The sequence below is a fragment of the Notolepis coatsorum genome (assembly GCF_963971535.1).
Source record: "Notolepis coatsorum genome assembly, chromosome: 17".
Classification (NCBI taxonomy): domain Eukaryota; kingdom Metazoa; phylum Chordata; class Actinopteri; order Aulopiformes; family Paralepididae; genus Notolepis; species Notolepis coatsorum.
The window spans coordinates 56,618,123-56,690,211 of record NC_140181.1 but is presented as its reverse complement, the minus strand read 5'-3'; the positions used below and the strand labels follow the sequence as shown (position 1 = coordinate 56,690,211).

Here is a 72,089-nt window from a genome sequence, read left to right as displayed (position 1 = left end):
CTCTCTCTCACACACACACACACTCTCCCAGCTCTCTTTCTCTCTTGCCCCTTCCTCATCTCTCTCACCCCCCTCTCTATATCTCACACACACACGCACACACACACACACGCACACACATTTTTATTTAAAGCAACACTGGCGGGTACGTCATACGACCGTCAGACACTTATGGACCTGAACCCCGGGCTCAAAAAGGAGTTTGGAGACACTTTTGACCTAGAATGGCCAGCAGAAATCAGACGGGAGAATGGCGGCAAGGAAAAGAACAAAGGCTACGGCAGGAGGAGACACAGAGGGAGACGTGGAGGTATTAGACTGAGACTAAAAAGAGCTGCTTACCGCCCAGCAATTCCATCCATCTTTCTGGCGAATGCCCGTTCGTTGGAGGGTAGGATGGATGACCTAAGGGCGAGGGTCCGGTTCCAACGGGAGATGAGAGACATCAACATCATGTGTCTCACGGAGACATGGCTCACGTCGGCGACTCCGGACAAAAGCGTCTCTCCCTCGGATGCCTTCACAGTATTACGTGCAGATCGTACCGCTGCCTCAGGAAAGAGCATCGGCGGCGGGGTCTGCCTCCTCACGAACAATTCCTGGGTTAATCCCGATGGGGTGCATGTTCTCTCAAACTCGTGTTCCCCGGACATGGAACATCTTTCTATCCTGTGTCGTCCGTTTCACCTCCCGAGGGAGTTCACCGCGGTCATCATGACCGCCGTATATATTCCCCCACACGCGAATACGGGCAAAGCGCTGGGAGAACTACACGATTACCTCAACAGACACCAGATCAAACATCCAGACGCAGCGATGGTAGTGGCCGGCGATTTCAACCAGGCAAACCTGAAGAAAGTGATGCCGTCCTTTTTTCAGCACATCGCTTGCTCCACCAGAGGGAAGAATACACTCGACCACTGTTATTCCCCGTTCAGAGCCGGCTACAAGGCAGTAGCCGCTCCGCCATTAACGGGGTCCACAAGCTCGAGCGACCACGACTCCATCTTGCTATTTCCGGCATATCAACAGAGATCACGTGACGCCGTCGTGTCATGTGAGACAAAGAAGTGGACAGACGAATCAGAGGCCACGCTCCAGGACGTGTTTACAGATACGGATTGGGATATGTTCAAAGGAAGCGCCAGTGACGTCAGCGAGCTCGCAGACACAGTGGTGAGCTACATTACAACAATTGCTGATGGTATTTTCCCCAGAAAAACGGTGCAGGTTTTCCCAAACCAGTAACCGTGGGTGGACAGCACTATCAGAGCAGCTCTGAACTCTCGTACCACCGCCTACAACCTGGGTAGAGAGTCAGGAAACATGGAGGAGTATAAGGCTTCAGTCTACACTCTACGCAAGGCTGTTAAACTTGCTAAGAGGACATATGCTGACAAACTGGAGACACAAATGGCACAAAACGACAGAAGAGGATTATGGCAGGGACTGAAGACAATAACTGACTATAAAGTCAGCGCCCCCTCAATGGGGAGCGACGACGCCTCCCTCGCGGACAAGCTCAACATCTTCTACGCTCGGTTTGGTGTAGACAGTGGCGCTGCTGGCTCTCCGGCTAGTGACGTCACGGGCGCGCCGGCTGTTGTGGAGGGGGGGGGGCAACCGCGGGGGGGGCGGGGACGCTCTCTCGTTGTCGGAACACAGTGTGAGAAGAGCATTTATGCAGGTGAACACCAGGAAGGCTGCTGGCCCAGATGGCATAACAGGACGCATACTCAAGTCCTGTGCCAACCAGCTGGCCCCAGTGTTCACCGCCATATTTAATCAATCCCTGGCGGAGTCAGTGGTCCCTGCCTGCTTCAAGATGTCTACCATCATCCCTGTACCGAAGAAACCCTCCCCAACATGTCCAAATGACTACAGACCGGTGGCACTCACCTCTGTGGTCATGAAATGTTTCGAGAGGCTGGTCAAGGACCACATTTGTGCCTCCCTCCCCAGTGATATGGACCCTATGCAATTTGCATACAGGACAAACAGGTCCACCGATGACGCGGTCTCCCAGGTACTGCACAGCGCCCTCTCGCACCTTGACCGTCAGAAGGGGGGCTATGTGAGACTGTTGTTCATTGACTACAGCTCAGCGTTCAACACCATAGTCCCCACCAGACTGGTGGACAAGCTGATCGAGCTAGGTCTGAGCTCCGCCCTGAGCGCCTGGGTACTGGACTTTCTGAGCGAAAGACCCCAGGCGGTCAGGGTGGGGGGTCAGACCTCCAACACCATCACCCTGAGCATCGGGTCCCCCCAGGGCTGTGTTCTGAGCCCCCTGCTGTACTCACTCTACACACACGATTGTGTGGCCAAGTTCAGCTCCAACTCCATAGTGAAGTTCGCAGATGACACGGTGGTGGTGGGGCTGATCTCGGACAACGACGAGAAGGCCTATCGGGAGGAGGTTGAGGTACTGGAACGCTGGTGCCAGGACAACAGCCTGCTCCTGAACATTGGCAAAACCAAGGAGCTGATCGTGGATTATAGGAGAGGACAGCAGGAGACGCACACACCACTGATGATTAACGGGGCTACCGTGGACAGGGTGAGCAGCTTTAAGTACCTGGGGGTCCACATCTCAGAGGACCTGACATGGTCAACACACATAGACACAGTAGTAAAGAAGGCGAAACAGCGCCTCTACCACCTGAGACAGTTTAGGAAGTGCATAGTATCTGGGAAGATACTCCAGTCCTTCTACTCAGGAGCTGTAGAGAGCATCCTGACCGGAAACATCACTGCCTGGTATGGAAACAGCACGGCACAGGACAAGAAGGCCCTACAGAGAGTGGTGCGCTCAGCCGAGCGTACCACGGGTATTGCACTACCCCCCCTGCAGGTTCTATACAACAAGAGGTGCAAATCCAGAGCCTGCAGGATAATGAAAGACCCTCACCACCCCAATAACAGCCTGTTTCAGCTGCTGAGGTCAGGCAGACGCCTGCGAACCCCAGCTACCAGGACAGAGCGGCTTAGGCTCAGCTTCTTCCCCCAGGCCATCAGAGCCATGAACAATGAACATTGAGTGCTCAGAACATTGAACTATCCACACACAAGCACACATGAACACACACACGACACGCACGCTGTGCACGCTCACACACGAGCAGCCACTTAACACTTTAACATGAGCGGGCACACACTCATGTCGCACACACGCACACTTATGGCCAAAGGAAAGGACACTTTAAATTAGAATAACAGGAACAGTGTATGCACTACCAAAGCTAACTAGCATGTCCCATATGCTCTGTAAATAACTATGTACAGATACCGAGATGGCACTCCATGTTACCTGTTTACTGCACAATGTTGTTTTTTCATTTTTTGATTCTATTATATGTTGTACCACTGTATTGCACATCGTTGCGGGCAAGACCACCCGCATTTCATTGTATACCTGTATGCCGTGACAATTAAAACTCTTGACTTGACTTGACTTGACACACACACACACACACACACACACACACACACACACACTTCAGAAACAAACATAGTATCAATGAGAGCATCAATAATACACCTGAGTGAAGTCTAGTAAAAAAAATAACGCGTTAATACCACGTTAACTTTGACAGCCTTAATAATAATAAAAAAATATATAAAATAGAAATATATATTATTAAAATTATTTCTTTTATGCGAGCACCTAATACCTTGAGTCAATCGAACGGTGACAATCTTAGCTTTCAAGCAATGTATTGGTTCATTGGCATAAAAGCATAGGATCGCCTTAAAAACGAGGCCAAAGTGCCGTGAGTGCAAGGTTAACTGAGGATGAGATTGTTAATACCACTTTAAAGACCAGCCACGTATATATACGTGTTTCGGTGCCATGCGTTGTGGACCAGAGGCACGTATATAGCCGTGGCAATTTTTTTTTTTTTTTTTTGTTTTTTTTTGATCCACTTTTTCTCCCATTTTCTATATTTTCTCCCATCCCAATTTCGTATCATCCAATTCAACCCTCCCCTGTCACGAACGCTGTTTCTTGCCTCCCACAAGCCGGCTGCAGTGAGGACTAAGTCATACATAGCACAAGTCCCCTCCGGTACTTGAGGTAACAGCAGTCGCATCTTTTCACCTGCGCAGCTCGATCTCTCAGTGTTCGAGGAGTAACGCGTGGGAGGCTCACGCTGCCCCCGACACTTCCTGATTCTACTGCGCAGGCGCACCAACCGACTTGTAGGAGTCGCTTGTTCACAACGTTCGATCCCCACCCTTCAGTTTTTCCCTCCCCGTAATACGGCCAATGTGTATTACTGCGGACGACCAGCCAAACTGAAAAACAATGTGGAGAGCTGGATTCGAACACGCGAATCCTAGCGTCTCCACACTGGTGGCGAGTGCCTTAGACCACTACACCACCTAGCCGCCAGCCGTGGCAAGTTGTTATTATTTTATTCCATATTAATAACCGGATCAAGATCCCCGATCGACTCTGCAGATCTACCCGCCTCTGTGGAATCGGCAACATGCAATACCGGCCAGATCCTCTTAGGGGCGCCATCGCTCCACTGCAGTATCATTGTGGGCGAATGGAATATTTTTTTTTACCCTCCAATGGAGTATCATATTACTCTGATCACAAACCAACAGCATGCACGTGTATCACGTTTCGAAGCGGAGATTTCACCATGGAATAAGGGGATTTATCATCAACCAATGGACATATCGATCTACCAGATGCCGATCGTTAACGGGTAAATGCTGCCGGGTATCACACGGGCTGACGGTAAGACATTTATCACCTAATTTATAGCCGGATCGGAGCTTGATGTGCAACGCAAGCAATCGATCTGTGAATGTGGCTACTTACACGGATACTCTATTGGTAATCAATAATACTAATCGACGTCCCCCACCGCCCCCCTTTCATCCATAGATGCTCTGGGATAGTCCGGATCATAAGCAGTTTATGTTATTTCATTAGCATATATACAACAGAAATGCCGTTGAATATAACGTTAGTAGCCTTTAGCTCTATAACTAGCTTTCCAGAAAATAGATGATACGAAATCTGCGATAAAGCTTATATTCACGGCGCTATAAAATGACAACCTACCGATGGATTTTTTCTTTTTCTTTAAGCCATTCTGAAGGGACGGTTTATGCACTCAATTGACAATGAGAATGGACAGATAGCAACACTATAAAGTATAGATATAGCTGTTAGAAAACCCACATGTTTGTTTACATTCCCCGGTCCTCTAGCCACTAATTAGACTAAGCCCATCGGTCGTCAAAGTGTTAATGATGTAATTGATGATGATGTTGATAAGGATGTAATGTATTGAATATTGTTGTAAGTGCCGGATCCATCTGCATATTTAGACCACTTTTACTGGGGCACGTGCCCCAGTATTGGTCAGCTGTGCCCCAGTAAACATTTCCCCAGAAAAAGAAAAAAAAGGCGCTTCGCAGGTGGAACGTTTGTCCCGCGTCCCGCTGCAACAGAACAATGTAACGCATTTCAAAGATCATGGTAAAAACAATAATAATTATGTTTTAAATGTTGTTCATTTAATGCAACGTCTGTGTCAAAAACCAATGCACAGCCGAGCCGAGCAGCTCGAGCTGTCAGTGTGGCGCGCAGGTGCATGATGACGCGGTTTTATGTAGACAGTGGCTATCAAATCACTATCAGTAAGTGGAGAAGAAAGACCACTGAAAACGATAAAAGTTAAGCTAGCTAGGGCGGTTAGGTGGCCGAGCGGAGATTGCGTTCGTCACCAACCCCGGAGCTGTGAGCACAGCTCCGGGGTTGTCACCAGCTTGGCTGGCCGTCTGCACTAATACAATTGGCTGTATTAGAGGGTGGGAGAAGCTGGCGGGGTGGGTCCGGGTCGTTGTAAACAGCGACTCCTACAGTTCGGTCGGGGCGCCTGCTAAGCGCGGATAGGACTTGAGGGGGATAGTGTGGTCCTCCCACACGCTACGCCCTCTCGATGAGAATCCGCGCTGCCAGGTGAAAAGAAGCGGTGATTGGCTGGACGTGTGTCGGAGGAAGCACGTGGTAGCCTCCACTCTCCCAGATGATCTGACTGTGGGGGGTAAGTGCGCAGCGACCAGGAAGGGACTGGGAATTGGCATACGACTAACATTGGGATGGGAGAAAATCGGAGGAAAATGGAGGGGGAAAAAAAGATTAAAAAAAAAAAAAAAAAAAAAAGTTAAGCTAGCTAAACAAAACGAGAAAATGGAGGCAACTCCTAAGAAAAAAAGACTTTGCGCATACAACAGAGACTGGGAGAAGAAATATACATGGCTGAGATCTGTTTCAGACGATCCCCAAAAGGACGAGTGCAGGATTTGCCGCCGGGGTTGGTGGACTGGGCCCTGATTTCAATGTTTACTAATAGAAGTGAGACTCATTGGGCTTGGCTCATTTTCTGTGAAGAGCATATAAAATAACACGTTTTCATTGGGTGCACTATACACTGGACCCGAACGTGTGGAAATTGTAGGTGAAAACAAGTAAACATGGTAAATATGAAGCAAAAAGGTTCACTGTGTACCTTCACTGTCTGCCCCCACCTTGTTTCATTCTGTTTTACATTTGTTATCACACAAAACAAATAGCACTTGTATTTATAAATGTAATCTAGCTGAGATAAATGGCTAATATTAACCATACTGTTTATGCTGTCTATATTGGTTGTAATTGAGATAACAGTTAACATATGTTAATTAAGTATTTTTACATAAATGGTTATGGCTTTATTGTTTTAAAATCCCAATAATGTTATGGGTTCACCGGAAAGAATTCCCTAGGTGCCCCCCTCTGCCCCAGTACAGTGCTTGGTCTAGATACGCCCCTGGCCGGACCCCAGGAAGAATAGCTTTTGTCAAGTGCAAAAGCTAATGATGATCCTAAATAAACATAAACATAAACATACTCCAACACCAAACTCCGCTCAACTAAACTTCTCTTCTTCTCAGGTTAATGTACTGTGTGAGATGCTTGTGAGTGCACGTGGGGTGTCTCTACTAATTATGTGCAGGTGCAGGCACGTGCATACATAGGGGTGAAGGGGTGCCCGGGCACCTGCCTTTTTCATTTCTCATTAGAAAGTGCCCTTTTTATGCCACCCTCTTTTTTTTTTTTTTTTTTTTACAGTTGCACATATATATATACTGCCCTGCCCTTCCAAATGAAAGATGTCACGATAGAATCTAAATATTAGGTAAAGAAAGAGAGAGAAATGCCACCCCTCTCGTAAATAATAGGTCCTTCCAGCCTACGCAGCATACTCTCTCTCTCTCTCTCTCTCTCTCTCTCTCTCTCTCTCTCTCTCTCTCTCTCTCTCTCTCTCTCTCATTTTTTTCCTTAGCCGCATTTCGCGGAGACGTTCTCTCTGATTGGCCAACACCATTTTCTGGCTGTGTTGTTGTGAGATGCAGCTATTTGTCTTAGAGCGTGAAGGCAAGTTCTTTCGACGGTTAACTAAGCTTAGGCACTCTTTCAAAGTTGGTTAAGGTTAGAGTTTGTCTTAGAGCAGGGCGATAGAACGCCAGGTAGTTTGCAGGCTGTTTGATGAGGAAATGGGCAAAGACACAGCTCTGCACAGTACTTGTTGCCGTTGTTGGCTAACAACAAGCTATATGGATGCAGTGTGGACAACTGGACATGCATGGACAATGGACATCAACACAGTCTGGACAGTGGAGTGGAGTGGATATACTTTATCAAGCCATTCTGCCCTGCTGGACCACTGTGCGTTTCAACTTAACAAGGTATAGTTGCGATGATGCGATCTCTCTCTCTCTCTCTCTCTCTCTCTCTCTCTCTCTCTCTCTCTCTCTCTCTCTCTCTCTCTCTCTCTCTCTCTCTCTCTCTCTCTCTCTCTCTCTCTCTCTCTCTCTCGCAGCTGTTGGTCTGGAGCGCATATGTAGTTTTGGTGACATCTATCGGTGAAACTGAATGTACCATGATAGACTTGTATTAACCCCAAAAATCGGGCTCGCGCGCTGCGCGCGCTCGCCTTACATTTACTAATTAATGCCCTTTTATGATTCCGGGCACCTGCCTTTCTAAAGTCCTGTGCACGTCCCTGTGCAGGTGTACTATATCAGCACTAATCAGCTAGTGTGCGTGTGAGGTGGATGTGCCTAAATGCTGTGCAGGTGTGCTACATCAGTCCTAATCATCTACCTAAGTGACGGATATATCTCCCTGCCTTCACGTAGCCCAAGGAGTGGGGAGGAGCACAGACTAGAAGGTGTTAAGTGTGTGTGTGTGTGGGGGGGGGGGGTACTTTCTGGGTAAAGTAGTCATTACGCATAGCAAGAGAAATGGCTCCGGTTTCTTTGAGGGCCTGTAGCTATGGAATAAATAGTGTGTCATCAGCATGATTCATAAGACATAGATTGAAAAGTATCCGCCTGATTTGTACAAGTGATGGCTTATTTCGAAGGTATGCACTTTCATATGAATGAATAAATTAATTTTATTTGTATAGCGCTTTTCCAAACAAAGTTTCAAAGTGCTTTACAGACATGTTAAAAACAGCAAACATCAGGAAAGGTGAAAACATCTAAATAGAAAATAAAACAATAAAAACAGCTTATGCAATCCTAGACCCATAACTTTAGTAAAAACTTTTTAAAAAAAACAGCCATTTAACACAAAAGGATGACCCTCATGCATTGCAAATTTGCATCAAATTCAAAACAGTGATGCACAAAATAACTTAAAAGAAAATAATAATTTAAAACAATGAATAAAGTGTGCATGAAATAATAGGGGAAAGAAAACGTTAGGAACTTGTTACATTCACCCACACAAGGGCTGATTAATCACACACCCCCCTCTCTCTCTCTCACACACACACACACTCTCCCAGCTCTCTTTCTCTCTTGCCCCTTCCTCATCTCTCTCACCCCCCTCTCTATATCTCACACACACACACACGGCACACACACACACACACACACACACACACACACACACACACACACACACACACACACACACACACACACACACACACACACACTTCAGAAACAAACATAGTATCAATGAGAGCATCAATAATACACCTGAGTGAAGTCTAGTAAAAAAAAAATTACAAATATTAAAAAAGATAATTTCTTTTCTTCTTAAAAGTTAATCGTGAGTTAAAAAAAATAGTGGCATTAATAGAATCGGGCGATAACGCGTTAATACCACGTTAACTTTGACAGCCTTAATAATAATAAAAAAATATATAAAATAGAAATATATATTATTAAAGTTATTTCTTTTATGCGAGCACCTAATACCTTGAGTAGGGTATCAATCGAACGGTGACAATCTTAGCTTTCAAACAATGTATTGGTTCATTGGCATAAAAGCATTGGATCGCCTTTAAAAACGAGGCCAAAGTGCCGTGAGTGAAGTCTAGTAAAAAAAATTACAAATATTAAAAAAGATAATTTCTTTTCTTCTTAAAAGTTAATCGTGAGTTAAAAAAAATAGTGGCATTAATAGAATCGGGCGATAACGCGTTAATACCACGTTAACTTTGACAGCCTTAATAATAATAAAAAAATATATAAAATAGAAATATATATTATTAAAGTTATTTCTTTTATGCAAGCACCTAATACCTTGAGTAGGGTATCAATCGAACGGTGACAATCTTAGCTTTCAAACAATGTATTGGTTCATTGGCATAAAAGCATTGGATCGCCTTTAAAAACGAGGCCAAAGTGCCGTGAGTGCAAGGTTAACTGAGGATGAGATTGTTAAGGACCAGCCACGATACGTGTTTCGGTGCCATGCGTTGTGGACCAGAGGCACGTATATAGCCGTGGCAAGTTGTTATTATTTTATTCCATATTAATAACCGGATCAAGATCCCCGATCGACTCTGCAGATCTACCCGCCTCTGTGGACCCATAACTTTAGTAAAAACATTTAAAAAAACAGATGCGTCTTTAAAAGTGACTTAAAAGAGGACACTGACTCTGCTAGCCTATAAGATCCAAGGGTAAGGCGTTCCAGAGCATGGGTGACCTGGCCGCAAAAGCCAAGCTAGTACTTGAAAGTACTGCGTTTTACTTTTACCTTGAAAGTGCTTGAATTTACAAAAGGTCCTTTGCGCTATATATATATTATTCCTAAAATTGCTGCACTTTGTTAAAATTGCATTGATCTGTTGGTCTGTGTAGTAGCTAATACAGGATTTTGCTGCTTAAACGTATGTATAATGTATATTCATTGATTCACTCGTATACCAAAATTCATTTGAATTGAAAAATGTTGCTTTTCGCATCAAATATTGACATGCGATTAAAATGTGATTAATTTCGATTAATTAACTATAAAGTCTTGAATTAATTCGATTAAAATGTTTTATCCAGTCCCACCCCTAATATATATATATATATATATATATATATATATATATATATATATATATATATATATATATATATATATACACATGCACATATGTGTTTAATTTGAATGTGCATATATATGATTGACCAAACCAAATGTTTTTAAACAAAGTGCAATAACAAGCGGGGCTCTTTTGCCTAGAGGTCACTGTTTGATGGCATTACAGAGTCTACCTTTAGTTGAAAGTGAGTTTTCCATGTCGTCCATGTTTCAGAGTCTTCACAGCGTGGCAGGTCTACATCCAGGGCTACGGGGATATGAAGCGACTGTCTCAGAAGCAGCTTCGCTGGACGCTGCTGGTCAGCGCCCTGAGCTACTGGAGAGCGGCTACCAGGCGCCAGCTGGAGCTCCGGAGGAGGACGGAGGACAGACGGACTCAGATGGCCACACGCAGCTTGCAGCGCTGGGTACAGTATTCTCACTGTGAGTTCCAGGGACACGCAACACGGTATTGATTCCAGTGCATCTGTGTTCATTCCAGTAGAGGGGTGGATTTCATCTTGTCCCTATAGGCGTTACTGTCATTGTCCTTCCGTATGGACACCTGGGATGTCTTATTTTTGGAATGGCATTTTTATTCTACAACCTCCATTCAATGGGCGCTATCTCCCCCGGTTCATTACATATGTCAAATTGTCAGAGTCCCACTGGTCTCTCGATGATTACGTGTTCTTTGTAAGCTGTCTGATGATTGCATACACAATGGTATTCGCTAAAACTGGAATTGGAGTTAAAGTCGTCTTCCAAAACAAACAAATGTACTATCACTATGTGAGACACGCTGTTTAGAACTTTCCTAACCCATCATAAATCAGAATATGGATTTGTAAACATGTCTCTGTTACGTAAATGTGGGAAACCAGTGATTTTGTACTGTATACAGTACATTAACCCTGTCAGGGCCATGGCATGTTGAGTCCACATTTAGTTTATGATGAATAATTTAATCAAAAACATGTTATTCAATATAGACTTTTAAAATACTTCTGGAGGGGATCTGTAAGGGTTACGGAATTAAAGTAAATCTAAGAATGTAAGTGTATGGAATGTCCCCAAAACGCATGAAACCGTGTGTGTGTGTGTGTGTGTGTGTGTGTGTGTGTGTGTGTGTGTGTGTGTGTGTGGTGATCCCTCCACAGTGAGGTGCCAGCTGAGACAGCTGCTGAGTCAGCACCAGGATGCTCAACATCAGCAGCAGAAGAGAAGCGTTTGGCTCATCTGGGTCCAGGAAGCTGACAAAGCCCAGACAGCCCGCGGCCTGCACCAGCGCTCTCTTCTGAGCAGGTACCACGGCACGAGACGTGTATCAAACCAACCCTCCTCAGCAGCATCACAAGCAGGGGTGCAGTGCTGGGCAAACGCGGTCAAACGGCGTTTGGTCTTAGTCACTGAGGCCGAAGTGCGCGCATCCTATTATTATGCAAAGTCTAAGTGATAAAATGACTTGTCGCGCCACTTATCACCTAGACTTTGCATAATAATAGGATACCGACAACCAAATACAAGCCCTGTAGGTGTGGTGGGGGGTTGCTTGATCTCCCGACTTCACTGGAAGGATGAGACAAGGTGTATCATCTGTTTTGTGCGCAACAGAGGGAACATGTATGCGCGTGCGCGGGAGCGCGCTTGCGCGGGCGTTTGGCCTTCGCCCATATTACGACTGCACCCCTGATCACAAGGCTTTGTCTTCACCTCGCTGGCTAATGTAATGTATAGCTAATGTAAAAGAGTGCAAGCTAATGTAAAATAGTCAGCTAGAGTGTAAGAGTGTAAGCTAATGTAAAGTTGAATAGATTCAGTCAACATTTGTTTGGTTTCATAACCTTCATATATGGGGCCATTTTGTTTCCCTCCCAAGAGATTTGGTAGAATTCAAACAGGGACACAAAATGGTGCCATGAAAGTCACCCGTTGTTCCCATGTTTCACCCTCTTTTTGTCATTCTCTCCCGGTCCTCCCCCGTCTTTCGCTTCAGAGTCATCCAGCGATGGCACGTCTGCGCCCAGAGGCGCAGTGAGGAGCAAGTCTCCCTCGTTGCCATGGAAACCCAGCGACTCCAAAGGACCCTGCGCTCCGCCTTCGCTTCCTGGAGGGGTCGTGTCCTCCGCCGACGGGGCATGGCCAGAGCAGCCGTCCGGTGGTGGGGAAGGAGGGTTTTGGAGAGCAGAGCCACCGGCCACCGTGCTGCCCGTCTGGCATCCCACGGGTTTGACCGGTGGCGACTGACATTGTGTAGGAGGAGGGAGGCACACCGGCGGGCACGGGAGGCAGGCAGAGAGTGGGCGATGCGTGCCAGGCGGTGGGCGGTGGAGCGAGACAGGAGCGTGGCGTTCTACCAAGAAATACAGAGGAGAGAGGCAGCACGGAGGCTGTGTCAGCATGTACAGAGCCTCCAGGAAGAGTGTGGAATTCATTCAGCAAAGGCTGGTCCACAGGTGAGGCTCATTTCCTTCTGTATGGACACTGGTATGTCTATTTTTGGCATTTTTAATGAGTAATAATTTATTACAAAAAAACTAAAAACCATCCACAGGGATTTTAGAAATGTGAGGAATCTTTTTTTTTTTATTAATGAATTTATCATTTTATAAATAGTTGCGGGTCCAAAATGTATGTTGTTGTTTACATGTTGCTGGCATGTATCCCCTCCTTACTTCCCATTTCCCCACACCTGATTGGATAAATGACATGCTGGTGCTCTAGTGCGACATCTAGTGGCTGAATGTTCTCTATAGCACCTTTAAGTTTGTTAGTCGTTGTGGAATGGTAAATTCCACAACGACTGGTAAAACTTGTACTCAAGGAGAACTTAAAGAATGTCCAAGGCACCCTGTTCCTTTGAAAATTGTTTTAAGGCCTTTTTTATTCCATGGCTTGGAAATTATAAACAAAGACTGCAGACCAACGCGTTTCAGTTCAAGATAGCCTTCGTCAACCAGTGGTCACACTGTTTGCGTTGAATGTGTCGCTCTCAGACAGAAATTAATTCATTTCGAATGAGAGAATCCGTTAGCGATGCGTTGCTGCATTGCTGATACGTTGCGTTGGATTCATCCTATTTTCGCATTGAAACAAATGCGTGAGCTACGGGTGTCATTGTTTTCTCACATTCTGCTGTGTTGTCATGTTGAAATAATACATTTTTTTTTTAAGATTTATTTTTTAGCGTTTATCACTTTATTCTACTGGGCAGTCCAGTAGAGAGAGAGAGAGAGGAGGAATGGGAGACAGAGTGGGGGGAAGACATTCGGCAAATAACGACGGGTTCCGGAATCGAACCCGGGTCGGCTGAGCGTGTTATGTGGTTCGCCACTGGGGCGCCCCTGTGTTGAAATAATTTGATCAGTGAATCAGAGTGGCTAAGACAATATATATTGAATCTCTATAATCAAAGTTTTAGACTGCATATTGACGACCAGGATTGATTTTGTAGTGTAGTATATGTAGAATTTGCAATCAGTGTGACGACCGTGTCAGGGTGCAGAGCCTGGGAGCTTCCCAGTACAACCACACTTTTGCACTTTTGCACACCAGAGCAGTCAGGGTTAACAGACTTGCTCAAGGGCACCCCAGCAGTAGTTGATGTGGGCAGGGAGAGCCACACTCATTCCCTTCCCTCACCCAGATTTGCCCATACAGTTAGGGGATTCTAACCAGCAACCATTGCACTACCGCTACCCCGTAAATGCCTCTACCAGCTGGGACAGAGCACACGGTCATCCCTGGTCAAGAGAGATGTCTATGATTTTTTCTTCTACTGACTTGAGTATGATTTTTATGAACAATTTGCAGTGTAAGGTTCACATAATTAAAACAAAATTATCAACAATCCATCAGGATAAGTGGAAGGTGGAGATTTTGAAAAAACCTAAACTTAGAAAATATATTGCAATTAAAAATGAGTATTTTACTGAACCTTATGTAATGTTAAACTTAAAGAGAAGACGGAGGTCTCTGTGTGCCCAGTTGAGGTCTGGCACCCTGCCATTGGCTGTGGAAGTGGGTAGATTCCAGGGTAAACCTGAGGAGGAGCGGTTGTGTGTTCTGTGTGATCTGGGAGTGGTGGAGGATGAATATCATTTTGTTTTTTATTGCCCTTTGTACACTACTTTGAGGAGAGCTTTATTTGCAAAAATTCAAATTATAAACCCAGATTTGTTTTGGCAGTCTGAGAGCTGTATGTTGAGTTGTTTTTTTGTGGAGGACATCTTTGGTTTTGCAGGATTTTTGGAGAAGGCATGGCACCTGAGACAAAACACACTGTATCCTATATAATTGTATTTGAATTCACCTTGTTTTTCTGTTTATTTACATTGAGTACAGCTTGTGTTATATTACGTTTTATTGTATTTTCTTGTATTTTCTTTTTTTATGGCCATCTTGGTCTGTGACATTTGTTAAGTAATGGGTAAAGTATATTGTTATATACTTATTGTTATGTGTCTTGTAAGCCCATATGGGCTGGGCATACATCTGTATGTAAGACACGAAAATAAAAATATCAAATCAAATCAAATCAAAAAAAAAAAAACAGCTCTTAACGTTTTCCTCTTCGATTTCCTCATCTAGCGTCCTCCTTGGCTGGCGTTCCTATACTGCCTCAGCTGCGTCACGGAGGCGCCAGTGTGCCGGTCTCCAGGTGGGCAGTGCCAGGAGGCGGGTGTCCACCTGTTTTATCCAATGGAGGAGTGAGCTGGGCAAGGAGCACCACAGACAACTGCTGGACCAGAGAATGAGCTGGAGGAACAGCAGCTTGACACAGGAAACCTTGGAATACTGGAGAATGGCCACTAGAGGGAGCTCACAGCTTAGGAAAGCCAATGGAAGGTGGTTAAAACAGGTGACTGTTAAACATGGGCAGCCTGGAGATTACTATGCGGCATTGAAGGTGGGGGGGGGGGTTAATTTCACTATTATTTGGTTCACTAGAATTGGGAGCAATCGGAGAATGGATAGGTTTCACTCTGATCTCACTAAGAGTGAGAGTGAGAGAGTGCAGTTCTCAAATAATATCCAATGAGAGAAGATTTGATCAGATGGGGGTCCCTGGCACAAAATTGTGTAGTGTATGTATCTTGGGGTGGTCTGTGGCTGGTATGTATCTTGGGGTGGTCTGTGGCTGGTATGTATCTTGGGGTAGTCTGTGGCTGGTATGTATCTTGGGGTGGTATGTATCTTGGGGTGGTCTGTGGCTGGTATGTATCTTGGGGTGGTCTGTGGCTGGTATGTATCTTGGGGTGGTCTGTGGCTGGTACTGGGCTGTCACGGTAACCGCATCACCGCAATATGTAAGTCGCTTTGGATAAAAGCGTCAGCTAAATGACTAAATGTAAATGTAAATGTAAATACAGCGGTGTGTCAAGGCACCCGCGGATGGATAACAAACAAACGTGCGTCCGTTTTCCAGTAGCATGAGCTAACTTCACGTTTCCATACAGTTTACAACTCAGATGAAACCAGGATTTATTTTCATATCCCGGACTCGAGCCCCCAATGTATACTTTTCCTGTATTAATCTGAACCGTAGTAGAGTACAGGGGAGCGTTCTCCTAACACTCCTGGGCCGAAGTGCCGGTCATGTAACATGATGTAACATGCTTGTTATAACTAGCCGAACTTCTGGGTAATTCCCTCTGTAAAGTGGTATGATCTGTAATATATAATGATAACATTTTAGCTTTGTTTGCAAACGTTAGTTAACGCTTGCTATCTTGGGGTGGTCTGTGGCTGGTATGTATCTTGGGATGGTCTGTGGCTGGTATGTGTCTTGAGGTGGTCTGTGGCTGGTAGTATATGTATCTTGGGGTGGTTTCGGCATTGAAACATTTGGGAATCCCTGGTGTAGAACAAATGCATGGGCTTACATGTGTGTTGGACAAAGACGACCATGTGTCTTTGAAGAGATAGTTCAGATATTTGGACATTAGTATGAAATCTTTGCCAGTAGTGTAGTGAATGCAAAGCTATTAGCTCAGTTCTGTGTGAACCAGGAATCTTTAGACAGGCAGCAAATGGCACAAACGGGCATGCAAATACAAAATAAAATTTGACTTGGAATGCCATTTTTGATATTGTGCAAACAAGCCTGAATATGTATTGACCTTTTTCTTCGGGTGTGGGCCTTGCAAATAAGAACCAGATTAGTCACAATCAACACTGATGCTGAGGAAGTGATAGTGTCAGTTTAGCAAAAAAGTAAAACGAGGGTGATTTCTTAATTTCATGTTATTAACGCAAGTCAGTGTTAAAGGAACGTACCAACATTTTGGGAAATGCGCTTACCATCTTCTATAGAGTCAAACAAGAAGATGGATACCAATTTCCTCTCTGCGTTCAGTAGAAATCTATCTGGCTGCAAACTAGCCTAGCTGTTAGTCTAGCTGTTGGACAAAAACACCTCTCTCTGAGTTTTAGGTTAGGCTAGTGGTCCTTATCCGCTTCCATTCATTTGTGCTAAGCTAGGCTAGCTTGCAGCCAGATAGCTTTCTACTGAACGCACAGAGGAAATGTATCTTCTTGTCTGACTCTGGAGAAGATGGTAAGCGCATTTCCCATAATGTTGCCGTGTTCCTTTAACCTCCATCTGTATACCGAATTTGGTAACAACAAACAATAACACTCAGTTATAAGACCTTTATAAGGTATTTGTAAATAATGAACTAATCATGAACAAATCATTTATATACATTCATAAATTATTATTAAATAATTTATAGCTATATTTTTATAACATTTACAAACTAGTTCAACATTATTTATAACTCATTATCAACATTGTTTGTACTTGATTTGTTCATCATTAAATAATGTTGTTTAATGTGTAATAACACATTTGTAGATGCTTTGAAAAATGGATATGAAAAAACAACTATACTGTACCTCCATTTATTTGTTCATGTTCAACAAATGATTTGTTAAGACATTCATAAAACCAGTGGCGGCTCTGCCACTAGGGGCGCACGGGCGCCGACCCACCTGCTGTTAAATCAGAGAAGAAGAAAATAAAACTTTTTAGTTTTTTGTTTTATAGCCCTATAAATAATATAAACATGTTTAAAATGAATAATATTTACTCATTTTAAGTATGTTTGTATTTCCAATGCACAATATAACGTTATTATCTCAAATAAAAAACACTCGTTTTCCTGAGCAGGAAGTGACATCACGTTTTTTTAATTTTTTTTTATTTTTTCGTATTTCTCGGCCCGGGCTAGACGCGATAGCGCTCTGAGTGCGCGTCACAGTTTGATCGCTGTATCCGTCACAGCCAATCAGTGCATAACGCGTTGTGCGTTGAAATATGACTATTACTGTATGTTGGAATCCGGACGCGATTTGAAGCGGTCTAGCCAGTAGCGTCAAGAATTTCTGTAGCCGCATTTCGCGGAGACGCTCTCTGATTGGCCGACGCCAGTATTTTTTTCCGTAGCAGAATTTCACAGAGACGATCTCTGATTGGCCGAATCCAATTTCTAATGTTCCAATTCTAGGTTATTCCTAGGTTGGTCCGTTGGTGGAGATAGTTGTGTTGTTGTGAGAATGATGCAGGCAGCTGTTTGTCTTAGAGCGTGCCGTGACTGCAAGTTCTTTAGACTGTTAAGCTTAGGCACTCTTTCAAAGTTGGTTAAGGTTAGAGTTTGTCTTAGAGCATGGCGATAGAACGCCAGGTAGTTTGCAGTCTGTTCGAGCGGAAATGGACAAAGGAATGTACTTGTGTTGTGCTAACAAGCTAACACTTGGCTAACAAGCTATATGGCGGATGCAGTCTGGAGACAGTGGACAGTGGTCTGGAATACATCAACAGTGGATTATACACGTTTATCAAGCTCTCCTGCCCTGGACGTTTCAACTAAACAGTGAGTCTCTCTCTCTTTCTCTCTCTCTCTCTCGCTCTCTCTCTCGCTATACACAGCTGTCTCCGCGAAATGCGGCTACGGAAAAAAGTATTGACTGTGCTTGCTGAGACGATAATTAATAGGCTAGCGATTCAAAACGCGCTGCTGTGTTGTGAACTATAACATTAATTTAGCTGCTGCTGATGCATAATGAATGAATGGTGAGTTGTTTAAAATGACAACATACATGTGTTAATTATTTGATTTGATTGATCCGAGAGACAGAGAGAGATTGCTCCAGAGCATCTCAGAGCATTACATTTTCAACTCGACCTATTAACGTGAACTGCGACCCACAAGGCACCAGCGGCAGCCATGATTTATAGATGTTTTATGAATGTCTTAACAAATCATTTGTTGAACATGAACAAATAAATGGAGGTACAGTATAGTAGTTTTTTCATATCCATTTTTCAAAGCATCTACAAATGTGTTACTACACATTAAACAACATTATTTAATCAAGTACAAACAATGTTGATAATGAGTTATAAATAATGTAGAACTAGTTTGTAAATATTATACAAATATAGTAATAAATGATTTAATAATAATTTACGAATGTATATAAATGATTTGTTCATGATTAGTTCATTATCTACAAATACCTTATAAAGGTCTTATAACTGAGTGTTATTATAAAGTGTTAGCCAGAATTTTAATCCATGTGTCTTTTGTTTGTTGTTGTGTCAGTGTTTTCTGCACTGGAAGAAGAGGTCACACACACTTAGAGCTGTCAGAGCACTGCGTGTGCAGAAAGAACAGAGGAACACGCGCCAAGTCCTGCTAGCTTGGTGGGAGTGGACCGAAGGTACTACAGCAGCATCCATAAAGGTGCTATAGATAACATTGAGCCACTATATGTCCCACTAGAGCACCAGCATGTCAGCATGTCTCAACTAGCAGCACGTTTAGCCAATCAGGTGCATTCCACATGGGGTTAATGGGGAGTAGGGAGGGGAAACATGCAGCAACATGTAAACATACATTTTGGACTCGCCAACAACATTAATTTTGGACCCGCCAAAATTTCATAAATCAAACATTCTTTTGGGGGAAAAGTAATCATTTTATTCTACACATTTATAAAAGCTCTGTAAATGTTTAGTTTTTTTTATGATTAGTCTACATACAAATTTGTGTTTTTAAAATGACTTTACATGGACATTATTATTCTTATATTATTCTGGATATTCCAGTATTCTGTAATACATGTAAATCACGTATCCTGTTTATTGCTGGGTTTTGTGGTTTGGGTTTTTATGTCTCTATGGTAATATTTCCACTATTCTGTTCACTTGCATAAACAGGGATATCAGTGATATGAATATGAAGACGCATATAAACACCATATCCAGAATAATACCTTAACCGGGATATTAGCTTGTATCCAGGATACTATGTGCATTGTGCATGTATTCACAGTCAATATCAGTGAAACAGTACAGTAGTCAGGCATTTTGTGTCTGACTGAGGGATCACCACACACTTGCCGCTTCCCAATTAATCTCTCTTGTGTTACCACCCAGAGCCTTTTAGTTTCAGCTCAAATTCCTGAGTGAGAGTAGATGGCCATTTTATGTCTTTGCTTTCCCCACACCATCTCACTGTCTATGGTCCACAATCTCTCCATAAAGTTTCTATAGCAGTACGGTGAAACCATAGAGATGGATACACGCACCCAGGGCTTGACGTTAACTTTTTGGCTCACTAGCCACTGTGGCTAGTGGTTTTCCAAAGTCACTAGCCACTCAGCATTTTCACTAGCCAAATATCCCCGCACTCGCACCCCCACCCAAAAAGTAATAATTATAGGTCATTTCTTCTTCACTAACCCCTGCTGGGGACAGTATCATTGTAATCATACTGCTACACGCCAACTGTACAACTGTGCTTCTGACTGTTGACTCCATTGTTTACTACTGCCTACGACCAGTGACTCAGCCGCAAAAGGAGCTCCAGTTGGGGCAACGGCTGACTGGGACAAGATGGAGGGTGTAGATGTGGAAGAGTTGTGTTGAACCTAGCAATTACATTGTTGCTCCAAACGCTGTGAACATTATCATTGACACACCTATGCCTTGGCTGTGTTGAACCTAGCAATTATATTATTGCTCCAAACGCTGTGAACATTATCATTGACACACCTATGCAGGGCTTGACGTTAACTTTTTGGCTCACTAGCCACTGTGGCTAGTGGTTTTCCAAAGTCACTAGCCACTCAGCATTTTCACTAGCCCTGGGCAGGTGGGCAGGTGTCAACGTCAAGCCCTGGATACACCTGTGTGCACCAAAGTATCCTGCAGAACACCGGTGGAGTTTTCTCTTTGGGCTGCCCCACATGGGCTGTACTGTGTAGATAGGAACTACCACCTCTATATTTTTAAATCTCTTCGGGATGAAACTAGGTGGCCGTTTTGTGTCTTAATTAACCACCCAATGTATGTCCAGAGTGTAGAGGCCAGAGTCTGCTAGAGGAGGCGGTATGTTTGTGGTTGGAGGGACGGACGCTGGCCAGAGCCTTTCAGCAGTGGCTCAGAGCTCACCAGCGCCATCAAGAGGCCTCAGGATTCAACTCCACTCAGCTCCTGCACAGGTGATAACTGTAACTGACATGATTTCTGTTTCTCATGCCCTATGCTTTTTCCTGATCTAAAAAAAAAATGGTTTTAGCCATCCTACTAGTTTCAGATTGTTTTGAAGGACAATACCACACATCATAATCTACTCCTTAAAGGAAAATTCCAACATTTTGGGAAATTAGCTTATTTAACATCTTCCCTGGAGTTAGACAAGAAGATGCATACCTTTTTTGTCTCTGTGCGTGCATTTAGTGATATGTGATATACAGAGTCCAAGGATTTAAGGGTTGAGGCCACAGCATGCCTATAAATTACATCACCATAGTCCAGGACTGATAAGAAAACTGATTCGATAACTTTCTTCCTACTAATCAAAGGAAAGCTGGTTCTGTTTCTGTATAGGAAGCCAATTTCCTGGGCGGCTACGTGGCGTAGTGGGCAAGGCGCTCGCCACGAAATGCTGGAGACGCTCGGCTCGTCAGTTCGAGCCCAGCGCTCCATATTTGCTTTCAGTTTAGCTGGTCGTCCGTACTAATACACATTGGCCGTATTAGGGGGTGGGAAACTGATGGGTGGGGATCGGGCGTTGTGGACAGCAACTCCTACAGGTCGGTTGGTGCGCCTGCGCAGTAGAATCAGGAAGTGTCGGGGGCAGCGTGAGCCTCCCACGCGTTACTCCTCGCCACTGAGAGATCGAGCTGCGCAGGTGAAAAGATGCGACTGCTGTTACCTCAAGTACCGGAGGGGACTTGTGCTATGTATGACTTAGTCCACATTGCAGCCGGCTTGTGGGAGGCAAGAAACAGCGTCCGTGACAGGGGAGGGTTGAATTGGATGATACGAAATTGGGATGGGAGAAAAATATAGAAAATGGGAGAAAAAGTGGATCAAAAAAAAGGAAGCCAATTTCCTGTCGCAACTTTGAGGCAACGTTGTCCATCATTTTTATGTAAATGTATCATTGAGCCGCACCAATATATTTATATTCATTAACCAATTTAAGTTTAATAAGAGCTTCCTGGAGAGTTATAAAGGAAAGTTGTAATTTCTCAATTGCCAATTGTACAGAGTCAGCAATACAATACACAACAGTATCATCTGCATACAGATGGGCTTGACAATCATTCAGCGAAGTCACAATATCATTAATATAAATACTGAACGGACAGAGAGGAAATTGGTATACCGGTATATGTCCTTGTCTGAATCTGGAGAAGAAGCATTTCCCATAATTTTGGCACGTGTATATAATTATATAGTTCTGACTATTTAACTACATATACTGTATATATCCACTATAGCTTTTCTTTCAAGTAAATATCATTCTTCATCTGTGTATAGATTCTTATGTTGTGTTTTCATTTATTTAAATTGTGGAACAAGCACCACTCCAGTCTGCCAGCACAATTTGTTGGTACAATGTAAAAGCAGGGTACTTTGTCATTATCAATGGGATTCTATTTCTGACAGGTCGTTTGAAATATGGCGAACGGTTGTGATAGAGCAAAAGTCGACATTTAGGAGAGCAGAGGCCCGGATATGCACCCTCTGCATCCAGTCAGCCGTCAGCATCTGGAGGGGACACGCTGCCACCCATCGAGCCTCACGGGAAAAGAGGCGGCCCTCGGACCTCTCCAGGAAGTACTTCACCCGTTGGTCAGAGATGGTGTCAGTCAGACATGTGGAGAGGGAGAAAGGACTGGAAGCCAAACTGAGGTACATTGGTTCTAGAACAGATCTGAGTCTAGACCGAGATGAGAGGATCTTAGTCTAGAGTAGACAGAGTCAGAGAGGAGAGGATTTGAGTCTGGACGGAGAGGAGATGATCTGAGTCGAGACAGAGAGGAGAGGATCTTAGTCTAGACAGAGAGGAGAGGATCTGAGTCAAGACAGAGAGGAGAGGATCTGAGTCAAGACTCATTTGGTGAAAGTATTGGATCAGATCAGTACTCAGTAGATACCTAAAGGTGCAGTGTGTAATCTGAATGTAAACAGTGAATGCCCAAGCATTGAGTCAGAGCAGTGGCGTCGTTTCAGTAAAAGGCAAGGTATGGCGAGGAGGGAGGGGGGGTGGTGGATTTTTTTTGTCAAATCAGTTGTCACGCACCTGTTTTTACACCTGTTTTTATACACTGTTTTTCATACACCTGTTTTTACACACTTGTTTTATACACCTGCTTTTATCTCATCACGCTCTTATTGATATAGATAGATATGATTTAATTGAATTTTATCATGTGCTTATTTTTAATTCATGATGCAGACATAACGTGAAACAACTGAATGAGAACTGTCAATGTCTGTATACTGTGTGAGCTGCGAGATACCCTCTATCTATCTATCTATCTATCTATCTATCTATCTATCTATCTATCTATCTATCTATCTATCTATCTATCTATCTATCTATCTATCTATCTATCTATCTATAGTCACTTTTGGTGAGTTGTTTCTATACAATTCAGTTCTATTTCATTATGGCTTTCGCTCAGCATCATCTGCACTATACTTCACTTCGTGCACGTGCACTGAATAAAAAATTCCACCATGTACCTTTACATCCCAACATTCGTCTGGCCACACCCCCACCCGCTTACCTTCATAAGCGGGTGTGTGGTCACCTACTCGCCTCCTTCTTCACTTTCACCACAAGGAAGTGCCTTCGGTAGATCCCCACTTGACGAGGTTGTTAGTAGAAGAAAGTTGGAAAACAAGAGAACGGGAAGATACGTTGACATCATATCTTTATTTTCTCTCTCACTATTTCGAGAAAATACGGCGATATTGTCTTCGTTACTGGAGTGTCTGGAAGATGATGATCATTCTGACCTTCAACGGCTTTTTCGTATTAGGAGCTCACGCCGCTGACATGCTCCCCAGCTACAGTCCTCCTTGCTGCGGCTGGATGGGGTTGCCCTCCGGCCATACAGCTGGACTGTGGGAAGCACCGACTGTTGTGAGAAGCGGTTGTTTCCAGGGTGGGGTACGTACTGTTTTGCTTGCAAGCTCTGGTTGTTGATGCTGTGGGGGTTAGCTGACAATTTTACGAAACGCCGACTCCAGACTGGGGTCCTCTGCTCAGCTTAAACGGCGGTCGGAGGATCTTGGTCTGACGCCCATGATGGTCAATCTAGTGGGCCGCGGCCAGGTCCTGGTGAACCCAGGATTCTCGAGCGGATGCTTCTCTGTCCCGTGCAGGCCCCACCTTTCACATAAAAATGAAAGTACACCCTAACGAGGAAATGTGAGCATAGGATCTTCTTTATCGGGAGTTCCATGCTCAAAGTCGGCTGCAGCCCGAAATGGGAATTGTGCTGGCCCCGCTGTATGTCTGGATCACCGTTGAAAACTGTGTTTGACATTCTTTTTCTTTTCCCTCTTAGGGGAGGGACTTGGACAGCGGCCTGTCTGAAGTGTGGCTTGTTATGTCTTTGTGTACAGTTCAGGTGATAGCTGCTTAGCTGGCGTGCTAGTTTGTGGCCTACTGTGTTAGCCAGTCAGCTGTTAGCTGCGGCGCTAGCTCGCTGTGTTTACCAGGCTAATAAACGTTAGCTTGTTGCTATCAGTCGGATAGCTGCTTAGCTGGCGTGCTAGTTGTGGCCTACTGTGTTAGCCAGTTAGCTGTAGCTGCGGCGCTAGCTCGCTGTGTTTACCAGGCTAGTAAACGTTAGCTTGTTGCTATCAGTCGGACGGCTGTTAGCTTAATGCTACACTGTTGAAACAATACTGTGACTATAACATGCCTTAAAACACTGACTACGACGTCATCTTTGACAGAGGATGTTAGTCGAACCTACACCGGGAGCCCTGCCAGCGAGGACTGCGTCAACATGGAGAAACGTAGCGGCTGGGTGGCGCAGCGACGTTACCCCCGTCGCCAACACAGGAGATGCTGTGTTCAACTTCGGTGTCCCGTTAGCCAGATTGCAGTTCTCTTGGCCTGCGCTCAGGGTAGCAGTCCCGACCGGACTTTAAACACTTCTTCTTTCCTTCCCTTCTAAATGTTTTGTAATAACGATGTTTTCCAAAACGTGTGTTGCTGCAATACATTGAGGATACAACGCGTGTTGTGTGTGAATTGTCTTGTCACTGGTATGGCTTCTCTCTCCATAGAAATCGGGTTGTTGTTTACATGTGTAAAAATGATCTGGTTAGTTGTGATGAGAACATGTGTGGTCATGTAACGTGAACTCACAACTAAGGGGGTTAATTAACCTATGAAGCTATGCTTAGTGACATGTGATTGAGGAATGAATTCTTTTCTCAGCCTGTAATGACAATGAACAGTGTGTTCACATATTAACAGGGTTACCTGTTCAACTTGGTCGTATCAAGGGTAAGGAAGGAGGGGTGATCCCCCCGGTTTCCCTGGGGCTTCCCCACCCTCTTCTCAGACATGTTGTTTACAATATATTGTGTCACTGTGTTTGTGGGGATACGATGTAACCCTCAGCTTAATTGCTGGGGTTGTGCTTTCCGCTTGAGAAACAATTTTTTCCTAAAGAAAAGATTGTTTGGTCACTTATCATGTGTGCTTAGCAAGGCCTGTGGCCAATACATAATCGAGGATTCTGTATTCTCTCGTTATGAAAAACAGCCTTCCTCTGTAGCAAGAGTGTACTTTTGCCATTTTTTGTTGTGATGAAGGGTTGTGTGTGTCTTGTGATCTACAACTGGGTTAGGTTTGGCCCACAGAAGCACATGTGTAAGTCTGGTACCGGGGCTCTTAAAGGGGGCCCTCTCTGTTCTGTGTTTTTTCCTTAGTAAAAATCAGATAGCAGGTTAGCACATGAGCTATGTGAGGCTGTTCAATGCTTCATGTAGCAGGCTATGACTGTGTCATGCTCTACTTGTCATTACATCGTATCATGGGTGTGGGGTCGTAAAGGGGTGAACTGGTAATCCTTTCCTCCCCTTTTCTGATTGGTCAGGGGTTAAAACCTCCTGTCCTTCAAGGTTCCTGTCACGTTGCTGTTCGGCACGTTACAGGGTAAGAGGGGGGGGGGGGAGTTTCCTGGTCCCACGCCCTGGAAGATTGGGCGTGTGCACCGCGGAAATTCCCCCGCCATAGAGTACGTCACTGAGCGCGTCTCTGTTGGTAAGACTTCCGTGGGTTGTTCAGGTCCATGTTATGGATCTGTTTCAGGGAGTTGTCAGAGCTCCTCCTCACGAAGCTCCTCCTCGGGGAGAAGTGCCTTCTGTGAGTTCGGACTCTCCTTCCCTGTGAGGGAGCCTCCTCAGAGTTTCAGAGCCTCCTCCTCAGATTGTCAAGGTGAGTAGAACTTCAAAAAGGAGTTCTGTTCTATTGTGTGTGTATTCGATTCAATTCGATTATTGAGTGTGTATTGGTTCAGTGCCTCCTCCTCGGAGAGCCCTAACCCAAGTGTTACATAGCTCAATGTTGCAATATATTATTTTCAATCTATACAGCTCGCGTGGGAAGTCTCTCTGGGGATTTCCGTCTCCTCCCTGTGGCGAGGGTGGTGGGATGTAAAAATGTAAAAAAAAATTACCCTCAGCTGCGTCATGTGGGATTCATGTCAGTCTGTGTTTCTTTCTTTTTTAAATAAAAATAGGAAGGAACATGAAGCACGACGGCTCCGTGTCGTTCTCCCAGGCGACTTGGAGGAACAATGTTTGGTGTCTTGCTAGACTATCCATTGATGTGTTTGGGTCTCGACGCGTACATAGTGCTGGCTCGGGGTGTTTCTGTTAAAGGACGACTCCACTTTTTTTGGAAATTAGCTTATTTAACATCTTCCCTGGAGTTAGACAAGAAGATGCATACCTTTTTTGTCTCTGTGCGTGCATTTTAGCTTTGGGAATAGACGCTCCGTTAGCATAGCTTAGCTTCATCACTGGAAGTGGGGGAGGACAGTAGCCTTACAGTGCCTTACAGTGTATTGCAAGGTCTGACATTGACCAAACTTGATATGCATGACCTTGGTGGGCTCTAGGTCAACTCCTGAAAAGGGGGTCAATGTCAGACTTTGCAATCAAAGTTAGGGGGCTAATAACCCTTGCCATAATTTCAGTGCGCCCCCTAACTTTTGATTGCAAGGTCTGACATTGACCCCCTTTTCAGGAGTTGACCTAGAGCCCACCAAGGTCATGCATATCAAGTTTGGTCAATGTCAGACCTTGCAATACACTGTAAGGCACTGTAAGGCTACTGTCCTCCCCCACTTCCAGTGATGAAGCTAAGCTATGCTAACGGAGCGTCTATTCCCAAAGCTAAAATGCACGCACAGAGACAAAAAAGGTATGCATCTTCTTGTCTAACTCCAGGGAAGATGTTAAATAAGCTAATTTCCAAAAAAGGTGGAGTCGTCCTTTAAGAATCACGCAGGGGCTAAGTGCGCCTTGGTTGCTCGTTATTAAAACAGCGTTTTTATAGGGCAACTGGGATGGAGTTTTGTCTTTTCCGAGCGCCAGTTTACTAGGTTGTCTCGATGAATTTCCGTTCATATCTGGGGGATGTTAACGGAATAGATCAGAACATAGGTAGAGGGGTCTAACGCCCTTGGGGTGGGCCACTGAGCGCGGTACAAATGGGACCGTCTGGGTGGCGCCCTCTTTTCATGTTTTAGATCGACACGCATACCTACCCCCTCTTCTGGAGTGGGCATGTCGGCGTGGTTAGGGCACGGGACTGGTTCTGGTCGCGCTGGTCCAGGTCAGTTAACCCGTTGTCCGCCGGGGATGCAGATCTGCTGTTCTGGTACCCTGAGGGACTTGTGCTTTTTTCGGGGGGGGAAATGCCGGGTCGGCCCGGGTGTCACAGGGTTAGGCGTTATGGAGACCCTTTGTTGGGTACATGTTGTACTCTGCACTATCGTAATGGCTTACGGCCATACCAACCTGTACACGCCCGATCTCGTCCGATCTCGGAAGCTAAGCAGGTTCGGTCCTGGTTAGTACTTGGTTGGGAGACCGCCTGGGAATACCAAGTGCTTAGGGCTGGTTCTCCATTCTTTTTGCTCCTCTCTCACGCGTGGCAAAGAGGGGGCTGTTGGGGTGGTCTTTGGACCTCCTCTGGTAACCCTGTGCTTCCCGAGCCGCCGGGCCCGGTCCGAAGTAATGTTTCATCGACCCGTAGGCCTGGAATAACCCTTTTTTGAAAACTGAAACACTTGTACTGCGGTATAGCCAGTGTATACCCGCAGGTGTGTTTTGGAGTTTTTACTTGAGGGGTTATAGGAACAACCACCGTCTGTACCGAGAGGGTAGTTGATTCCCTGGTATGTTGGAGCAGAGTCAACTCCCGGGTTGCCCGGTTGAGTGTGCCCCTGCACGTTCATGACGTCTGCCAATCATGTCAGCCTTCTCTGCCTCGACCCCTCTGGGTGTTTTTTTTTTAATGGAGGCTTTGTCATGGTGATCAACAACGCCAGCATACGCCCCTTCCGCCGGGGGGGCTGTTTTCAGCTGACTCCTTTGGCGCCTGTCTCGTCCGCAGTGCTCCAGGCTCAGGTTACAGCCTGCTGCCTGGTTTCCCCGGTGCGCTGCCTGCTTCCGTTGGTTAACCTTTTTTGAGTGCTTACGGCCATGCTGACTGCCTGTTCTGCAGGGTCAGTGTGCCAGGCGGTGTGCTATTGGGGGGAAAGGGCCCGCTCTTGGAGGGGCCTTATCCGACTACGCTGGCGATGTGGGGGGCGGTGTCACTAAGTGACCGCCTGGTGGGGTCTTGATGCCTGGCATCATTGACCTCTCCGGGCCCCCTTTTTTCAGGGGATCCAGTCCCTTCAGTGGGTCTGGGTCTTCCTTCGCGCTCCGCTGCTACAGCCTTGCCACGGGGTTGGGTTTGCTCTTAACCCCGTGATTTTGGGGGCAGTAACGAGGTTGTTCCTTCCGTTCGTTCCCTGGTGGCATGCGGGTTGTGCGTGTGTGTAGTCGTGGGGTCAAGCCATGGTCTGCTCACCCTGTGCGTTGAGTTGCTTAAGTTCCTCTTCGCACGGTCGGATCCGTCTCCCTCCTGTAAGCCTCCAATAGGGGTGGTATCCTCCATTAGGGAGGGTCGGGGGGCTCGGTCCTCCCCGGTCTGATGGTTGTGGGGGGCCTCAGCGGGGCCTCAGCGGGGGGTGTTGGGATGTAAAGGTACATGGTGGAATTTTTTATTCAGTGCACGTGCACGAAGTGAAGTATAGTGCAGATGATGCTGAGCGTCGCCATAATTCATAGAACTTGGTTATATACATAACCTTACGTTATATGACATTTAGGTATGACACAGGACTACACAAGCATTTTTAGTATAGAAATGTGTCAACAGACTAAAGCAGGGAACCACAATATTTTGCATATGAACTATGCAGAATGTAATATCATAACTGTTGTGAAGGATCAGATTAAACCGAATATATATATTTATTTATGGATATATATTTAATAGTATTTGTATATCGTTTGACATCCCTTGTGTGTTCCTTGTACATATACACGGAATATCCCTTTATTCTACTACAGCCCATAATAGTTCATTCTCTTATTGGACAAAAGGACCAGGCGCCAGGGACAAGCCCCTGGCGTTCAAGTTCAAAGGTACCGACGAGACATGCCCTTACTAGCCTCAGCTCCGCGCAGGAATACGGCTACCGAAAGCAGAGCGGCACTACTTGTCCACTGTGCATATAAATATGGCGCAAGAAATGTAGAATTCCTCTTAGTCCTTTACCCTTCTACCCAACTAAGTAACAAGACGTGAAGCCTCACCCCACGATACCGCGTGCGGTGTAGTACGGCCTGTTTGGCCTTAGAATAGCAGTGAGACCTCGTGCGAATTAATAGCTGAATTGCCAGAGTTTGGCACCGTATTTCTATTAAGTAATAATAGTCTATTATGTATGGTGCATCGTTCGGTTAGAGTTCTAAAGTGAGCAGCACCCCCATCGTTTCCTCGCGTTATCTAGAGTCTTAACCAGGTTGGGCAGACCACGCGTGGTGCTTTCATCCGAGGAGTTCTAGGCGAGGACGAGTGGACCTGCACATTGGATTACCTACCCCGACGACTGCTGAGCCCTATACGGCATGGAATATCTATTTGCTTTGGTGCTTTGATTTGTGGAGCGGATAATCGCCAACACCGGTGAGTGTTGGATTTACCCCGAGAGGAGCCAAGGTGAGACGGCGCTCAGACCAGACTGAGGTCGCCTCGCTTCTTCTTCGTTGTGGACCTACAGCTACAGCTACAGCTATCGTCTACAAGAGAGCCCAAGTGTATTCATCTGCGGATCAAGGTTCTACGGGCACTGTGTTCTGTACCTGGACTCTCCCTAGAAATCGTTGACCAGACGGGATACAGCCGACGGCTCTCCTACCCCCCCTACTGGCTTACAACCGGCGGGACCCCTTCAGTATATTATCCAGCTATAATCATTAAGTGACCATCGCTATAATTCCCTAAGAGCCAGGTTGTATACTTGCTTCCTGTGTAACCAGAGATTGGACATTCAGTGTTGATTTGCATACGAGTACTCATTTGCCTTACAAGAGCATTCAATTCAAATCATAAATGTAATAAGTAACTATTATATGTACCCTTTGCTATATATTAAATATTTGACTATTACCTTTGTGTGGACCTGATTTCATATGTGGGAAAGTGTTCATCATACTTAGATATCGTGTACTGTATGGCCAGTAATTAAAGTACATAAAGCGGTAGTGGTTTAATGATACCATACTTATCAATACAGTCAGGGAATTGTACCCCTCAGTTACAATAACTGTCTATTACTTTTCTTGCAATTGAGCCAATTTTCCTTAGGTACGGTTTTGAGGTGTGTGTTCAACAGAATGTAGTATCAAAAACACATTCACAAAAAGTATGGGTTACTGAATGCTGAACGTTAGGTTATGACTATAACCAAGTTCTGTTAGTTAGGGGCGATGCTTGGCTTCGCCTTCTGCACTATCTCGCGTACGTGCACGCGTACTGAATAAACCACAAATGTACCTCTAATACCAGTATTAGTCTGACCACACCCCTCATCAGCTTACCTTCATAAGCAGGTGTGTGGTCACCTGCTCTCCTCCTTCCCAAGCTTTCACCACAAGGTGAGGTCAAGGGCTGCAGCGGCCGTCCGAAGCCAAGCATCGCCCCTAACTAACAGAACTTGGTTATAGTCATAACCTAACGTTCTGTATCGTTAGTGGCTTAGCTTGGCTTCGCCTTCTGCACAAGGGAGGCCAAGCGGAGCCACTTGGCTGACAAATACACCCCGCTGACAGCCCCCCAAAACCATCAGAACAGGGAGGGCCGAGCCCCCCCGACCCCCCCTAATGGAGGGTATCCCCCCTATTAGAGGCTTCACGGGAAGGCGACGGACCCGACCGTGCGAAGAGCTCTCAAGCAACTTAACGCACAGGGTGAGCAGACCGTGGCTTGACCCCACGACTACACACACGCACAACCCGCATGCCACCCGGGAACGAACGGAGGAACAACCTCGTTACTGCCCCCAGAATCACGGGGTCAAGGGCAAACCCAACCCCGTGGCAAGGCCGTAGCAGCGGAGCGCGAAGGAAGACCCAGACCCACCAAAAGGACTGGACCCCCGGAATGGGGGCCCGGAGAAGTCCATGATGCCAGCATCAAGACCCCACCAGGGGGGCACCTAGTGACCCCGCCCCTCACATCGCCAGCGTATTCGGACAAAGGCCCCTCAGCCGAGCGGGCCCTGTCCCCCTCAACAGCACACCGCCTGGAACACAAGCCCTGCTCTTAACAGGCAGACAGCATGGTCATAACACACAAGAGTTAACCAACGGAACAGGCAGTGCACCGGGGAAGACCAGGCAACAGGCTGTCAACCCAAGCCTGGAACAACTGCGGACGAGGCAGGCGCCAGAAAGGACAGCCGAAACAGCCGCCCCGGCGGAAGGGGCGTATGCTGGCGTTGTCGCATAACCAAGCTTTCAACAGCACGTCAGGAGCGGGATCCGTAGACCACACGGCCCCTGACAGCTGCCCACAGAAAAGCCCATACGATCGGCAGACGTCATGAACGTGCAGGGGCACCCTCAACCGGAGAACCGGGAGTTGACACTGCAGCAACACACCAGAGAACCAACCACCCAGGCATTACCCCATGCAACGGTTGGTCCCATAACCCCTCAGGAAAACCCCGAAACGCACCGGCGGTACCACCGCAGCCCGCGTTCCGGTTCCCAACAGGGCCATCCCGGGCCTACAGGTCAACGGGCATCACCCCGGACCGGGCCCGGCGATACGGGGAGCACAGGATCCCAAAGGAGGTTAACCCCACCCAACAGGCTCCTCAGCGCCAAAACGCAAGAGAAGAGCGTAATATGGAAGACCAGCCCCCAGCACCCCGCACTCGGTACCAACAAGGGGTCCCATAACGCACAACCCTGTGACACCCGGATCGACCTAGCATTTTTCCCCCCGAAAAAACCCTAAGTCCCTCAGGGTACCAGAACAGCAGATCTGCATCCCCAGCGGACAACGGGTGCACTGATCTGGACCAGCGCGACCAGAACCAGTCCCGTGCCCTAACCACGCCGACCTGCCAACCCCAGGAGAAGGGGCAGATATGCGCGTCTGATCCCAACATAAAAAGAAGGCGCCACCCAGACGTGTCGGTATGAACCGCGTCCGGCGGCCCACCCCTAGGGCGTGAGACCCTTCCCATATGCCCAGACCCATTCCGTCATCATCCCCTGACATGAACGGGAACCCATCGACAACACACAGGATGTCGGAAGAGGAAAAACCCCCATCCCAATTGCTCCATAAAAACGCTGTTTCACCAAAGCAAACGAGGCGCGCCAGTCAGCAACGGCCAAAGCACATCCTGAGCCAGCACTATGTGTGCGTTTGGACATACCCACATCAACAATAGGCCGGCTAGACCACCATATTGAATCCCCAAGACGCCCAGGGAAACGACAAGAGGGGCGAGATGCAATCAACTCCATGAATGAACATTCAACTCTTTATAAAATAAAGAAAAGGCATCACATGTATGACCTAACTGCACAGCTGGGAGTAAAAAACCCTGTGTTTTCACATGATTTTAATCCAGTCACTCCTCTTAATCAGAGTGTAAGACCAGATTCCCCCAGAAACACCTTCCCACATGAGACCACGGTCAAGAAAAAGATATGTAAACTGTGAGACACGTGACCAACAGACTCAAGTTTGACACAAAAACGAGCGCAGCAGGTTAAGTCCTGCGCTCTACCCTCGACATCTTTACGACACCAGCTCATGGAAGGCGTCGCCATAGCAACAACGCTATAACGGGCGGGGAAAACCCACCGGATCCTGTCATAACAGGAGTCGGTAGAATACCCCTCCCCCCCCCCCCCTCCCCCGCCAAGCACTGGCTTGGCCCTGACTGGCTTAGCAGGAGGGTCAACAACCTCTAAACCAATCAAGTGGGTAAAGGAGGGGTTTATCCGACACCCCCTCCCGAAAAACACACCTTCTATCCCTACACACAGAAAACAACCGTAGCCATTTTGAAAACCTCCGGTAGAACAAAACACATATAGCATAAGCTAATACAATGTTAGCTACCCACAAAGTGTAAAAGGGATTACAACAAAAAACACAAGTCGCCTGTGCGTGAATCCCATACCCGCAGCCTAAGCTATAGGAAGACGTTGAACGAGAGTAATGGCTAGGCCATGAAAAGTGTGTACGAGCATTACTGCAACTAACAACACAGCGTTGTGAACACATACTTAGTTAAAGCAATGGAATATCACCAGTTCTAATTGCATGTGGAGCATCAAGCTAATAGAACCTATTACCGAGTGTAAGTTGCAGACCTTGCTTAAAAACTCGTAACACAACACAACTCATTCCCCCAACGTAACAGGGTAGATTCATAAAACACAACCCCACCACATGATTTGTATTGAAGAAACACACAGTTTGTTCGGCCAACCACAGTCCCCCTTATATCAGGGAACTTTTTTATTAAATAAATAATATGTGATCAAGGCACAAAATCATAGGGGGGCCGGGGAGGGTGTAGAGGAGGGGACACAGAGGGGGAAAAGTCACTCAGCGGCGCCTGCCACCTCGCGCCGCTCGAGTCTGGCCACCCCGGGGAGCCCCGGAGGGACGGTAGGTTACAGTCTGCTGGACACGACGTTCCCTACCGTCTCCTCCGGTCTGGGATGGGCCGGCGGTGGCTGAAGCGTCGCCTCGTCTCCTAGCCCTCTTGGCAGGGCCAGCAGCGGCGGCGGGAGCAGTGGTAGCGGCGACGGAGACAGCTCGACGTCGCGGAAGCCTTCTGCCCCCACCGGCAAGGACGGGAGGCGGAAAATGGGGTTGGAGGATGGATCTCTCCTCTGCCATCTCTCTGCATGTTGAGGTCATCAATAGCAGGGCCTTCCCGAACAGGCCAGCGTCGGAGAGGTCGGCCGTCAGAAGAGGGGCTCTCTTCTTCTCTGGTACACGAGCCTGCTCCAGCCAAAGGTGACGCTGGCCCAGGGTGGCCAGGGCGCGCACTTTACCCATGGCTATGGCTAGCACCTGGGAGAGGTGCAGCACAGCTCCCGCAGCCTGGGTGATCTGATCGCACCTCACCTCGTTCAGATCCGCGCCGCCCGTCATTATCCCCGATACAAATCTAGCCAGGTGGGCGATGTTAGAGGCCGCAGCCAGCGACTGTGTACCGGCGATAAATGACTGGTCACCCCAATAAGCCAATCGCCTAGCCGACCTCCCCTGGAGGACCGGCTTGCATAGGGGCTCCCACACCATATCCGGACAGAGGAGCGCGGCCATCGGATTGTCAAGCCGAGGTACGCCCTCCCCCATACCTTTGACCAACCCCGACACCCGCGTAACTGGTACGTAGGCGGGAGTCAGTCCCATGATGTTGGAGACCGCCTGGCCCCGACGAACATAGGCCCCCATCGATGGGAAAAATGGGTAGACAACGTCCACCCCTCTCACCGGGGGACGCTGCCAGGGATGGCCTATGAGGTCATCAGGGACAGGAGCAGGCAATGGCTGCGGCAGCGGCACACCGTTTGCAGCGGCGGCTACCGCCATGAGCTCGGGAAACAAGGCCCGCAGTTCCCCCTGCGGACCCTCCTCCACCGACCCCGCATCCCTCGCATACAGCAGGCTGCGACTGGTCAAGGAGCCACAATCCGATGCGGCCGACAGTAGGGCATCCTGTTGATGAGGCCAAGGTGGTTCCCCGACATCCTCGAACAAGGCGCCCCGTGGAGCCATTTCCCCCCACCCCGGGGTCTCCGGAGGAGGGATACTCTCCTCCACGGGACCATCATACAAGAACCCGTCCGCCTCCTCCATGAAGTCTTCAGTTTCCATCAGAAATCCAGAGTCGGACGCGGCCTCGCTGGTCTCCAGCAATTCCCCAAACCCAGGCCGTTCGCGTCTGCACGCCACCATGTGACGACGTGAGCGAGCAGACGCAAAAAGTTTTCGTCGCAAATCCCCTGGCTCTAAGACAATCCCCCGTTCATCAACGGGCGATTCCCCAGAAACAGAGGAACCAGAGTCGAGATCAGGCCATCGCCGGAGCGACGGCTCCGAACCCTCGGCTCGTCGGTGAGGAAAACTATCCACCGGCAGTCTCCCGGGCTGGGTCGGCAACCACGAGAGTGGCAACAGCCCAGCACCGGAACGCACGACGGAGGCGGGAATGGAGAATCGGTGGTGAAGAGTAGGTCTAGCGGGTCTACTCTCCGCGGAATACATTATGACCCAAACCTTTTTCTTATATAAACAAGTGAGAGAAGAAAAAGGTTAGGCACAATGTAAACCTAGTCACAACTCTTTTCAACTTATCAACGACACGTCAAGTGGGGTACTACCGAGGCACTTCCTTGTGGTGAAAGCGAGAAGGAGGAGAGCAGGTGACCACACACCTGCTTATGAAGGTAAGCTGATGAGGGGTGTGGTCAGACTAATACTGGTATTAGAGGTACATTTGTGGTTTATTCAGTACGCGTGCACGTACGCGAGATAGTGCAGAAGGCGAAGCCAAGCTAAGCCACTAACGATACAGAACTGCACTGTTATAATCACTAAGCCATTGTAAGACCTTACCGGTGTCCCTGTATCACTTGTCTCTGCTGCCCTTTGATTAAAAAACGTCCCTATGTCCATTTTCCTTTTTTTTGGGCATATTTCAGTTAGTCACAGTAAAAGTCACCTAGTAAAAGTGAGATAATTGACAATATCAAAACATGCTAGGGCTGTACCGAATAGTTCGAAGCTTCGTTCATAATGTTGACATTCAAATTCTAAATCAACATAAAAAATAGTAAAAAGAAAAAGATTTAATATTTTTTTTTATATCTTTTTTTACATTTTTATTTGCCAAGGTATGGCGAGTGCCAGTCTCCGATGTTTTGCTTTGTATCAAGTGACCTCTTGATACAAAGATAGACTATAGTGCCAACTAAACTAAACCTGAGTTCTAAATGGATTTTAAAAGTTGGCTGAAAATCTATCTGTATTTTGAGTTTTGTTATAGTTATGGGATAGTCCATCTACCATGAATACAGACATCGTTTATATAGTCAAATAAATGACAGATTGGGCCTTTAAACATTAGGTCACATTGTTAAAGGATCTTTGTTGGTTGCACAATATTGGTTATTGCAGATGTTAAAACTGTAGTTATACTATTCTCTATCTCTCTCTCTCTCTCTCTCTCTCTCTCTCTCTCTCTCTCTCTCTCTCTCTCTCTCTCTCTCTGCTCTCTATAGGGAGTGTGTTTGTCAGAAGAGGGTGCAGAGAAGGACAGTACAGACTCTGTGGGACAGCTGGTCAGACCAGACCGCTGCACTATTACTACTGAGAACCATGGTGAACACACACACACACACACACACACACACACACACACACACACACACACACACACACACACACAGACAGACACACACACACATACATACATACATACATACATACATACATACATACATACATACATACATACATACATACATACATACATACATACATACATACATACATACATACATGATGTCATGTATGTTGTATATGTCATAAATGTCACTATGAATTGAAAATGGGGGACCCAGATGTAAACAAGACAAACGTCTTTCTCTGGTCTGCATCCCCTTAACAATTGTATGTATTGAGCTGTAGGCTACTGTATTGTACCCATTCTGCAATCTGTTAAATAATGTTTTCATTCATTCATTCACATACATGCATACATACACATACTAGAGTCGCCTCTCCTCTGCAGATAGTGTTATGCTGCACCTTTTAAAGTTATAGTTCTGGTTTTTGGAACCCTAAGCCCTATTTCTTACTTACCAACGATGTAGTCAATCAGCAGAGTTCTTGATGTTGATAGGTGGAATCCTTTCTCAGCACAATCCATGCTGCTCCTCCTATTAGCTCTGGATAGTTACCACAAGCCAATGCAAAGTCAATGAGGTCAAGCTCCATTCCGGAGCCAGTATAATAACAGCATGGATTGTGCTGAAAAAGGATTCCACCAATCAACATCATCATTGGTAAGTACTGTTGTAAATATGGATAGGGTTTTAAAAAAAAAACTATCTGAACTATACCTTTAAGTTTAAATGATGTCTAAAAACGTTCTAGATTTCTTGCTTTACAGCCTGAAATAAAAAATGACATTCCTCAACATTTTTGAAAAATAACTACGATACATAGGATTGATAAATATACACTCTGCTCATAACCTGACTTAAAAGGGACATGGTAGATGTATTAATGTATGTTCTAATTAAGAATGTGCATCTTTGTAGTCTTTGGAAACTAAACTAAGTCTCACTCAGTCAGTCCTTTACCTGACTGAGTGATTCACAACAATACTCAACAACATGGCACCCCTAAGAACCACCAGGGTTAAAAATCGCGCTGAGCCATGGATGCACACTGAAATATTGGCCGCTATGAAAACCAGAGACAAAAAATGCTTTGAGTTTCGTAAAAGTCAGTCAAAGCTTACCAAAAGCACGAGCAGTGAACTCCAAGCCCACGTGACTGAACTCAAACCAGAAAGAAACAGACTAAGAAATGACGTAGACTCCATGATAAAAACTGCAAAAAAAGATTTCATCAATGACAAAACTGAGGAAAACAAAAATAAACCACGTGAACTTTGGAAATTACTCAATAATCAACTAGGCTGCAGTAAAAAACTTCAAACCAGGTTCTCAAACATAAACATAAAGATGGACAACACGCTCATCACAGACAAGCTGGATGTAGCCAATTACTTAAACACTTTCTTCACAAACATAGCCACAACACTGGTAAACAAACTACCATCCCACTCAGGGCAGTATGGGGTAGAACACATAGTAGCATACTACAAGAACCTAGGCGTCCACAAAGACGACTTCAAACTGGAAATGGTAACTACAGATGAGGTACTCAAAAAACTGAGCGCCCTCCAACCGAACAAGGCCACTGGCCATGACAACATCCCCTCCAAATTCCTCAGAGACTCAGCAGCTGCCATCACCCCAGTCATCACACACATAATAAACCTCTCCATAAAACAGGGACACGTCCCCAAGGACTTCAAAATTGCGAGAGTAACACCCCTGCACAAAAAGGGCAGCAAATTAGACCCAGGCAACTACCGCCCTGTTTCTATCCTTACATCCATCTCGAAAGTCATCGAAAAAATTGTATACGAACAGGTCGAAAAGTACCTTGCGGAAAAAAATCGAATCTACGAATTCCAATCTGGCTTCAGAACGTCCCACTCCACTGACACATGCCTCCTCTATTTGAACCACCACATCAAACAAGAGGTGGACGCGGGCAAATACTGCGGCATGGTCATGCTGGACCTACAAAAGGCCTTCGACACTGTCAATCACTCCATTCTGATTGACAAGCTAAAAGCAATTGGTTTTGATAGTTTATCAGTGAGCTGGATGCAATCCTACCTGGAGGGGAGAGAACAGATGGTAGAGGTAAACGGTACTCTATCCCCCCCCCTCACAGTGAGCTGTGGTGTTCCACAAGGAAGCATACTATGTCGTCAGCCTGTGACTGCAACTTGTTCCTGTTTGCGGATGACTCAGCGCTGCTGGTCTCTGACAAGAACAAGTTGCAGGTTGCAAAAACCCTCAGCTCGGAACTAGGCAAAATCTGCATATGGCTCGCTGATAACAAACTATCATTACACATGGGCAAAACAGAGTCCATTCTCTTCGGTTAAAATAACAAACTCAGCAAGACCGACGGCTTCTCAGTTACAGTGGGTGACAATATTGTCACAAGGAAAGCGCGCACCACAGCATACAACGACGGCCTGGTGGCAGGCAACATGAATGACCACAAGGTGGCGCAATACAACGTAAGGAGAACAGTAATAGAGGCAACACGGCGCTACAGGGATAAAATTGAACTCCAGTTTGAACAGGCTGACTCCAGAGCTATGTGGCAGGGCCTCAAAACGATGACAGATTACAAAGGCACCTCCCTCAAACTGAACAGTGACATCTCCTTAGCAAATGATCTCAACACCTTCTATGCGAGGTTTGAGGCTGGTGATAACAACACCAGCCTACAGGCCACGGCAATGGGGGGGGGGTCTGCTGATGGAGACTCAGTGTTCAGGGTAACAGAGCATGAGGTGAGGCGGACCTTTAAAAAAGTGAATCAGGAAGGCAGCAGGACCGGACGGCATCCCCGGCCGCGTCCTAAAAATCTGTGCCGACCAACTGGCCCCGGTATTCACTGACATAATATTTAACCTGTCCTTAGAACAGGCTGTCATCCCCACCTGCCTGAAGAAGTCCACTATCATCCCTGTACCTAAAAAATCCAAGCCTGCTTGCCTCAACGACTACCGCCCTGTAGCTCTCACCTCCATAGCCATGAAGTGCTTTGAGAAGCTAGTAAAGGGCTACATCTGCTCCTCCCTCCCCATCAACCTGGACCCCCTGCAATTTGCATACCGCCCCAACAGGTCCACGGAGGACGCCATAGCCCATGTGCTGCACACAGCAGCATCACACCTGGACAAGAGGAAGGGGAACTATGTGAGAATGCTATTCATTGACTACAGCTCGGCATTCAATACCATAGTCCCCTCCAAACTCATAGCCAAGCTCAGGGACCTGGGCTTGAACTATGACCTCTGCCAGTGGGTCTTGGACTTCCTGACGGGCAGACCCCAGGTGGTGAGAGCAGGCAACTGCATCTCCTCATCCATCACCCTCAACATAGGGGCCCCCCAGGGCTGTGTTCTGAGTCCCCTCCTCTACTCCCTGTACACACACGACTGTGTGGCTCAGCGGAGTAACAACACAATCATCAAATTTGCTGACGACACAGTAGTGGTGGGCCTGATCTCTGCAAACGACGAGAGGGCCTACCTGGAAGAGGTCAAGGTCCTGGCGGGATGGTGCCAGGAGAACAGCCTCTCCCTGAACGTCAGCAAAACAAAGGAGATGATTGTGGACTTCAGGAGGTCGGGGGTCAAGGACTACAGCCCCCTCAGCATCGACGGGGCACCGGTTGAGAGAGTGAACAGCTTTAAGTACCTCGGAGCCCACATATCCGAGGACTTGACATGGACCACACACATTGACAGTGTTGTGAAGAAGGCACGACAACACCTCTACTTCCTCAGGCGCCTAAGGAAGTTCCAAGTCAGTCAGAAGATCCTTAAGAACTTCTACTCATGTACAATAGAGAGCATCCTGACTGGCAACATCACCTCCTGGTTTGGGAATAGCACTGCACAAGACCGAAGCAGACTACAAAGAGTGACACGTTCAGCCGAACGCACAATTGGAGGGGGGCTCCCCACCCTCCAGAACATTTACAACAAGCGGTGCAGGGGTAAGGCTAAGAGAATCATCAAGGACTCCAGCCACCCGAACAACTGCCTCTTTGAACTGCTGCGGTCAGGCAAGCGATACCGGAGTCTCAAGGCGAGCACAGAAAGACTCAGAAGAAGCTTCTATCCCCAGGCCATCAGGCTGCTCAACGAACAATAAACACTACACAACAACCATCAAATGCACACAGCACACACACCCACATGCACACACTCACTTTAAACAAACAACACACTGCAGCACCCACTCTCCACACTTTAGATCACCTAAACACACTTTATATTTATTGATAAAGGATTTGCACTACAACTCGTACACCTTACTGTAAATTGTACCTAAATTGTACCTCATCCCATTTCTGCTTTGCACTATATAATATTGTATATTAGTACACTGCATAGTATATTGTATATTATATGGTAACTCAGTTACGTCTATTCTGCATCGAACATTGTACATATGTCTATACTGATACTGAACACTGTGACCTCATTTTTACTTCTAATTTACATGCTATACTATGTTATTTCATACGTATCTTGTCTAGCACAGTCTCTGGAGCGTAACAGTAAGAAGCATTTTGTATAAAAGTATTCTGTACTTCTGTATGACAACTAATAAAGAAACTTGAACTTGAAACTTGGAAAAACGAAATTACCTACCTGGGTTCCATCCTAGAGGCAAATCTTTCCTGTGACAAAATGGCATCCAATGTAATAAAAAAAAAGTCAACCAACGAACTAGATTCTTGTACCGGATCTCCTCTCTGGTAAACAAGAATACCCTGAAGACTCTGGCAGGAGCACTCATTCAAGGGTACTACGACTATGCTTGCACCTCATGGTACCAAAGCACCTCAAAGGCGCTAAAAACAAGATTACAAACATCACAAAACAAACTGGTCAGACTACTACTTGACCTTACCCCCAGAACCCACCTCACCCCTGCCCACTTTGACAACCTAGGATGGCTTAGAGTAGATGACAGAGTACAGCAACTTGCAATGGGCCTGGTCTACAAGATACACTATACGACTAAGGTACCCATGTACATGTCGAAATACTTCCCAAAGGTCAGTGAATACCACAACCACTACACCAGAGGAAGCTCAACAAATCATGTTAAACCCAGATTCGGCTCAAACAAGGGACTAGACACGTTTCGCAATTATGCCACATCAATGTGGAACGCCCTACCCAAAGCTGTAAAGGAATGTGAATCCCTACCCACATTCAAAACCACTCTTAAAGAGCACCTACGGGAGGCTGCAATTCAAAACTGGCCACCGTAAATGCCCAAACCCCCCACCACCTCCTAATAGACAGTCTCCTCCCCACTGCATGTATATATTCTCTCCCCGCCGTATGTATATTTCTCTCCCACCCACCCACCCCCTCCAAATGTACAGTCTCCTCCCCACCGTATGTATATTTCTCTCCCACCCACCCACCCCCTCCTAATGTACAGTCCCCTCCCCATCAAATGTATATACTCTGTCAGGATCTATGGGTAACAGTGCTGTATATTTGAATACCGTTTATGTCACAAATGTATCAGTACTAAATACCTGTATGTCCCTATGCCATAAATGTCATGTATGTTGTGTATGTCATAAATGTCTATATGAATTGAAAATGGGGGACCCTGATGTAAACAAGACAAACGTCTTTCTCTGGTCTGCATCCCCTTAACAATTGTGTGTATTGAGCCGTACTGTATTGTACCCATTCTGCAATCTGTTAAATAAAGTTTTCATTCATTCATTCATTTCATTCATTCATTCATTCATTCATTCATTCATTCATTCATTCATTCATTCATACCTCAACAGCTGTTTCTCTCTGCAGTATATAGATAAGCTCCAGCAGGGGGCGTGGTTGTCCTGGAGGAAGAGGTACATCAGGACTAAGGTGGCCTATGCCTGCATCGCTCACTACAACAGGGATCTCCTCTCTCAGGTCAGAGAGTCGTTATCAACTTGCTAAAAAAGGAATGTACATTGTCACTGATCCTTTGAAACACAGCTCGCTATATTGTAACTCTTGATAGCAGTATTTCTAACTCTAAGGAACACACCAACATTATGGTAAATGCACATATACCGTCTTCTCCAGAGGTAGACAAGAAGATAGATACAGTACCATGTGTCCTCTCTGTGTGTTTAGTAAAAAGCTATCCGACTGTAAGCTAGCTTAGCACAAATGAATGAAATTGGATATGGATACGGACCAGCTAGCCTATAGCTGTTGGCCAAAACCCCCTGTAAATGTCCTAACCCAACCCCCTCCAATGTACAGTAAATGACTTAACCCAAGAATACAAGTATGGTTTCGTCAATATTCCAATGTACAGTTTTGCTTGTACAGTTGTACAGTTTCCCCCACCCACCTTTCTCTGGTCTGCAACCCATTCTGCAATCTGTTAATAAAGTTTTCAATCAATCTCTTCCAGAGTTTTAAGCTATACTGTAGGCTAGTGGTCCGTATCCGCTTCCATTTGTTTCCCAAAAGCCCCATTTACCCTTACAACAACTGTGATGTTTCACATTATGTTTTCAAATACACATCTAAATAATAATGCAGGTCTGCAGGAAGTAATATTTTAACAACATGACGTCTAACATGTCATCATGAATTCAGGTAGATGGATATATGAAGCTCTTCTGTAAAAACGGTCTCATCGTGAACACTGCGTTGGCCAAAATATATATTATAGTGTCCAAAATTGCATTTCTCCCTCCCAGCGTGGTGGAGCTAGGTAAAGAGGTAATCGCACCACTTTAATTAAAGGGATAGTTCAGATTTATTTTTAACATAGTCCTATTTATTAATTTCCAATGATGTTGTTGATCAGTAGAGTCCTTTTTCAGCACAATCTATGCTGTTAACTAGTTAACCACAAACCAATGCAAAGTCAATGGGGCTGAACTTCTGTCGGTACAAGCTGACTGAGACTCACTGAAATCAAGTCAAGTGTTCCTTTATTAATCCCCTTGGAGAAATTCAGGAATCAATTTCAGTGGGCCTCAGTCAGCTTGTACAGAAAGGAGCTCAACCCCCATGACTTTGCATTGGTTTGTGGCTAAATTAATATGGATATTCTTTTTCATGCATCATTTAGCCAAATATTAGTACAATAGCTAGCAGCTCCAACATGCTCCAATAAATGTCTTCCAGAGGCCACAGTTTCCTGGATAGTTACATCCTGCACCTTGAGAGAGTTTACTATAATCTTGACATCTGCACTCTGAAAACTCTCTCCAAAATACATGTGGGTGTTTGTGTGCATGCCTGTGTGTCTCGGAAGGATAAATAGAAAGATACATTCATATTACCTTGTGAATTGGCCCATAAAATAAATCTACTATTTGTGGACGTGGCAGACCAAATAAGCTACAAAATTACATCACTTCTACCATCCAGCCCATGTTTTTTTACTTTGATTGTAGTTGTTAAACAGATTGATTTCAGATTGATTTCGGCCAGGAACATTCAGGATATGTTTAAAATGTTCACTTAATTGCACTTAAACTAATATAAAGACTTGCAATACTTGTGTATCACAGAACTCGCTGTATCATGCTGTTTAGGGCTGTCGCAACCAATTATAATACTACCAAACTACCAAACTACCAAAATAAATCCATTGTAATAAGTTAGTTAATAGATAATAAGGCCCTTATAAGATTCGTATTAACATTATTACAGTATGTGTTAATAAGACTATATAAGTGTTAATAATAGCATCACACACATGTATTGTTAAGACATTTATAAGCACTTATAAGAAACTTGTTAACAATTTATAGACTGCTTAAGAATGTTAATAAAAGCCATATGAGTTTCTTATGCTACTAAGTTACCTATTCATTGTTAAACCTTTACTAAGATTTTTTGTTATTAATTTCTTAGCAGTTAACCAAAATGCTGTCGAATGTAAATACATAAAAAAAAACATTGTTGATATGAGGTGAACTGGTTCTGAATGTGTTAAAAAGCCGTCCCTGAGTAAATGTAAACAGTGTATCTGTCTCTATGTTGCAGGTGTTTGACACATGGAGGAAGCGTACAGTCGTCTCTGCTGTGGCTGTGACCTGTCATGCCTCCTACACATCTCAGCATCTGTAAAGGAGGGGGTCCTCCTCCTCCTCATATTCATTCCTGGCCACTTGCCGCCCATGCGCACACACGTGCGCGTACTGTATAGCCTACGTGTGAAATTAATGAACATTAGGCTTATTATTATTTTAATGACTTGTTTTATTAGGAGATCGCAGATACTGTATGCGCTGCCCTATAGTAGTTCTACATACTGTAGAACATACAGTACACATCTTAGCGTGACATCTTAAAGGGCGCCTACTGTGACCGGACTCTGCTTCGCGCACCGGTATCACACAAAAGGCTGCTCTGTGTGTGGTTGACATTGACCGGTGATGGATCACGGTTTATGTGGGTTTTATTTTAGTTTATTCTAAGGTGCTTTGGCTTTATTTCGTCTTTTTGTGAGGGTTATCTGTCTATTTTGTCTTTCTGTGAGGGACAGCTGTCAATAACTGGCCTCTGCAGTTAATTGCCATGAGGCATGGCAGGTGTGTGGGCTTGATTGCCACCTGATTGGTGTCAGGTGCATGTGCAGTGCCTTTAAGTAGGTTTGGTTGACTGTGTTGGGATGCTTGTCCATTTCATGTTTTTCCCTCAATAGTAGAGGAGTGTCCCAAGCTCATGCTTCTAGGGTTCTCTCTGTGCTATTGTTTTTCTTGTTGTTTTCAACTGCTAGGCAGTGGTGGTTATTTGGGGATTTTTACCCAGTTATTTTATACTGGTGTTTGTGTTTCCTATTTTATTTTATTCTTGTGTTTTCCCCCACCCTCTCATCGCTCAGCGATTCCAGTGGTTACCCCTCTGGGGTAACTTTAAAGGGGAGATGAAGCATAGCGATATAAACATAGTCATAGCATCAAATTAGTATTTAGATAAGCCACAGAAAAAAATCACGTTATAAAAATAAGCAGTTTCTAAGAAAAAACTATTTGTTATGTCCTTTTTTGAAGCATTTATCAACATGGGCGCCGCCATTTTGTTGCTGACGTCACGGTGTTGGTTTGGTCTGGCTCCTGCTGGTTAGCTGCCTAGTAAACATGGAGTGTCAGTAAATGCAACGTTGCCTACCAAACAACGGGACCGTGGTGGTTCTTTTTGTATTGCTCCTGGCTGTTCAAACTAATTTTACTGTGTGAAAGAGAGGAAAGTTGGTTCATTTCCACAAACTACCAGTGAAAAAAAACAGTGTTGTTCAACCACCGTCGCGAGGCATTTAGCTACCTGGCAATACAAAAAACCACCGCGGTCCCGTTGTTTGGTAGGCAACGTTGCATTTACTGACACTCCATGTTTACTAGGCAGCTAACCAGCAGGAGCCAGACCAAACCAACACCGTGACGTCAGCAACAAAATGGCGGCGCCCATGGGGAAAACAGGGAAATTATATTTGGTTTTTCAGACAAATAAGCAGGATTTCACATTTATAGGACCCTGTCTTAAGGCCTCTGCATGCTACAGCAACTTCAAAGCAACTGCACCACAACATCGACAAAGCAACAGTGTTTTAGACACTCTGCCTTTATGCTTCTGCAACATCGACGCGCAAAGTTAGTTTAACTAAAGTTAGTTTAGGTTCGTGTTAACGTTAGATAATGTACAAAATAAACGTATTTCCGGTGCTTTTAGACGTCGCTCTTTTATTTTGAAATCCCCCGACCGGAAGTATTTGTGATGTATTCTGCTTGTGTAACTTTAGGTTAGTTTTAACGTTAGCTGGCAGCTACAGGCACTCGAGGTCGAGGAAGAGCTGCTGAATTTAATCGGCAGGAGGAGAGAGAGCTCGTCAAAGCTGGATATATCCCTGTGGCTGTGGTTGTAGGCACGAAAATGCAGCTCGAACTACCTGTTATTATATTAAATTAATATACAACTTGTCCGTGTCCAGTCCTTTCGAACTGCCCCACCGTCCGTTCATTGTAAACAATGATGCATGTAATTATATTAACGTTACTGTGTGTTGTTGTAGCTATGTTAATAAATTCTGAATGGCATTAACGTTAGTTGGGTATGATAGAGCATTGAATAGCATCAAGTTCAACGCTAGCTGGCTGGCTACAATAATGGAGGATGGTATTCTCTGCGGGACCAATATTATTATATGACAGCCCCGCCCCCATTCGCTAACCAACCAATCACTGCTACGCAATATCAACGCAACGGTTGTTTAGGTTAGATTTGGGTGAAAGGTACGCAACATCCTCACAACACAGTCTACAAGACCCTCTAAAACAACCGCGCTGAAATCGCGCTGATGTTGTGTTGAAGTTGCTTTGAAGTTGCTGTAGCATGTAGAGGCCTTTACACACAAGGTACACAACAAACAAACTAGGATCACATTGTTCAATGCTTCATCTCCCCTTTAAGATTCCCTTTTTTGTGTGTGTCTGCGTGTGTGTCCTACACCCCCCCAAATCCTGACAGGCTGCATTAAATGTAGTAAACTGGCATGACAAATGTAGGAAATTGGTAAGTCTTGGTATGCTTGACTATGAAATGATTGCGGACATGCCGCGCCGAGTCCGGTCCACGCACAGTACGCCTTATGTCCTAATAAAACAAGTCATTAGAATAATATAAGCCTACTGTCCATTCATTACGCATGTAGGCTATACAGCGTGTGTGTGTGTGTGTGCACTGCTCGTTGAGGCAGGTGGCCAGGAGTGCGCAACAAGATGGTATAAATATGGAATATTAATAGTCTATTCCACTATAGCTATATCCACTGATTGGGTTTAGTTCTTATTTATATATCCACTGTAATTTGCAGTGTTGGTGTAGTGCTTGTATTTATTTTCATCTTTTTATCACAATGCCTCTGGAGGCATGACTGTAAATGTAAAATGTAATTTTTTATCATACAAATATTGTCGTTTTTATTATTATGATTATTTAATTCCAAGGATGTCTGTAGAGTCCACATGAATGCAATCACCATGATTCCTCCCAAATAAAGCCCTTAAAGGGGAACTCCAACATTTTGGGAAATTAGCTTATTTAACATATTCCCTGGAGTTAGACAAGAAGATACATACCTTTTTTGTCTCTGTGCGTGCATTTTAGCTTTGGGAATAGACGCTCCGTTAGCATAGCTTAGCTTCATCACTGGAAGTGGGGGAGATCCGGAGCCTTACAGTGTATTGCAAGGTCTGACATTGACCAAACTTGATATGCATGACCTTGGTGGGCTCTAGGTCAACTCCTGAAAAGGGGGTCAATGTCAGACTTTGCAATCAAAAGTTAGGGGGCTAATAACCCTTGCCATAATTTCAGTGCGCCCCCTAACTTTTGATTGCAAGGTCTGACATTGACCCCCTTTTCAGGAGTTGACCTAGAGCCCACCAAGGTCATGCATATCAAATTTGGTCAATGTCAGACCTTGCAATACACTGTAAGGCACTGTAAGGCTCCGGATCTCCCCCACTTCCAGTGATGAAGCTAAGCTATGCTAACGAAGCGTCTATTCCCAAAGCTAAAATGCATGCACAGAGACAAAAAAGGTATGTATCTTCTTGTCTAACTCCAGGGAAGATGTTAAATAAGCTAATTTCCCAAAATGTTGGAGTTCCCCTTTAAGAACACTAGTCTGACTTACAACTGCTCTTTAGCGCTCCTAAATCCTGCTCTTAGTTAAGAGCGAATTCCCGAGAAGGGTCCGTTCGTGAATCCCAAGTGGAGCTAGGACAAAATGTCTTCTTAACTTTTGTCTTAAAGGAATACGCCAACTTTTTGGGAAATTTGCTTATTTGCCATCTACCCCGGAGTTAGACAAGCAGATACATACCCTTTTCTTCTCTGTGCATGCATTCAGAGTAGGGAACACCCGCACTGTTAGCCTAGCTTAGCGTCATTCACTGGAAGTAGGGCTGCCCAGTTAGCCTAGTTCCCAACAGTCACGAAATACACTCCAAATACAACTCCTAAACGTTCCTGTAAACATGTTGTGACCTCTGTATTTACCACGTGGAGAAATAAAACAATTTGATTAGACTACACTATTATGGGAAATGTGCTTTCCGTCTTCTCCAGAGTCAGACAAGAAGATGATAACAATTTCCTCTCTGTGCATTCAGTAGAAAGCTATCTGGCTGCAAGTTAGCCTAGCTTAGCACAAATTAATGGAAGCAGATACAGACCACTACCACAGCCTAGCTGTTGGCCAAATACACCTCTTGAATGAATGAATGTTTATGTTTATTTTGGATCCCCATTAGCTTTTGCACTTGACAAAAGCTATTCTTCCTGGGGTCCGGCACACACAACGATACAACAATATTCAATACATTACATCATTATCAACATCAACATCAATTACATCATCAATTACATCATTAACAGTGTCATCCTCAGTTAGGATGATATTGTACAAGATATTTATTAGTCAAAAGTATTCAAATCAAATAATTAAAATAAAATAAATAGTGCTTCCTGAGCAGCACTCACTGCCATCAACATAAATATAATTAATAACAGTCAATTGGTTTTCACCGCTATGCCATAAGGGTTCAGTGCATGCTCGTTAGTAGATGGTATTTGAATTTTTTCTTGAAAGTGGTTTTGGATTCTATTTCAGCGAAGTAGCTTGGCAATGAGTTCCATTCCATGATAGCTCTGTAAGTCACAGAAGATTTGAGTAGATTTGTTCTGGGTTTAGGTGCCTGACGTAGCTTGTCTGGTCATATGGTTATGTTCTTCTCTTATGTAAACTATATGATCATAAAAATACTGTGGTTGAATGAATGAATGAAAACTTTATTTAACAGCTTGCAGAATTGTTACAATACAGTACAGCTCAATACACACAATTGTTAAGGGGATGCAGACCAGAGAAAGACGTTTGTCTTGTTTACATCAGGGTCACCCATTTTCAATTCATAGTGACATTTATGACATATACACAACATACATGACATTTATGGCATAGGGACATACATGACATACAGGTATATAGTTACATTTGTGACATACGATATGCAAATATACAGTACTGTTACCTATAGATCCTAACAGAGAATATATATGATGGGGAGGAGACTACATTAGGAGGGGGTGGGCGGGTGGGAGAAAAAATATACATACGGTGGGGAGAGAATATATACATACGGTGGGGAGGAGACTGTCTATTAGGGGGGGGGGGGGGGGTTGGACATTTGCGGTGGCCAGTTTCGAATTTACGGTGGCCAGTTTCTTGCGGAGTTTTAAGCTAGGCTAGTGGTCCAGCTAGGCTAATTTGCAGCCAGATATTTAGTATGGTTTGAACTAGGGACGTGCCGATACTGGTATCAGATATCATGCTAAAAGAGGATATCGGTATCGGGAGAAGAGTCATGTCAGAAATTAAAAGCATTTTAACAGAAGGATGTTTGATGTCAAGCATGTACAAAATGTATTATCTCATATATATCTCGTATATCTCATAAATGTTTGTCCAATGATCCCAAACGAAACGAGATCTATACTGTACATTTAATAAAACAAATGGATCTAATCTATCATTAATTTATTCATTCAACTCGATAATTATTTATTTTATTATAATATATTATTTAAACTGACCAAATGATATACAATTTCGTTTTAGAGTTTGTTATATGATATTTCCATGTGTCAGGAGCACAGAAGCTAAAAGCAGATTTCCTAATCAAGATTTAGTACTCAGATTCGGTATCGGCAGAGATAAGGTGGTAGGTGGGGGTCTGTCCAATTGGTAAGGCCTTTCAGTTAGATTAGATTAGATTCAAATGTATTGTCATTGTACAGCACAACGAAAATAAGTTGGCATCTAACCAGAGTGCAAGGTAACAGTAAAGTGCATTAACAATATACATGTGATTAAATGTAAACAAGTGATTCATGGAATATATATAATGAAGCTTCTGAGTAATGTTCTGATGTAAGTACAGTATTATCATGTACAGTGATACAAGTATAGATACACTATGGTAGTGAGCCATACTGGTCTGATAATAATAAGAGTATGAGATAGATATAGTATAATGTGTGTGTGTGTGTGTGTGTGTGTATGAACAGGAATATATAAATAAAATAATAAAATAAATATATATAAATGGGAATATGGACAGGGATATATGCGGATATAGATAAGTATATATATACAGTTGTAGGTCAAAGTTTACAGGCAGCATAAAGATGCCTCCATGCTGTTCTGTCAGAAGGAATTGACAGTGTGGAATCTTAGCATGTGGTGGGAGATAAGTGACTGTGTAGTTTTTACTCTACTGACACACACAGCCACATTTTAATTCCTTGGGGGATCGTTCCATTGACTTCCATTCATTCCCTGCATTTGACAATAACCACTACATCCATTAGGACCATGTAGACTCAACCACATGCAAATGCAATAAGTACATAATTTAATCAAATGTACGTTCAGAAAGCCAGAAATCTCAGCACCCCTTACAAAAAAGTATCCTGATGTCAAATGTATTTGATCAAATCTATTGTAATCCTCATCAATTAATACTCTGGTCAGGGCTGGACTGGGACCAAAAATATGTTTTAAGCTAGGCTAGTGGTCCAGCTAGGCTAATTTGCAGCCAGATATTTAGTATGGTTTGAACTAGGGACGTGCCGATACTGGTATCAGATATCATGCTAAAAGAGGATATCGGTATCGGGAGAAGAGTCATGTCAGAAATTAAAAGCATTTTAACAGAAGGATGTTTGATGTCAAGCATGTACAAAATGTATTATCTCATATATATCTCGTATATCTCATAAATGTTTGTCCAATGATCCCAAACGAAACGAGATCTATACTGTACATTTAATAAAACAAATGGATCTAATCTATCATTAATTTATTCATTCAACTCGATAATTATTTATTTTATTATAATATATTATTTAAACTGACCAAATGATATACAATTTCGTTTTAGAGTTTGTTATATGATATTTCCATGTGTCAGGAGCACAGAAGCTAAAAGCAGATTTCCTAATCAAGATTTAGTACTCAGATTCGGTATCGGCAGAGATAAGGTGGTAGGTGGGGGTCTGTCCAATTGGTAAGGCCTTTCAGTTAGATTAGATTAGATTCAAATGTATTGTCATTGTACAGCACAACGAAAATAAGTTGGCATCTAACCAGAGTGCAAGGTAACAGTAAAGTGCATTAACAATATACATGTGATTAAATGTAAACAAGTGATTCATGGAATATATATAATGAAGCTTCTGAGTAATGTTCTGATGTAAGTACAGTATTATCATGTACAGTGATACAAGTATAGATACACTATGGTAGTGAGCCATACTGGTCTGATAATAATAAGAGTATGAGATAGATATAGTATAATGTGTGTGTGTGTGTGTGTGTGTGTGTATGAACAGGAATATATAAATAAAATAATAAAATAAATATATATAAATGGGAATATGGACAGGGATATATGCGGATATAGATAAGTATATATATACAGTTGTAGGTCAAAGTTTACAGGCAGCATAAAGATGCCTCCATGCTGTTCTGTCAGAAGGAATTGACAGTGTGGAATCTTAGCATGTGGTGGGAGATAAGTGACTGTGTAGTTTTTACTCTACTGACACACACAGCCACATTTTAATTCCTTGGGGGATCGTTCCATTGACTTCCATTCATTCCCTGCATTTGACAATAACCACTACATCCATTAGGACCATGTAGACTCAACCACATGCAAATGCAATAAGTACGTAATTTAATCAAATGTACGTTCAGAAAGCCAGAAATCTCAGCACCCCTTACAAAAAAGTATCCTGATGTCAAATGTATTTGATCAAATCTATTGTAATCCTCATCAATTAATACTCTGGTCAGGGCTGGACTGGGACCAAAAATATGCATACCTATACTCCCCCAAACCACTACAAAGCTGGGTAGTAAGTGCCATGGACAAGTGTACCAGTGCAAGTGGACCAGTGTTCATGTTCAGAGAGGAGTAATAGTTAGATCTTTGTATGTGATTTATATGGCAATTAAATCAATGGTGTGCTTGTTTGTTTGTTGAGTTTGACCTACAGTTAATGTGCCTACCATGTGCATGGTAGTGCATGGTCAAATCATAAATCAAATCAAATTTATTTATAAGGCCCGACAACACACGTTAATGTCCCCATGGGCCGTACAGGTCTTCTTTAAACAAGTCAAGAAGAAAACATAACAATAAGTCAAGAACAGAACAAGAACACCATAAGGTCCAATTTTTTTTAGATGAATGCAAATAAATGAAAGAATGCAAGCACTCCCAGACATACCCCACGCGAAGGTAAGGAAAAACTCACTAAAACCTAACAATAGGGAAAAAAGCTCCACAGGCAGTGTGGAGGAGAGAAACCTTAGAAGGGCCATTCAAGGGGGGATCTCCCTTCTTAGATGTTGGTGATAGTAGTGTTGCAGACGGACAGTTGGTAAGCATGCACTCATGTGTGTAGTGAAACACAGATGAGTGCATGCAATAGCAACTGAACATTTTGAAAAATTTAAGATAGAGCTAATAGCGATAGCAACTGAACATTTTGAAAGATTAAAGATAGAGCTGATAGCGGATCTATTTGAGGCACAGGGGCGGCGCAAAGAGGGTCACGTCCTCCCCGTCTTAGTCACGGGACATTCAACACTCCGGTCATTGCTCAAGGACAGCCGGAGACAGGGAGATAGGGGGCGGCGCAGAGAGGGTCGCGAACTCCCCGACATCATCGCGGGACGTCCGGCACTCCGGTCACCACTACGAGACCTCCGGAGACAGGGGGGCACGCAGAGGGGGTCGCAACCTCCCGGCCTTCATCACGTGACGTCCGACACTCCGGTCAGCACTCCAGGACAGCAAGTCATAGGGGGACAGGGAGACGGGACAGGCGTTAGACAGCTCATGTGATTGTAGTGGGCGGACATAGCAATAGATACAAGTGGTAAGCATATATGTGAATGGAGTAGATATATGAAGTAAGCATATTATGTGAATAGAATAGAAGTACTTAACCCAGCAATGAAACCGCGTTGACTGTTAATCTGTTAACAGTCTGTTAATACTGTTAATCAGTTGACAGGACCACGGACAGACGACGGTAAATAACTGATCCAAGGCCTCGGAGGTGCATGTAGAGCAGTCACTACAATCTTGGCCAAGACCCCGAGGCATCCATCACCTTAGTCAGCGCCAGGAGACGGGCACTCAGTAGGGTGACCAGGTGTCCCCCTTTTGGTTGTACTGTCCGCGTCCCTCATATTGAGAGGATGTCCCTCTTTTCGAAGCCAAAAAAAAACATGCGTCTAAAAGCCCCTCCCTACAGACAGTAAACGTAGCAACCCGCCTCTTGTCCACACACATTGCTCTGATTGGTTATAGTACTTTAGCGCGCTGCTTGCCTGCTTGTGACGTGACTGAGTCGTGACGCTACCTCATATCGCAGATCTGATTGGTTATAGTAATTTAGCGCACTGCTCTGCTCGTGAGAGTTGAACTTGTGACGCTACCTCATTTCGCAAATCTGATTGGTCAAAAAAAACACAACAACATTACAAGCGAACTAGTTCAAGATGGAAAGCAGTAAAAAGAAACGGACCTGCAGTTACAACCAAGGCTGGCAAACGACACATGACTGGGTGAGGCAGATGGCAGGCAATCCGCAGCAGGCTTTCTGTGTTTTGTGTCATAGTTCGTTTTCAATTGCGCATGGAGGAGAATACGACTTGAAGCGCCACAGTGGACGTGAGTCTCACTTGAAAGTGGTTCACCAAAAAGAAACATCCAGATCTATGGATACGTTTCTTTTTAAACCAAACAATGATAGCCAGACGGACAAGGTCACTGCAGCTGAGATAACAAGTGTCTATCACACAGTACAACACTCCCATTCATACAGGTCAGCCGACTGTGGTATGAAACTAGCTCCTGTCATTTTGCCAGACTCAGTTATTCTAATAAAAAAAATTACATTATCTATCTGTCCCACTTTGTCCCACCAAAATCTTACTGTTGTCCCACTTTGTCCCACCAAAATCTTACTGTTGTCCCACTTTTGGACTTTTTGCATCTGGTCACCCTAGCACTCAGAGAGATGGGGGAGGGAAGGGGGGGGGGGAGGGGGGAGGGAAAGAGTTAGAGAGTTCCCATGTTTGTGGTGCTGCAAAAGAGCAGACATGTAGTACCCTGTAGTGCCATGCAGTACCCTGTAGTGCCATGTAGTACCCTGTAGTACCCTGTAGTGCCATGTAGTACCCTGTAGTGCCATGTAGTACCCTGTAGTGCCATGTAGTACCCTGTAGTACCCTGTAGTGCCATGTAGTACCCTGTAGTGCCCTGTAGTACCATGTAGTACCATGTAGTACCATGTAGTACCCTGTAGTGCGATGTAGTGCCATGTAGTACCATGTAGAGCCATGTAGTACCCTGTAGTGCCATGTAGTACCCTGTAGTACCATGTAGTACCCTGTACCCTAACTAAACTAGACAGATTAATCTAAAGGTCAGTCCCCGACCAGGTGAGATCAGGGTAGGTTGAAGGAGAGAGAGAAAAGATGAGTCTTAAGCAGGGATTTAAAAGCTTCGACAGAGCAGGCGCCCCTGATGACGGCAGGTAATTTGTTCCACAGGTAGGGAGCGCAGTAGACAAAGGCTCTGTGGCCGGCGGATTTCTTTTTAACCCTAGGGATCGATAGAAGCCCCGCATTTTGTGAGCGCAGAGCACGAGCGGGCGAGTATCGGGAGATGAGATCGGATAGATAGAGCGTTGCAAGCCCATTTAAAATTTTGTAGGTGAGGATCAATGATGATCAATGGACAGCACAAAAACAATTTGTGTAGGTGGAGACTAGAGCTACCACGGATAGTAATACGTTATAAGAGTAAGTAATCCATAACATATCCTAATAGTTACCTTATTACCATACTTGGCTGAAAATAAACTTTGTTGCCTGTTGTGAATGTGTTTTCGCTGTAGGCTAATACATAAGTAGGCATACATTTTTGCAGTTGAGCAAAAATTAGCAGTTGAGTATATGTGCTGTGTTTTTATGTCTTCCATCGAGGACCACCACCTTGGAAATAATTGTTTTAATGAATGCTTTTAGGTGATATCATCAGGAATACAAATTGGTCAAGATAATTTGTTTTTATGATGTGTTTTTAATTTCCAAATACAAATCAAATCAAATCAAAAAAGCAGTTTTTGCAGTTGAGCTACAGGTGTTGTGTATTATACAGCCTTTTCATGCATCTTTATCAAGGGAACCCTTATCCTAATGATTTTTTTTAATAATATTATGATGATATGATGTGGACCTAGTTGGGTAATCTGTGGCACTTCATTTCTCAATGGATTTGTCATCTAGGAGGGTTAATAAACAAATTTAGCCGGGGTGTATTTTTTAATTTGTGAGAGGCCAAAATCCAAAATGGCTGCTGTGGAAATTAACTTTTTAATGGTTAGACCTACAATAATGCACAATACATGGTACCAGCCCCCTCTCAGTCATGTACCAGCCCCCTCTCAGTCATGTACCACAGCCCCCTCTCAGTCATGTACCAGCCCCCTCTCAGTCATGTACTGTATGTACCACAGCCCCATCTCAGTCATGTACCACAGCCCCATCTCAGTCATGTACCACAGCCCCATCTCAGTCATGTACCACAGCCCCCTCTCAGTCATGTACCACAGCCCCATCTCAGTCATGTACCACAGCCCCATCTCAGTCATGTACCACAGCCCCATCTCAGTCATGTACCAGCCCCCCTCTCACTCATGTACCTGCACGACTGGCGGGGGGGTGCTTAGTAAGATATGTGATTGGGCCAGCCCAGTGTCAGTCAGTACCAATGGGCCGCTGTCCCAGCCTAGTAGTGGGCCGGTCGTTGACCAAATGTAATTTTTTTTTTTTTTTTTTATATAAATAATATATTTGATTTTTTATCAAATCATAGCGGCCCAAATATGCGTCGGCCCACCGGGAATATGCCCGGTATGCCAGATGGCCAGTCCAGGCCTGTCTGTAGTACCTGTGTTGATGCTGCGGCAGAGGAGACAAGAAACTAAACTCCTCTATACTGTAAAGAAAATAGGGATGTGACCAAAATAAACTTGAAATAGGCAGAAGATAAGTTGAGAGGTAGGTTTACCTACAAAGCTAAATATAATTAATAGTTGCAATGATTCAATAAATATCTCAGAAGGGGGTACCAGACAAGTGTATTTTTAATGGGGAAACACAGTTGCATTTAGTGAAAAAAATTTGGTAGGCTATAGATGACAGAGTCCTGCTTCAAACCAACAACAATTGAGTACCTCAGACAAAGAACCATATGATATAAGTCTGTTTTAAGTTTTCAGAGGAACAATGTTTTCAAACTTTATCATCTAAAGATGGTAAGGTATATGTGTTCACTCATAGTTAAAGACAGTAGAGGTTGAGTACTTTATTATCTAAAGATGGTAAGTTAGAGTGTTGTGTTCAGTTAAAGACACTAAAACAGTAGAGGCTGAGTACTTTATTATCTAAAGATGGTTTGATTGATTGATTGAAAACTTTAATGAACAGATTGCAGAATGGGTACAGTACAGTACAGCTCAATACACACAATTGTTAAGGGGTTGCAGACCAGAGAAAGACTCGTCTTTCTCAGGCTGCCTTTTTATGGACTGCCTTTTTATAGTGTTTTTATCCAAAGCACTTTGCAACTTATGTCTAACATTCACCCATTCACTCACACATTCACACACCGATGGCAGATGCAACCATGCAAGGTGCCAATCTGCTCATCGGGATAAGTGTATTGCTCAAGGACACTTTGACATGCTGCCCGGGAGGAGCTGGATTCGAACCGGGAACCTTTCGATTACCAAGCGACCGATCTACCTCCTGAGCCATTCAAACTAATAATATCAGGCATACAGATAAGCCTGCATCGTTAGTCGTGAAAGCAAATTAATCTGTCCACGCTGAATGAAACCCTCTATTCTCCTCGGACTTTCCTTTTTTTTGGATTTATCCATAGCTTACTGGGGGGTTGGATACTCAAGGTTAGCCACCTGCAGACGGCAGGGAGAGGCGCAGGGTGACGTATATTTTAGTTGAGGAAATATTTTTTCATTTCAGTGTCACAGTATGACCTCGATCTCCAAAATAAGAGATGTAAAAAAAAATATATATATATATATTTTTTTAAAGTAATAGGGAGCCACAGAAGAACCGGAGGTTGCAGACCCCATGTCAATTTAATCACCCACCCAATATATTTAGTTAATTTTAAATGTGGATGGTCATTTGCCAAATTGGTTGTGACTACACTACTGGCAATGTTTTTTTGCCAATTGTATTTCATACAACTTAATTAAATCCAAATCCCTTTAAGGCTATAGTTAGGATAAGGTCAGGGTCAGATACAGTCTTTGTTAGTGTGTTAGGCGAGGATTGTGTAAGGATAGGGGTTAGGGAATGAAGTTCATGCAATGTCTCAAATTGTGCGTGTGCGTGTGTGTGTGTGTGTGTGTGTGTGTGTGTGTGTGTGTGTGTGTGTGTGTGTGTGTGTGTGCATGTGTGCGCAGGCATATGTGAATCTTTGTGCATGTAGGGTGGATACAGCAGGGGCGACAGTGGCTCAGGAGGTATAGCGGTAACGAGATGCACCTCGTCCCATTTCTCCATTTCTGCCTTGCACTATATAGTATTGTATATTAGTACACTGCACAGTATTGTATATTGTATGGTAACTACGTCTATTCTGCATCGAACATTGTACATATGTCTAAACTGAACACTGTGACCTCTTTTTTTTTACTTCTAATTTTACTATGTTTTTATTTCATACTTATCTTGTCTTGCACAGTCTCTGGAGCGCAACAGTAAGAAGCATTTTGTACAAAAGTATTCTGTACTTCTGTATGACAACTATTAAAGAAACTTGAAACTTGAAACTTGAAACTAATCTTTTAGTTGGAATGGTTCCCGGTTCGATTCCCGTTTTTCCAGGGCAGCGTGTCGATGTGTCCTTGAGCAAGACACTTAATTGCTCCCGATGTGCAGGTTGGCTCCTTGCATAGTTGCCTCTGCCATCTGTGTGTGAATGGGAAAACATTTTAGTAACAAAATTATAAAGCGCTTTGGATAAAAGCTATATAAATGCACCATTTACCATCTACCATTTACAGCAGGCAAAAAATATCTGGTTTTCAACTCTTTGTCACAAATCTAGTTGTTTCTAGTCTAAACAGCAGTGGGAGTCAACATGAGTATTTAACAAAGAGTTTAACGTAAGGTTATGAATATAACCAAGTTCTATGAATACTAGTGACGCTCAGCGTCATCTGCACTAACCTCACTTCGTGCATATGCACTGAATAAAAATCCACAATGTACCTTTACATACCAACATTCGTCTGGCCACACCCCCATCCGCTACCTTCATAAGCAGGTGTGTGGCCACACACTCGCCTCCTTCCCAATCTTTCACCACAAGGCGAGATCAAAGGCCGCAGTGGCGTCCAGACGCTGAGCGTCACTAGTATTCATAGAACTTGGTTATATTCATAACCTTACGTTCTATATCATACTAGCTTCCGCTCAGCGTCATCTGCACTACGGGAGCTGAGCGGGAGCTTGAAGCTCGACAAATGTACCCCACTGAGGCCCCCCACAACCATCAGAACCGGGGAGGACCGAGCCCCCCCGACCCTCCCTAATGGAGGATACCCCCCCTATTAGAGGACGGGAGGGAGACGGATCCGACCGTGCGAAGAGAAACTCGAGCAACTCAACGCACAGGGTGAGCAGACCGTGGCTTGACCCCACGACTACCCACACGCACAACCCGCATGCCACCAGGGAACGAACGGAAGGAACAAACCTCGTTACCGCCCCCAAAAACACGGGGTCGAGAGCAACTCAACCCCGTGGCAAGGCCGTAGCAGCGGAGCGCGAAGGAAGACCCAGACCCACTGAAGGGACTGGATCCCCCGGAAAAAGGGGGCCCGGAGAGGTCAACGACGCCACAGCATCAAGACCTCACCAGGCGGTCACTTAGTGACACCGCCCCCCACATCGCCAGCGTATTCGGACAGGGCCCCTCCAAGAGCGGGCCCTTCCCCCCACTAGCACGCTGCCTGGCACACTGACCCTGGCAAACTCAGGCAGTCAGCATGGCCGTAACGCGAAGCACTCAAAAGGCTACACTACAGCGGAAGTAGGCAGCGCACCGGGGAGACGACCCCAGGGGGGGTCGATCCCTCAAACCAGGCAGCAGGCGTTTGACCCGAGCCTGGAGCACTGCGGACGAGACAGGCGCCAAAGGGGTCAACTGAAACAGCACCCCCGGCGGAAGGGGCGTATGCTGGCATTGTTGCGCACCATGACAAGTCTCCACCAAAAAACCCCGACCCAGAGGGGCCGAGGCAGAGAAGGCTGACACGATTGGCAGACGTCATGAACGTGCAGGGGCACACTCAACTGGGTAACCCGGGAGTTGACTCTGCTCCAACACACCAGGGAATCAACCACCCTCTTGGTACCACATGCGGTGGTTGTTCCTATAACCCCTCAAGAAAAAACTCCAAAACACACCTGCGGGTACACACTGGCTATACCGCAGTACAAGTGTCACAGTTTTCAAAAAGGGGTTATTCCAGGCCTACGGGTCGACGAAACACAACTTTGGGCCGGGCCCGGCGGCTCGGGAAGCACACAGGGCTGCCAGAGGAGGTCCATAAGACCACCCCAACAGCCCCCTCTTCGCCATGTGTAAGAGAGGAGCGAAAAGAATGGAGAACCAGCCCCTTCATGATAGCGCAGGGTACAACATGTACCCAACAAAGGGTCTCCATAATGCCCAACCCTGTGACACCCGGGCCGACCCGGCATTTTCCCCCCCGAAAAAAGCACAAGTCCCTCAGGGTACCAGAACAGCAGATCTGCGTCCCCGGCGGACAACGGGTTAACTGACCTGGACCAGCGTGACCAGAACCAGTCCCGTGCCCTAACCACGCCGACATCCCCACTCCAAGAGAGGGGGTAGGTACGCGTGTCGATCTAAAACATGAAAAGAGGGCGCCACCCAGACGGTCCCATTCGTACCGCGCTCAGTGGCCCACCCCAAGGGTGTGAGACCCCTCTACCTATGTTTTGATCTATTCCGTTAACATCCCCCAGATATGAACGAGAATTCGTCGAGACCTAGTAACAGGCGCTCGGAGGAGAAAACCTCCATCCCAGTTGCCCTATAAAAACGCTGTTTTAATAATGAGCAACCAAGGCGTACCAGCCTCAACACCCCGAGCCAGCACTATGTACGCGTCGAGACCCAAACACATCAATGGATAGTCTAACCACACACCAGACATTGGTCCTTCAAGTCGCCTGGGAGAACGACAAGGAGTTGTCGTGCTTCATATTCTTTCCTCTTTTTATTAAAAAGAAAGAACACAGACTGACATGAATCCCACGTGACGCGGCTGAGGGTAATTTTTTTTTTCATTCTTACATCCCGCCACCCTCACCACAGAGAGGAGACGGCAATCCTCAGAGAGACTTCCCACGTGAGCCATGAATTGAAAAGTCACGGTAACATTGAGCCATGTGACCAACAGACTCAAGTTACACGTATATCGAGCGTAGCAGAACACTAAGTTCCTACACTCTGCCCCGACAACTTGACAATGACAGACCCTACATACGGGTCTGAAAAAACCCACGGAAGCCGTCGTCCAATAGAAACGTGCCCAGTGACGTATTCTATGACGGGGGGAAACCCATGACTCAACCGCCCGTGATAGGTGCGGAGTCAGGGAAACCCTCCCACCCCCCCCCCCGTGCCAAGCTGCCTAACCGAATGAAAAGAGAGTAAAAAAAACCCCGACCAATCAGAAGAGGGAAGGAGGGGTTTATCCGGTACCCCCTCGCAAGCCCAACCCTTGAATACGACAACAACAATAGCCATATGATACCTTAAGTAGCCAGTATGCTAATGAACAGCGCAAAGCTAATTCAATGCGCGCTAGCCACAGACAAGTCTGTGAACAGGGTTTATAACAAGGCCAAGTCATATATGTGTGAACCCGACACCCGTGTTTATGTTGCAAGACACAGAAAATCTGATAGAGAGAGAGAGCGGCCTGAACCGCGGTACCTTTACACACACGAGCATTACTGCAGACCAACACAACAGTGTTGCGGCCCAATATCACTGTTTAAGCAACAGAGCACACAACTAACCTCTACCTTTATGTGAAGACCTAATCTTCAGGTCGAGGCAGAAAAAAAACCTTTTTCAACCGAGTGTAAGCTGCAGGCCTTGCTTAAGCTCTATAACATGAAAATGTAGCGACCAACAAGACTTAAAAAGTCTAGCCCTTCTATCAAACCCACACTAGCGAAAAAGGTTCACACATCGTATCCCCATTATATGTAGTGAATAAACACACAGTTTGTAAAAAAAAATAGTCCCTCCCAGGAGGGACTTTTTATTTCTTTTAACAAAATCATATGTTGGGCCGGGAAGGGAACAGGGGGGACCACAGAGGGAAAAAAGTAACTTTTAGCGACGCCTGCCACGAGCCGCTCGGGACTTGCCACCCCGGGGAGCCCCGGAGGGACGGTAAAGGATAGGAGGCTGGTCACGACGATCCCTACCGTCACCTCCGAGCGTGGATGGGCCGGCTGCAGTGGCGGAGGCGCCCTCTTTCCTCCTGGCCTTCTTTGCCGAAGGTCCAGCAGTGGCGGTGGTAGCATCGGCGGCGGAACCCGGACGACGAGCCTTCCGTCTGACTCCACCGGCAACATCGGGCGGGGGGAAATGAGGCTGGAGCACGGAACGCTCCTCCTGCATCTCCCTGCAGGTTGAGGTCATCAGCTGCAACGCCGACCCGAAGAGCCCAGCATCGGAGAGGGGTGCCGTCAGAAGTGAAGTCCTCTTCCTTTCCGGCACACGCGCCTGCTTCAGCCAAAGGTGGCGCTGGGCTAGAGTGGCCAGGGCGCGTACTTTCCCAGCGGTGACGGCCTGCAGCTGGATCAGATGCAGGATGGCTCCTGCCGACTGGGCGAGCTGATCATGTTGCAAATCGGTCAGCTCCGTACCGCCCGTCAGTATCCCGGACATGAATCTCGCCAGCTGCGCGATGTTAGAAGTGGCAGCCAGAGATTGAGTCGCGGAGATAAATGACTGGTCACTCCAGTAAGCCAACCGCCTCGCCGATTTCCCTTGGGGAACCGGCTTCCGTAACGGCTCCCACACCACCTCAGGACAAAGGAGAGCTGCCATCGGCCTATCAAGCCGAGGCACCCCCTCCTTCATACCGTCTACCAAACCCACCACCCTCGTGACTCGCACATAGGCGGGGGTGAGGAGACCACCTGTCCCTGACGGACGTAGGCCTCCATCGAGCGGACGACTCTCCGGCGGCAAAGGAACCAGAGCCGGAACCAGGCCATCGCACAGGAGACGGCGCTGGTGCACCATCTCCTTGGAGAGGCAAACTACCTATCGGATGCCTACCGGGCGCGGCTGCCGACCACGAAAGTGGCCTCAACCCCGCTCCAAGATGCACGACAGAGGAGGCAATGGAGAACCGCTGGTGAAGGGTAACGTTGCTAGCGCGACCCTCCGAGGTAAACATTATGACTTAGCTTTTTTCTTTTTAAAGTTATGAGAGAAAGAAAAAAGCAACAAAAAATTTAAACACGTAACTCAACTTTCTTCAGCTTAAAACAACCTCGTCAAGTGATGTATATAACAGGCACTTCCTTGTGGTGAAAGTGAAGAAGGAGGCGAGTGTGTGGCCACACACCTGCTTATGAAGGTAGCGGATGGGGGTGTGGCCAGACGAATGTTGGTATGTAAAGGTACATTGTGGATTTTTATTCAGTGCATATGCACGAAGTGAGGTTAGTGCAGATGACGCTGAGCGGAAGCTAGTAAGATATAGAACTGCTTTTTCATGCATCCACTGCAATAACATGTTCTTCCTTGCAGCATACGTAAGGATACAGTACATTATCTTGTTGTTTGATGTATTATATCTGCTTCTACTTGTCTTTATAATCTAATTACTAACCATTTTAGCCTTGTTTTAACTTTAAGAGTGTTGTGTTCATTCATACAGTAGAGGTTGAGTAGTTTATTGTGACGTATCACATTCACACTCAAGTGATTTAGATTAACTTCACAATTGCAAACGCAAGCGCTGTTCAAAACATTTCAAAACTGACTTACAGTATAGTTCTTCAGTGCAATTATGCCATATAATTCACACATGTTCAATGTTTATCTTTCTAAATTCCAACGGGGGGGATTCCACTGTCTGTGTGCAGTGTGTTCGCTGTGAGGTCATCGCAGTCCAACATCACTAGGTCATTGCTTCCCACTGTACAGCAAACATCTACAGTTTTGCTATTGGGACCAGGGGAGCAATAGCATTTCCACCTTCAGTGGCTTGTTGAAAATAATGTGCGTTTTATATTGAAGCTATTATTTAAAATACAGGAAAACAGCTTAGACATAGCTGAAAGATATTGGCACTCCCTTGCAACTTTGTTAACTATTTCTTAAAGGATTATTTGAAACAGAAGACATTTCTTTATCTCCACTATCATTCAGATACACATACTGTATATAATTTAGATTTAGGAATATTATTTGAATCACAGATTATCACTGGAGCTATTTGTGTAAGATTAGCCCAGGCTGGCAGTAGAGTTGTAGGAGGCTCATTCATAGGTTATAAAATGCTCTTTAATGCAGTTACTGTAGGTGTAGTTGAAGACCAAACCAAATGTTACAGTGTGTCATAATTTTTTGTCAATGCTATCTATTTGTTCATTTTGTGATTTATAGTTTTGAATCAAAACCTATGGATCTGTAATATTGAACTATTCTGTGGTGAAGATTGTCAGTTATTTTGAAAAAAGGGTGCCAATATGTTCAACCAAAACTGTATCTATGTCAGCTATAACCAGACCAGGGTCCTCTCAGCGACATCGCAGGGACCAACACCGGTCCACAGGCCAAGGCTTGAGAAACACAACTCCCACAACATTTCACCTCCTCACCAAATGTCATCAGCCTGGTTCCCAGCTCTATGACCAGAGGGAGTTAGTGTTTTTATTACTCACTATTTGCTCCCGTCAAATGCTACAACGTGTCTTTCTAGCAGCGGCAAGTCTTTGGACTTTTTATTTTGCAACCTGTGTCAACAGGTTCAGGAGATAAGAGTTCCAACGTGTGCAGGTGACTTATCTAAATAACCCACAAGGTAATTCTATTACATACATGCATTAAGCACTAACGGAGTGATTAGCTCAGGAAAATCCCTAATGTGTGGCAGTAGGTGAAATGACACCGGCCTGCTGTCCACAGCCTTTGTACTCGTACTAGGATGCAGCGTCATCCTTTACTATTAACACCCCAACAGATGTACTTGTGCGCTCATCTGTAATCAATAAAGACGGCTGGGCCTCATCTGCGTATCTAAAAAGGTCCAATATCATGGAGAATGAATTTGACCCAATCTTGCCGTGGATTTGACTTCAGTCTGAAGTGTTATTTAGGTACTGGGGGGAAATGACATAGTACTCCTTATATATATATATCCTTAAGTTATATATATATATATAGGGCGGCTACGTGGCGTAGTGGGCAAGGTGCTCGCCACGAATGCGGAGACCCAGCGCTCCACATTGCTTTCAGTTTAGCTGGTCGTTCATACTAATACACATTGGCCGTATTAGGGGGTGGGAAACTGATGGGTGGGGATCGGGCGTTGTGGACAGCGACTCCTACAGGTCGGTTTATGCGCCTGCGCAGTAGAATCAGGAAGTGTCGGGGGCAGCGTGAGCCTCCCACGCGTTACTCCTCTCCACTGAGAGATCGAGCTGCGCAGGTGAAAAGATGCGACTGCTGTTACCTCAAGTACCGGAGGGGACTTGTGCTATGTATGACTTAGTCCACATTGCAGCCGGCTTGTGGGAGGCAAGAAACAGCGTTCGTGACAGGGGAGGGTTGAATTGGATGATACGAAATTGGGATGGGAGAAAATATAGAAAATGGGAGAAAAAGTGGATACAAAAAAGATTATATATATATATATATATACTCCTTGTAGTTTGGACAGGCTTGTTCCCTGAAAAGGGTTCAGACTAAACAACTCAATCAGAGACATTGCCCTTTGTTATGCCATACCAAGGACATAGACAATCAATTAGCTTGCATTAGCCCTGAGTCATGGCAGGTGGATAGTGTAACATGTATAAACCACGTGTTGTAACAGGTAGATAGTGTAACATGTATAAACCACGTGTTGTAGCAGGTGGATAGTGTAACATGTATAAACCACGTGTTGTAGCAAGTGGATAGTGTAACATGTATAAACCACGTGTTGTAGCAGGTAGATAGTGTAACATGTATAAACCACGTGTTGTAGCAAGTGGATAGTGTAACATGTATACACCATGTGTTGTAGCAGGTGGATAGTGTAACATGTATAAGCCCTGTGTTGTAGCAAGTGGATAGTGTAACATGTATACACCATGTGTTGTAGCAAGTGGATAGTGTAACATGTACAGTATAAGCCCTGTGTTGTAGCAAGTGGATAGTGTAACATGTATACACCATGTGTTGTAGCAAGTGGATAGTGTAACATGTACAGTATAAGCCCTGTGTTGTAGCAGGTGGATAGTGTAACATGTACAGTATAAGCCCTGTGTTGTAGCAGGTGCATAGTGTAACATGTACAGTATAAGCCCTGTGTTGTAGCAAGTGGATAGTGTAACATGTACAGTATAAGCCCTGTGTTGTAGCAAGTGGATAGTGTAACACGTACAGTATAAGCCCTGTGTTGTAGCAAGTGGATAGTGTAACATGTACAGTATAAGCCATGTGTTGTAGCAAGTGGATAGTGTAACATGTACAGTATAAGCCCTGTGTTGTAGCAAGTGGATAGTGTAACATGTACAGTATAAGCTCTGTGTTGTAGCAAGTGGATAGTGTATGATGGTGTGGAGCTTAGCAAGGGTCCTCCTTTCTGACACCACCGCCAGAGAGTCTAGCTCCACCCCCACCACGTTACTGGCTTTGCCAGCCTTATCAACACCAAAGTTATTTATATTAATAAATGATATTGTCGCTGTCAATCGACAAACTTCTCGAACATAAAGAACATTTATTTTTGTAATGAATTATAAAAAAAATTAAATCAATCGTTTACAGAGGTCTGTAATCTTCTGAGGTTGTCCGCCAGAATGAGAAACTTTCATAAGCTGGTAGTCCATCACTCTTTTTATTTTTATTTTTATTTTTTTTTAAATGTGCAAGATGTGGGTGTTTCCAGAGAGTGAATATTGCTCTAAGGGTGGCATCCTCCTTTAAGAACGATTGCTGAATTGAATACGCCTGTATTTGTAGTCAGGCCTGATCTTTCATTTCTCCTATGGACACCAGACCTGTTTAGTTTGTTTGAGCTTTCTTGTTCTTTTGGCATCACAACACTCTTAATGCATAGTATCTACTCATCCAATACCCCAGCATTCACACTGATTGGAACATCTCATTCTCTTTATAAAACATTGAACAAAAAGTTCGGAAATTTGTGTTTGGTAGATTATTTCTCTGTTGTAACAATGCTTTCTTGGCAATACATTTTATACCGTTGGAAAGCCTGTTTATTTCCCTTTTAAATGGTGCCCCATTTGTAAGGAACATGCATTTGTGGGATGAGCAGCACAGCTGAGTATGTGGGTTGCGCCCATGAAAAATCTGCCAAATCGTATTCAAACAGCTTATTCTGCTGTTGCTATTGACTCTTGTTTGGTGGATTGGATGATTGAAGTCTATCAGTAACAAGGCGGAAACAAGACATATTAGCAATTTTTACAATTAATTAATTTGACAAACAGTCAGAAGCCTCAGTAGCGTGTGGAAGAACCATACACAGCCACAACAGCCTGGCACCTCCTCAGATATGGACCTCGATCGGACCTTCCTACGCTGAGCTCAGCTATGGTCACTTTTCCGCACCGACCCCCTACCAGTGGCAATCCCATATCTCCAGTGTGGGACCGAACTCCATCCTCCAAGATGACACCGCTCGCCCCCACAGAGCGGGGCTTATCAGAGACTACCTCCAGACTTTGGGAGTAGAGAGAATGGAATGGCCTGCCAACAGTCCTGACCTCAACCCAATTGAACACTTGTGGGATCAGCTTGGGCGTGCTGTTCGTGCTAGGGTGACCAACACAACCACGTTGGCTGACTTGCGACAAATCCTGGTTGAGGAGTGGAATGCCATCCCACAGCAGTGTGTGGAGAGGTTGTTCATGCTGACATGGTAGAAGAGGATTATCAGTATATAGAGAGGTTGGTCATGCTGACATGGTAGAGGAGGATCACCAGTATATAGAGAGGTTGGTCATGTTGACATGATAGATGAGGATCATCAGTATATAGAGAGTTTGGTCATGTTGACATGGTAGATGAGGATCATCAGTATATAGAGAGGTTGGTCATGTTGACATGGTAGATGAGGATCATCAGTATATAGAGAGGTTGGTCATGCTGACATGGTAGAGGAGGATCATCAGTATATGGAGAGGTTGGTCATTCTGACATGGTAGAGGAGGATCATCAGTATATGGAGAGGTTGGTCATGCTGACATGGTAGAGGAGGATCATCAGTATATAGAGGTTGGTCATGCTGACATGGTAGAGGAGGATCATCAGTATAAAGAGGTTGGTCATTCTGGTAGAGGAGGATCATCAGTATATAGAGGTTGGTCATGCTGCCATGGTAGAGGAGGATCATCAGTATAAAGAGGTTGGTCATTCTGGTAGAGGAGGATCATCAGTATATAGAGGTTGGTCATGCTGCCATGGTAGTGGAGGATCATCAGTATATAGAGAGGTTGGTCATGCTGGTAGAGGAGGATCATCAGTATATATATATAACTTGAGATTGTATAATATAGCATTGTATAGCAGTGTACATAAAGACCCAGTGCCTCATCCGTAGCTAACAGTGTATGCACTATCACAGGACCTAGCATGCCTTACCATGCTCTTGTAAAAACTCATGTACATATACCGATATGCCCTACTTTGATTACTTGTATTATTGCACAAATGTCGTTCGCATCTTATTGGATTCTTACTATTGTATTATGCACAATCGTTGCAGGCAAGACCCCCCGCATTTCATTGTATACTTGTATGCCGTGACAAATAAAACTCTTGACTTGACTTATAACAAAAAATAACATGGATGAGGAGGATGGAGAGTACGAGTGTGATGAGGCGGAGGAAGAGATGGAGATCGAAGAGATAGCGTTTTTTGCTATTTGCATATCGCCCCAACAGGTCCACGGAGGACGCCATAGCCCATGTGCTGCACACAGCAGCATCACACCTGGACAAGAGGCAGGGGAACTATGTGAGAATGCTGTTCATCGACTACAGCTCAGCATTCAATACCATAGTCCCCTCCAAACTCATAGCCAAGCTCAGGGACCTGGGCTTGAACTATGACCTCTGCCAGTGGGTCTTGGACTTCCTGACGGGCAGACCCCAGGTGGTAAGAGCAGGCAACTGCACCTCCTCATCCATCACGCTCAACATAGGGGCCCCCCAGGGCTGTGTTCTGAGCCCCCTCCTCTACTCCCTGTACACACATGACTGCATGGCACAGCGGAACAACAACACAATCATCAAATTTGCTGATGACACAGTAGTGGTGGGCCTGATCTCTGCCAACGACGAGAGGGCCTACCTGGAAGAGGTAGAGAATCTGTCACAGTGGTGTCAGGAGAACTGCCTCTCCCTGAACGTCAGCAAAACAAAAGAGATGATTGTGGACTTCAGGAGGTCGGGGGTCAAGGACTACAGCCCCCTCAGCATCGACGGGGCACCGGTTGAGAGAGTGAACAGTTTCAAGTACCTCGGAGCCCACATATCCGAGGACTTGACATGGACCACACACATTGACAGTGTTGTGAAGAAGGCACGACAACGCCTCTACTTCCTCAGGCGCCTAAGGAAGTTCCAAGTCAGTCAGAAGATCCTTAGGAACTTCTACTCATGTACAATAGAGAGCATCCTGACTGGCAACATCACCTCCTGGTTTGGGAATAGCACTGCACAAGACCGTAGCAGACTACAAAGAGTGACACGTTCAGCCGAACGCACAATTGGAGGGGGGCTTCCCACCCTCCAGAACATTTACAACAAGCGGTGCAGGGGGAAGGCGAAGAGAATCATCAAGGACTCCAGCCACCCGAACAACTGCCTCTTTGAATTGCTGCGGTCAGGCAAGCGATACCGGAGTCTTAAGGCGAGCACAGAAAGACTCAGAAGAAGCTTCTATCCCCAGGCCATCAGGCTGCTCAACGAACAATAAACACTATGCAACAACCATCAATTGCACATAGCACACACACCCACACTCACTTAAACAAACAACACACTGCAGCACCCACTCTCCACACTTTAGATCACACAAACACACTTTATATTTATTGATAAAGGATTTGCACTACAACTCGTACACCTACTGTAAATTGTACCTAAATTGTACCTCATCCCATTTCTGCTTTGCACTATATAGTATTGTATATTAGTACACTGCATAGTATATTGTTATATGGTAACTCAGTTACGTCTATTATGCATCGAACATTGTACATATGTCTATACTGAACACTGTGACCTCATTTTTTACTTCTAATTTACATGCTATACTATGTTATTTTATTTCATACTTATCTTGTCTTGCACAGTCTCTGGAGCGTAACAGTAAGAAGCATTTTGTATAAAAGTATTCTGTACTTCTGTATGACAACTATTAAAGAAACTTGAACTAGACTTTGACAATTGTTTTAGTGATGATGATGATTAGTAGTTTAGGGCACAAAATACAAATAGAAAAAGATACTTGAATGTTGTGTCAACAAAGAAGATATCCAGAACAGAGGACGTATTTACCGTATTACATACATGTAGACCTACGTAAGAAATGGCATTGAAAGCAGCACTCTTGTATATAAGCATGCCAGAGATATATGTGACCACTTCAGAAATGTTATTACTATCTTTAACCCTCAAAACATGAGTCCACATCTTTTTTTGTTCAGTCATCTACAATATTATGTGTCTTTATTGGTAAAAATGCTTTATTCTTTGTAAAGGTGCCACTAATTTGCATACTAGCTCGCCACAAACAGGTGATCATTCTGGCAATAGTTTTATTATGATTTTTGACCCTCAAAATATGGGTCTAGACAACCTACTTGTTCAGTTATTTGCAATATTGGCTGAAATAGCAACATTCGTTTTTTGACGATGGCGTCATTAATTTGCATATAAATGATACATGGGACACTCTGACAGATTTTTAACATAGCCTATCATTGTCTACACATTGTTTCCAATCTAGAAACACTGGTTAACAATATATTTCCACAGGGTGCATGATAGTATCCGCTTTCCTATTCAACTAATTAGTAAAAATGTGATTATTTTGTATTGACGGCACAGATTTGCATAGGCAAATTACATAGAAACATGTGATCACTCTAGGGATAGTGTTATTGTGATCTTTGACCCTCAAAACATCGGACTAGACACCTCATTTGTTCAGTTATCTGCAATATTGGCTGAGAATCATGAACGTTTTTTTTGCGATTTTTTGATAATTGAGTCCTTAATTTGCATATAAATGATACATGGGACACTCTGACAACTTGTTAACATCGCCTATAATTTTATAATAACCTTTTTTCCATTCTAGAAAGTCTGGTTAGAAGTATATGTCCGGGGGGGGGGGGGGGGGGGGGGGTGCATGATACCCCCCTCTATCTACTAGACTAGTTTGTTAAATGAATACATTGTAAAATTGCCAATATTATGTCTTGTTTCTTCCTTGTTACTGATAGACTTCAATCATCTAATCCACCAAACAACAGTCAATAGCAACAGCAGAATAAGCTGTTTGGCATTGGCAGAGATTTGGCAAATTTTTCATGGGCGCAACCCACATACTCAACTGTGCTGCTCATCCCACAAATGCATGTTCCTAACAGGAACTAAACAGGCTTTCCAACGGTATAAAATGCATTGCCAAGAAGCATTGTTACAACAGAGAAATAATCGACCAAACACAAATTAACTTTTTGTTCAATGTTTATTTAAGTATGTATACTTTAGTTCTCATTCTCTTTATATTTAAGTATCTATACTTTAGTTCTGTTCTTTGGTTATCCTTATTTTGTCAAACTATTTGTCAAGGCTTTGAGCCAGGTCATGACAAA

General features: G+C 44.9%; 1 protein-coding gene across 1 annotated transcript; it reads left to right on the top strand.

Moving 5' to 3' along the window:
- The first annotated feature begins 22,476 nt into the window (after positions 1-22,476).
- On the top strand, positions 22,477-44,912 carry LOC311244537 (uncharacterized protein). Its single transcript, XM_084334096.1, has 4 exons — positions 22,477-22,598; positions 36,609-36,708; positions 42,560-42,670; positions 44,756-44,912. Exons 1-4 carry the CDS (start codon positions 22,546-22,548, stop codon positions 44,837-44,839), a joined length of 348 nt encoding a protein of 115 aa, XP_084190222.1. The 5' UTR covers positions 22,477-22,545; the 3' UTR covers positions 44,840-44,912.
- Positions 44,913-72,089: the final 27,177 nt, after the last annotated feature.

Excerpts from the sequence above, each read along its gene's own strand:
- LOC311244537 (XM_084334096.1), top strand. The coding sequence starts at position 22,546 with ATGGTGTCAGTCAGACATGTGGAGAGGGAGAAAGGACTGGAAGCCAAA. Across the intron at positions 36,709-42,559 it reads TATTACTACTGAGAACCATG|TATATAGATAAGCTCCAGCA; the intron begins GTGAACACACAC and ends TTCTCTCTGCAG. Across the intron at positions 42,671-44,755 it reads ACAGGGATCTCCTCTCTCAG|GTGTTTGACACATGGAGGAA; the intron begins GTCAGAGAGTCG and ends TCTATGTTGCAG.